Source organism: Cornus florida, unplaced genomic scaffold, assembly GCF_030987335.1.
Source record: "Cornus florida cultivar Cherokee Brave unplaced genomic scaffold, ASM3098733v1 CherokeeBrave_3.0.0_Hap2_Chr11, whole genome shotgun sequence".
In the NCBI taxonomy this organism is placed as follows: Eukaryota; Viridiplantae; Streptophyta; class Magnoliopsida; order Cornales; family Cornaceae; genus Cornus; species Cornus florida.
Genome location: NW_026775581.1, coordinates 33,166,328 through 33,238,416, shown reverse-complemented (window position 1 = coordinate 33,238,416; position 72,089 = coordinate 33,166,328). Strand labels below are relative to the sequence as shown.

The window sequence follows — 72,089 nt, the reverse complement described above, 5'->3', positions numbered from 1 at the left end:
AACTTCTATTTGTGAATTTTCTCAAAGGGAAGGAGAATTTTTGCATGAGGCTTGGGAAAGATTGACTGACTTGTTAAGGAAATGCCTATACCATGGCATTCCTAAATGGCAAGTAGTTCAATATTTCTATGAAAGTTTATCCGAGATTCATAAGGACATAGTTGATACCTCGTAGAGGATCATATTTTGGGAAACATGAAGATGATGTTTGGCACCTTTTTGAGAAAATGAGTGAAAATTCATTGCATAAGTGTCACACTTTTCGGTTGAGTCATGATTCTAATAACAAAAAAAAAAAAATTTGAAAGTATGTCAAATTGAGAGTCCAATAGAGATTGTTGCCGATGTCAAAACCCTCACTCAAAAACTTGATCAATTTTTATTGAGTCAAAAATCGGCAAATCAATCATCTCCTCTTCTAAATCATCATCTTCATCATTCTTGTGAGCCATGCATGACTTGCTCAAGTGTATTGCATACTACTTCCAATTGTCCCCATGGACATGTGCTTGACGAACACTATGAGCAAGTCAATGCCATATTTGCTCACCCTCTTTCAAATGCTTATGTTCCGGTGTGGAGTGAACATTCAAATTCGTTTCAAGCTAAAAATTTTCAAAACTGATATATTCCTCCTCATCAAAGAAATAGAAGTTCAAAAGGGTTTGTCTCACTTTCTTCTTCTTATCATCAAAGCATGAATCATTTCTCTCATCCTCAAGCTTATAATTCTCAAAGTAGCTCTAATCATCCTCATGCACTTTCTAGCAACCCCACATTTGAAGATAAGGTCTTAGTAGCTTTGGGTAGTTTGGAAATAAATACAAATTTGTTGCATTCTCATTCTCAATCGATATCAAAGCTTGAATCTCAAATAGGGATGATAGCTAATGCATTGAATGCGAGAGAGATGGGTAAATTACCTGGCCAACCCGAAAGGAACCCAAAAGCCCAACATTTTGTGGAAGCAAACTCTACATTGGGGTGTCCTTTCCAAAAACAAGTGCAAGCCATTACTACTTTGAGAAGTGGTAGGCAAGTTGACAATAGGGTTGAACAACCAAGAGAAAATAGTGAGCCGGTGTAACTAAAAGTTAACACCCATCCCGTTTCCAATCCTACTCCTATTTCCTTGGATAAGAATGTCACCATCAAGAACTCACAACCCTCTTCATCATCTCTTCAAGTTGCAAGGTCTTATGAGCCAAAAGCTCCATTTCCTTATACTTTAAAAGAAAATTTGCCTTTTGGGAGGCAAGAAGGAAAAATCCATGACATGATGGAGGTTTTTAAGTAAGTCAACATAAATCTTCCTCTCTTGGATGCAATTAGGCAAATTCCACCTTATGCAAAATTCTTGAAAGATCTTTGCACACAAAAGAGAAAAAGTAAGGGACAAGGCCCTAAAAAAGTGTTCCTAAGGAGCAAGTGAGCTCTATCATCCAACATAACACCCCACCTAAGTTCAAAGATCCCGGTGCTCCGACCATTTCATGTGTGATTGGAACCCATGAAGTTCGTAGAGCTCTTTTTGACTTACGGGCAAGTGTTAATTTGATTCCTTACTCTGTGTGTGTCCAACTAGGATTGAATGAATTGAAGCCAACCTCGGTGGTACTTCAATTAGCCGATAGATCTATCAAAACACCTAGGGGCATGATTGAGGACATACTCATCAAGGTTGACAAGTTTTACTTCCCGGTCGATTTTGTGCTAATCCTACCAACCACATTCCAATCATCTTAGGAAGGCCATTTCTTGCTACCGCAAATGCAACTATCAATTGTAAATTCGGGGTTATGGACCTTTCTTTTGGTAACACGATGGTTAAGCTTAATGTATTCAATGTAAGTCAACATCCCATTGATGAAGATGAATGTTGCGTTATAGATGTCTTAGATGAGATTGTGGAGGAGTCCATTCCTTCAATGGTTATAAAAAAACCAACCAAGGACAATCTTTCATCTCTTTTAGCTGAGGACCCTCTTGCATCTTGTCTCCTTGAAATGTATGGAAGTTATGGGTTTGATAATGAAGGATCAATGAGCGAGGTCAATGATCTAATGGAATCCGTTGCAAGTTTGGATTTTCCACCTTGGAAAACTCCAACAGAACCTCTTCCTCCACTCTTTAGCACTCCATCGGTTCCATCTTTGGTATCTCTACCCACTCTTAAGCTTAAAACTCTCCCTCCCGATCTTAAGTATGCCTTCCTAGGCCTGAAAGAGACTCTTCCGGTAATCATCTCTTCAAATCTTGAAAAAGATCAGGAGAATTCTCTTTTAAATGTGCTTAAGGAAAATAAGGAAGCTATTGGGTAGAGTGTGGCAGATCTAAAGGGAATTAACCCTTCCATTTGTATTCATCGCATTCTTATGGAAGAGGATGCAAAACCCTTTAGAGACGCCCAAAGGAGATTGAATCCCAACATGAAAGAAGTTGTTAAAAAGGAAGTGGTGAAGCTCTTAGATGCCGGTATCATTTATCCAATCTTTGATAGCAAATGGGTGAGCCCAACTCAAGTAGTTCCCAAGAAATTGGGGATTACGGTGGGTGAAAATGCAAAAGGTGAGGCAATTTCTAAGCGTATCGCCAATTCATGGCGTGTATGCATTGACTACCGAAAATTGAATGCCGCCACTAGGAAAGATCACTTCCCTTTGCCATTTATTGATCAAATCCTAGAGAGATTGGCCAGGCAACAATATTATTACTTTCTTGATGGCTATTCGGGTTACAATCAAGTAGCCCTTGACCCCTTAGATCAAGAGAAAACCACATTTACTTGTCCTTTTGGCATATTTGCTTATAGACGGATGCCTTTCGGTTGGTACAATGCTCCCGCAACATTCCAAAGGTGTATGATGTCAATTTTCTCGGATATGGTGGGAAAGTATCTTGAGGTCTTTGATGAGCGCTGAAAAGTGCGCATTTAAACCCCCTTAAGCTTAGGTATTCTAGGACCTTTATCTATCTTATTTTTTCGTTTTAGATTGATTTTGTATTATTTTCATTTTCAGGTACTTATCCACAAAATAAGCTAACTCAGCTAAATAAGAGCGTAATTGAAGCAATCTTGGGATGAATCAAAGAAGGGAGCAAAAAGAAGCAAGTGGTGGAAATTCAGCAAGTTCGATCGATCTTAGGAAATATTCGATCGATCCAACTTTGATTGATTTCAGCACTTCAAGATGGATCTGAACTATTTTGTCCTTATCCAAAGATCCCACAAAGTTTGATCGATCCAACTTTCTTCCGATCGATCGAAAAGATCCTATCTTATCCAGTTGTACCACCACACCTACCACTTTTGTCTCTTTCCCAAAATAGCAAAATATCTCAGATTTGTCTATATCCAAAAAGGCGCCGCCATAGAGGATCGATCCAGCTTAAGTTCGATAGATCTCAGCCATGTTCAATCGATCTCACCACAAGTTCAATCGATCGAACTTCCCCAAGTGCGAGAAAATTAAATTTCCAGCTCATTAAAAGTTATCTCATATCCAATCATTGGGAGAAATATTGGGGTACGAGCCCAGGTCATTGGGGGTGACATTTTAACCTACCTATATAAGGAATATGAGTCATTCTTGAGAGTATATACATATACATATACTAAAGAGGCTTTTGACACAATGGAGATATCATATTCTTAGTGAGGAAGAAAAGAAGAGAGGAGGCTAGAGACACAAGCTTAGAGTTCTTCCATCAACCAAGAAGATGAGCAATTTCTACCATGAAGTTAGCCCTTGAGGGTTGGAAGACACCATCCATGAGTGGCTAGACATCCTTTTGGGGCTAGAGTTAGCCCTAAGCATGATTTCTACATCTTTATTTATGTATTTTTGAGGGGATTTGTATTCTGATATATGTTTTGACATTTTTATATACATAGATCTTGTTTATTCAATGATTTATGTGGTTTAATGCTTCTAGTTGATCATTTCATTCTATCCATATGTCTATGTATGCTAGAATAGATATTCATGTGTTTGTCTCTAGATTTTGTGTTATTGATGCATGTCTATGTGTATTGATGTTATAGATCTAGAGATTGTCAAGACATAGTGCTTAATAGAATGCTCTTGTGGTTTATTTGATGGTTCATACTCATTTCTTGATGGATTGTGCCTCTCCCTTAGTTTAATTAGTTTAATTTCATGTCATTAGCTTAATTATAGTGTAGTTGTAGTTTAGATGTTAAATGGGAGGATAATCCATGCTTGTTGTTTGATGTTCCATACTTATGAAAACAAGTAGCATATGTCTCTGACATTGTGATGTGTTTGGATTGTGAGCTTAAAGAAATGATTAATGGCTTAGTTTGATATATTGTGCTATCCACCATGTTGCTTAGACAATATATACTTAATTAGTCATCCATGCTTGTTGAAACAACCACACACACACACTATTGTTGCAATATATGTTTTCCTCCTCATTAATTATTCATTAAGGGTGTAGAAAAGCTATGCTTAGTGGTGATCTCTAAACCCTAAGATCTCTCTCTCTTATTTTCTCTCTATTGCATTTAATTGTTTACTTTAGTTTAAATTGCATCTTAGTATAATTCAATCACCAACCAATCTTTTGATCACTTGACCTACTAACCCTAATCTCGATTCCACAACCTAATATGACCCACCAATCCCTTGGGACGATCCCTACTCGCCCTAACTATATTTTTAGTGAAAGGTAATAATGGCAAATTATAAATGTAAAACTTGGCCACACTCATCTGGGATAGGGATGGCAATTTGACCCGCCCCCACGGTTACCCGCCCCGTTTTTGGCGATTTTGGGGGACCGTTTTACTTATTTGGGCGGGGATGGTTTGACGCAATAAAAACCTGAGCGGATTTGGTGTGGGGGTGGGGGAAGGTCGCCCCGAACCGCCCCGCCCCGTTTAGATAGGCAAATTACTTAAGTACCCTTATTTCATTAGTATATATATTTCCTACTATATATTAAGTACCCTATATAATAATATTAAAATAACAAATGAATTTTATTAAAAGGAAAGTTGCAATGGTGAATAATTGAAGATGAAGGAAAAAAAAAAAAAAAAGAGCAAATCCATTTCAACTATAATTAAATTATGGTCTTAAATGGGGCGGGGTGGGTACCCGCGGGGGTAAAAATGTTAAACGGTTACGGGGATGGGGTGAAAAGTTCCTCCATTTTTGCGGTTTTGGGTGGGTACGGGGGTGGGGTTTTTAAACGGTTGAGGGGGCAGGGGAGGGTACACCCGCCCAAACCCGCCCCTGTTGCCATCCCTAATCTTGGAACATCTTTTAAGCATTGGTGCCACGGCAGCACCAAGTTTTTGGCGCCGTTGCCGGGAATTGATTGAAGGCAACGTCGTATTTGTGGAATCAATTAGGAATTAGTACTCTTTTGATCGTGTCTTTACTTTATTTTCATTTTCATTTTGGTTACTTATTGTGTTGGTTCTTGTTTGACTAGGTGCATTGAACTAGAAGGTGAACAAAGGAGCATTTTAAGCAAGGAGCTAAGCAAAAGTAAGGAAAAAGCTAAAATCTAAAAAATTTGCAAGGCTAAAATTGAAAAGTGAATTGAAGTGCTAAAGAACCCTTTGTGAGCTCTTTCTTAACTCAATCTCTAGTTAAATCGTCGGCCTGCGTGGAGGCTTGTATTTCAATTCTTATATAAATCGTGAGCCCACGTGGAGGCAATTTTATTATTCTTTGCAAATTGTTGATAGCATGGGAGTATGGGATTATTGTATGTGGAGGAAGTTTGTTGTTAATTGATTTGTTGCGAAGGTGAAGTGATTGTTGATTGTTTGTTACTTGTTTATGTCTTGTTGTGCATGCATGGTCGTAGATCATTGAAACCTATTCTTGTCCCTCTCGATTTTAATCTTGAATCCGTTGTTCGTAACCCTAGAGGAAGAGGTAGTTTTAGTAAATCCATTCTATCAATGGAAGGACATAATAAGGACCATGTGGAGGACCTTGGTCACATAGACCAACAAGGTATCCTCCACCCCAATGTGCATCATGATAACATGCAAGTTCCATTAGGCATGCCGAGGCCATTCATTCACCCACCACAATAACAAGGCCAAGTTCTATTGGGAATGCCTAGGCCAATGTTTGCTCCACAACCTCCCATAGTTCAAGGCAATCAAGGTGCCCATGTTGCACCTCCAATTATTAACCCTCCCCTTGCTTTAAGAGATCACTATGTGCCTAATGAATACAATGCACCCATATGCATTCAATTGCCACCATTTAGAGCACACCACTATGAAATCAAACCACAAACCATTCAAATACTTCCTAACTATCATGGACTTCCAAGTGAAGAACCTTACAAGCATTTAGATGAGTTTCTTAAAGTATGTTCCACCATGAGATACACGGACATGCCGGAAGAGGTCTTAAGGCTTAAACTTTTTCTATTCACCCTTAAAGACAAGGCAAAATACTGGTTTAACAATCTTAGGCCTTTTTCAATAACGTCTTGGGCAGAAATGCAACAAGAGTTCTTGAAGAAGTACTATCCGGCTTCTAAGATCAATGCTATGAGAACCTCAATTCGACAGTTTTCACACGGGGATGGGGAAACATTCCATGAGGCATGGGAAAGATTCAATGAATTGCTTAGGAAGTGTCCACATCATGACATGACCAAATGGCAATTAGTTCAATATTTCTTTGAGAGTTTATCCGATAATTACAAGGGCATGGTTGATGCTTCCATGGGTGGCTCTTACATTGATAGGCATGAGGATGACGTGTGGCGTCTTTATGAGAGCATGAGTGAAAATTCTTTACATCGAACTTTATATTCTAAGAATGATAGGAATTTAAGCGAAAGGAAGAGTGTTGGCTTACATCAAGTTGACCATTCCAATGAAATAGCCGCCGAGATGAAATCCTTATCTCAAAGGTTTGATCAATTCTTAATCAACCAAAACTCGACAAATCAAGTATCTTCCATCCCTAACCATTCCCATTATGCATCCAATGAATCATGTATGACTTGTTCAAGTGTTTTACATTCTACTTCCAATTATCCCCATGGACATGTGCAAAGTGAGCATCATGAACAAGTTAATGCAGCTTTTGTTAATCAAGGGAACAATCCTTATGGCAACACTATAATTCTAGTTGGAGAAATCACCTGAATTTCTCTTGGAGAAACCAAGGGAAAGGCTAAAACCCTTCCCAAGGTAGTTTTCAAGGAAAGTACATTCCACCTCTAATGCAAGCCCAAGGATCACACGGATATAGACCATATCAATCACAAGGAAATCAATTTTCTAATTCTCATTTTCCTAATCAACCATCATATTCTCAAGGAAATTTTAGGAGTCCCGCTTTTGAAGAGAAAGTTTTGACCGCTCTAGGCACCTTAGAGGCGAACACTCAATTACTTTTTTCTCATTCTTAATCCATTGCTAAGCTAGCAACCCAAGTAGGGCAAATAGCTAGTATTTTAAATGCTAGAGAGAAAGGGAAAATGCCTTTGAATGCCCTACCAAAGCAACAATGTGTTGTGGAGACTCATTCTTTATCGGAAAGTCCTATAATAGAGCATGTCAATGCGGTGACAACCTTGAGAAGTGGGAGAATCATTGACAACCAGGTAGGTGTGTCCAATGAAGAGAGTGAACCGATGCAACCACAAGTTGACACCCATCCCGTTTCACATCCTATTCCTCCTTCATTACATATGCATGATCTTTCAAATGAGAATGTGTTGAAAAGTGATCTTGAAAAGAAAAATTTGCAAAATGATTTCAAAACTTCTTATGTTGAGGAGAGTTCAAGGAAAAATTCTGAAAAAGTTTTTGAGCCAAGAGCTCCATTTTCGGATGCCTTAAAAGGATCCATTTCAATTGACAAGCAAAAGGCCAAAACAAATGAAATTATGGATGTGTTTAGGCAAGTGAAGGTTAACCTTCCACTTTTGGATGCAATCAAGCAAATTCCGGCTTATGCCAAGTTTTTAAAAGATCTTTGCACCCAAAAGAGGAAGAACAAAAGCCAAGCACCTAGAAAAGTGGTCTTGACCGTTCGGTTTCGTCGGATTCGGAGCCGTTCGATTTTGATGGCTTTTGAGATTTTCATCTCAAATTGAGGTAGGGAATGTTTTAGGATTATTGTGTGTTGTATTATGTGTTTGCCATGATTATACAACATATATGTATGCCTTGTATCAAATCTAGAAAGTTAGTAATTTTTACTTCTTTGTATAAGATTTAAGATTCATGATGTCATATAACTTTAATTTGAATCGTGGCATGCTAGAAGGTTTAGTTTTAATATGTTTGTTAACATATATTAAATTGGGATTAATTGAATAAGAGTTGCACTTTTTATTTAATATTTATCTTTTGTGAAAGATTGAATCCCATGGCCGTACCTTGCATGAAATTGACTTGTGATATACTTTTAAATTATGTCTTGGCATGTTGTTTAACATACTTTAAATTGAGAGCATTTGGACAAGTATGAAAATCTAGAGATTTTAATTAAAATGATTAATTAAAATCTAATTAAGGGTTCCATTGGCCTAATTAAGTGTTTAACTTGATATTTGTGATAACTATGACTTATGTTCTAGCATATGTTAATTTGGAGGCCATTTGATTGAGATTTGAAACCTAGGGAATTTAATTAGTTGATTGATTAAATTCCGTTTCTATTGTATTATTGATTAACTCATGTATTTGATATTGATAGTATGTTTAAAGCATGACTTTTGACTTATAATGAATTTATGAGTTTATGTTTTCAATATTGGATTATAATGTTATAGTGTGTAGCAAATCGCACTTTGAAGATTCGACATTGTTATCCTATAGTAGTTGTGGACTTAGGGCATTTATTATGTAGATACAATCTACTTGCGCATGGAATATGATTTCATGCATTATATAAATTATGTATAAGTTGTGACCTTACTTGGATTATTTTGGAGTCGTGGGACATTGTTTTGTGAGATGGCTAGAGTTTGGCTCTAGTACGGGGACGTGAGTCCTCTAAGTCAAAAGTTTGCGCGTTGGGTAGGCTGCCTGGGGGTTAGTAGCTCCAAATTTGCCTTGTCTCGGCGGAAATCCGAGCTTTGATGTCCAAGTCTTCCACTATTTGTTTTCGCATTCAATTCCAAGTTGACAATCATGTTTAATTGTGACTTGTGGTTTTGGCTATTGGCGATTTGATGTTGTTAAGTACTTCTATACTAAATTGTTATATTTAGTTGTTTTCACACTTTTAGATGTCAAGTTAATTACCTTGAGAATCTATGTCTTGACGTGTGGTATTAGAAATTCTAATTGTACTAAATTGTTATATTTAGTTGTTTTCATAATTGTAGATTTCAAGTTGGTAACTTTGAGAATCTATATCTAGTTGCTTGTATAGTATGTTTCTATGTTGGTTAAATTGCATAGATGTTGTGATTTGTGATTTATTGTTCAAATGTGACTTAGGAATGATCCTGCAGATTCGCTTGGAACATAGAAGTCAGGTGGCATGACCCACTTTGGTTGTTCTAGCATTTTAGATTTCAAGTTGATAACCTTGGGAATCTACATTTTGTTGCTTTGTGTAAGCATGCTACTATGTTGTTGGAATTACATGAATGATGTGATTAAGCTAGAAATGATCTAGGGTAGCTTAGGATGCTCCCGGGGTCTCATCTCGACATAGACGTTAGGTGGCATGAGCCCCTTTAACATGTTTCACCTTAAGGTGATGAAATTGTAAAACGTAGGTCGATGCATGCTCATTTCCTACGAGTAGCTTTATGTTACTCACCCCTACGATACTGGGGCATATTTTGGGTACAGGATACAAGATTGGAGTTTGTTATTGCGTGGGTGATTTGCTGAGTTGAGTTTCTTTAGAAGCATTCTTGTTCACATGCAAGTGTTAGCATGTTTATGATTTGTCTATGAAATGTAATTTTTCTAACTTAGAGGTTTAACATGTCAAATGTTGTAAATGAATTGTAATAAGGCCTTGGGCCATTGTAGCATGTTTAAAATGTTATTTTACACTTGCGTGTATGTTCACCTCATCATTTAATAGCATATAATTCATTTTGGTCATACAATGGGGGATTCATTTGAGACTTGGAAGTTTTTCTCCATATTTGGTGCATAGCAGGTTCATTCTCAGTATTTCAACCTATTTCGGTCGACCGGTGGGTTGTTTCGGTCGACTGAACCTCCTCGAATTTCATTTGAACAGTAAAATTCCAATTCCAGTAGCCATTTTCACTATTTGAGGTTATTTCGGTCGACCGGTTCTCTATTTCGGTCGACCGAACTAAGGGTTGATTTTCTTCTTCTTTTTGCTCCATTTCGGTCGACCGAAATGGAGCTGCCTTGTAGGTTTTGTTTGGTCGGTTGATTCTTCGGGCCTTTATCGTTTCGTTTGTTCCTACAAGCTTTTGTTAATCTTGTTTAAGCCGTTTGATGGTGCACTTAGTTTAGTTTGGACTAGATTTTGTTTCATTTGGTTGTCATCGGTGCCATAGAGTATCATTTGACCTTTCATTCTAGTTTTTGCTTCCGCATTTCGGATCTATGATCGGGTCAACTTTTGGTTCATCATTGACGCACCCGGTAAAAAAACTTGGGCCGTTAGAAGTAGTATCAGAGCTCCTTGGTTTGAATACCTTGGACGACGGGTTTTGGGTGCATATCATGCTTTTGTTGCCATGCTCTACGTGTTTATATGCTTCATGATAACATGTTTTTGGCTTGATAACATATTTATGTGCTTACGTGCTGTATGTGATATGCTATCTGTTTAGCTTGTTTTAATTTTGATGTAAAGAGTATGACATGTAACGTATGGTAGATTAGAATTGTATATGCATAACTGTGTTGCATATTTGGCATGACACGGGATTGGTTATTGAGGCACGAGTTGAGGTTGATGGTGATTGTAGTCATAGTCTTATGGTGGTTTAGGTTGTTGTCGACCTAGCATTGGTTTTGAGGTAGGTGGTGGTCACCTTTTGTTTAGGCTCTAGTGAGATGAGTCATTTGGCGTTGCCATAGTGCTGGATTTGTTGGTTTTGGGCCATGATGGGGTTATGGACCTCTTAGGATCCTTGATTGTTCAGGATGATTCCTCTGGGACTTGCGTTTTTCGTGGGCGGGTACGTTATGGGCGGGTGCATGGCACTGTTATGCTACCGTACTGGCATGCTACATGTGCAGTTTGGATGGAATCAATGTCGATTTTGTTTTGATAGGCGTTGTCCTTTTGATCGATGATGATGATGGTTGTTTTGGAGATCAGTCGTGGTGATTGATTTGGTTATTGCTGGTATGACCATGTTGCCATTTCCTTTGGAGTTCCCCTTGCGTGATGACGCTTTTGGGATTAAGTTGATTGATTGATGTTTCAGGTAGAGAGAGCATTGCACTGTTAGTATCACCTTTAGATTCAGAGATAGATTGCTAGAGTATTACCATTGTGGTAAAGGCTCACGTTTGTTTTGAGACGGGTGTTGTCGCATTGATTTTTGGAGTCAGTTTATAACTAGGATTGGTCCTTCCTTTTTCCTAGACACTCTAGGACACGATGTCCATAAGTTTCATTGTTGCATCATTTTTATCTTCTGCAATTTCATTTACTACCATGTTAGTAGTTTGATTTATGATATTGTGATGCATGAGTAGGTGGAGGTCTATCCACATTTGCCTTTTTGACGTGTGGCATTAGCATACCTTTTTTATATGCTTAGAGATGCCATGTTGTTACTGCGCTTTAGTGACATGATTTTGTGTTTACGTGGAGACGTGCTGCATGTACCCTCGATTTTTATCTATGTGAGTAGATTTTCCCTTCTGGTAGTTGCATTCTTTGTCATATGCATGACTTCCAGGTTTGGTTTCCCTTTTTGTTCTCCTCAGTCGCACGTAGTGTGTGTGGGGGTTTTCATAAGGGTTTCGTTGTAAGATTCCTTGTAGAGGAATTCTCCTCCTTTCTTGGTTCGAGTAAGGGAATTTGCAAGGAGTGAGTTTCTTCTCTTCGTTGCGTTGTGCACGGTTTTGGGAGTTAGTTGGTCCGTGAGGATCACCATTGTTGTTTTGAGTCCCTGGTGAGGATTTGATGGGTTTTGGTCGACTTACTTCTATGTAGGGGGTGAAGTCCTTGACCTTGTTGTCTTTCATTTTAGAGATGGAGTCGTGGGGTTGTCCTTTTTAGGACTGGTGGTTTCCTTTCTCTCATGTCTTCCCTTGGGGAGTTTCTGCCGTGGTTGTTGACGGAGTTGAGGTGCTCAGAGTGAGTTGATTGGTGTGAGATCATTTTACGGGGACTTGTGTCCATATCATTGAGTATTTATTTGATTCATGAGGTGAGCTTGATGCTCTTTTGAGAATGTCCTTTGGAGACTTGTTTTAGTTTTGGAGACCTTGATGTGGTTGACTCTTAGGAGGAGTTTTGGAGGATCGCCGTTGGATATGGCTTGTTTGTGGAGTTTTCTTGTCCTAGCTATGGCTAAGCGTAGTTTTGAGGAATCGTAGTTTCAGTGATTGGTTGTGTATCGAAATTGAGGAATTTTGATTTAGCTTGGTGTTGCCAAGCATTGTTTCGAGAGATGCATTTTGTGACCTTGGTTGTTGGCATTTTGATGTGTGTGCCACTTGGTGGACTTGTATTTTGAGGATTTAGTTATCCGTGATAGGGATGTGGATCTGATGTTTGATCATGGTGATTGGTCTTGTAGTTAACCTGTTTCAGGGAGATACGTGGGACTTTCAATGAAATGTCTTGTTGAGGGGTCGTTTTGATTTTCGGAGGTGCTAATCTGCTTGTCAGGTTTTGGATTTTTGATTGATGTTGTTAATAGGAGTATTTTGATACATTGGAGATGTTGGTTTTGTTGTATTGAGGATTGAGACCTTAAGCTGGAAGGTACCTGTAACATTGCCGTCAAGATTTTGAGAATGGTCGGGATGTCAACGTCTTTGGACCATGTCTCAACTCTTGCGGAATGCCGGGTTACTGGATTGCTTTTGGTAATGATGATTTACGACATTGATGTCATTGGTATCGAGAGGTTTCATGGGCAGACCTAGTGGGGGGCAGGTTATGAATTAGTGCCTTATACTATCATGCAACCGTACAAAGTTGTGTGTTATGGGCGAGTGCTAGTTGCCGTCGATGCTACCTTACTGACGAGTAAGTGTGGGTGGGCACTAGGTACTGTCATTGCTACCACACATTTGAGTACGCCGTGGGCAGGCTCTGGTCGCTATTCGTACTGCCACGTTGTCTTTGTTCAGTACCTTGATTCGATATGTGGTTATCTTGGAGTTCTTTTGGTGGTTGTTTTTAGATCAGTTTGATGGTTCAGCAGGAAGGATGGCCACTGTTGTTGTTTTCCATTCTTTTGTCTGACCTTGGGTTATGTGTGTGAGTTCAGACTTGTTGTGTGGCCATGTGGTGACTTTTCTTTCGAGAGGTTGTCTTGTCATGAGCACGTTTGTGTGTTCCTTTCAGCTTGGAGGTTGCTGGTGTGGCGTGTTGTGTGGGGTAATCGGAAATGTACTCCGTAGTTATCCTGGTTTCGCCTTTTGTAGGTTGGGGATAGATTTCGGGGACGAAATCCCTTTAAGGTGAGAAGGTTGTAATGACCTGGTCTTTTTTCTTCCTTTCCTTCTTCTCAGATTTTTACAGATATATATATATATTTTTTTCCGTTGTCTTTCCTTTCTGAGTTTGGTTTCTCGTTGATTAGTGTCGTCTCGAGTACTCTAGAATGATTTCTGAGACTCGTTCGTGTGGATTGACAACTTCCTTTGAGGACCGAGTCATTTCCACATTTTTCGTTTTTCGACACTATTCACTTTTTTTTTTCCTTTTCCCTATTTCGTCTTTTTCCCTGTTTTGTCTTTTCCCCGTTTGTGACTTTGTTTGCATAACCACACTTCTTGTGTTCGGAGTTGGTTTTTGACTTCACGTATCTTCATCTTGAGTGATTTCCATGAAACACGTATCTTTACTTTTGCAAGAAAGTACTCTGGTTGCTCCCGGTGTCCGTAGGGGCATGGATGCAAAGTTCTTTGGAATCTTTTTCTTTTCTTGGGGTGCTTTTCGTAAAAATCTTTTGAAGATATTTTATTTCAGGGGTTTTTAAGAAAATATTTTTGGAAGATATTTTCATCTTGGGCCATAAGTGCAGTTTTCACTTTTTGGAGGGGCCATTGTGCAATTAATGAAAGTTATTGCAAAATGTCTTGTTTTGAGCCTGGATCCTCGTACTGGATTCATTTTCACATTTCGTTGAGTTGTGTACTCTTGAAATTTCCTTCTGGTCGATGTTTTCCAGTTTTAGGGTTTTTGGCCCCAGTTTGCGCCAAACTTGTTTTGGGCATAACTTTCTGCTCGGGACTCGGTTTTCGACGCCGTTTCTTCCGTTGTTCATATTTTCTCATTTTGAATCTTTTTTGTTCATAGAGTTTTGCCATTTGAGTGTGTCTTCTCAAATTTTACTTTTTCGGACCCGGCGGGGCCCGTTCGGGGCACTTTTTGAGATTTCTATAAAAGGGGGGTGAGATATTTTATTTTTTCATCTTCCCCACTCTCTTGCACGACCTAAAGCTTCCGGCAGCCCAAGGGAGGCTTCCAACTTCTCTCTCCTCTTTTGAGCTTCATTCCTTTGTCAGAACATAGTAAGGCCTTTGCGTTTTGTGTTCTTGTTGACTACGCACTTCTTTAACCCTTATTAGAACCCATTTCTAACCAAATTTTGAGTTGAGTTTTGAAGTCAAGTAGTGATTTTCATGGGTCCTCTTTGGAGTTTATCGTTCATGGCGTTGTCCCCAACAAAATCTAGTAGTTTCGTCGGATTCGGAGCCATTCCATTTTGATGGCTTTTGAGATTTTTATCTCAAATTATGGTAGGGAATGTTTTAGGATTATTGTGTGTTGTATTATGTGTTTGCCATGATTATACAACATATATGTATGCCTTGTATCAAATCTAGAAAGTTAGTAATTTTTACTTCTTTGTATAAGATTTAAGATTCATGATGTCATATAACTTTGATTTGAATCATGGCATGTTAGAAGGTTTAGTTTTAATATGTTTGTTAACATATATTAAATTGGGATTAATTGAATAAGAGTTGCACTTTTTATTTAATATTTATCTTTTGTGAAAGATTGAATCCCATGGCCGTACCTTGCATGAAATTGACTTGTGATATGCTTTTAAATTATGTCTTGGCATGTTGTTTAACATACTTTAAATTGAGAGCATTTGGACAAGTATGAAAATCTAGAGATTTTAATTAAAATGATTAATTAAAATCTAATTAAGGGTTCCATTGGCCTAATTAAGTGTTTAACTTGATATTTGTGATAACTATGACTTATGTTCTAGCATATGTTAATTTGGAGGCCATTTGATTGAGATTTGAAACCTAGGGAATTTAATTAGTTTATTGATTAAATTCCGTTTCTATTGTATTATTGATTAATTCATGTATTTGATATTGATAGTATGTTTAAAGCATGACTTTTGACTTATAATGAATTTATGAGTTTATGTTTTCAATATTGGATTATATTGTTATAGTGTGTAGCGAATCGCACTTTGAAGATTCGACATTGTCATCCTATAGTAGTTGTGGATTTAGGGCATGTATTGTGTGGATACAATCTACTTGCGCATGGAATATGATTTCTTGCATTATATAAATTATGTATAAGTTGTGACCTTACTTGGATTATTTTGGAGTCGTGGGACATTGTTTTGTGAGATGGCTAGAGTTTAGCTCTAGTACGGGGACGTGAGTCCTCTAAGTCAAAAGTTTGCGCGTTGGGTAGGCTGCCTGGGGGTTGTAGCTCCAAATTTGCCTTGTCTCGGCGGAAATCCGAGCTTTGATGTCCAAGTCTTCCACTATTTGTTTTCGCATTCAATTTCAAGTTGACAATCATGTTTAATTGTGACTTATGGTTTTGGCTATTGGCGATTTGATGTTGTTAAGTACATTTATACTAAATTGTTATATTTAGTTATTTTCACACTTTTAGATTTCAAGTTGATTACCTTGAGAATCTATGTCTTGACGTGTGGTATTAGAAATTCTAATTGTACTAAATTGTTATATTTAGTTATTTTCGTAATTGTAGATTTCAAGTTGGTAACTTTGAGAATCTATATCTAGTTGCTTGTATAGCATGTTTCTATGTTGGTTAAATTGCATAGATGTTGTGATTTGTGATTTATTGTTCAAATGTGACTTAGGAATGATCCTACAGATTCGTTTGGAACATAGACGTTAGGTGGCATGACCCACTTTGGTTGTTCTAGCATTTTAGATTTCAAGTTGATAACCTTGGGAATCTACATTTTGTTGCTTTGTGTAAGCATGCTACTATGTTGTTGGAATTACATGAATGATGTGATTATGCTAGAAATGATCTAGGGTAGCTTAGGATGCTCCCGAGGTCTCATCTCGACATAGACGTTAGGTGGCATGAGCCCCTTTAACATGTTTCACCTTAAGGTGATGAAATTGTAAAACGTAGGTCGATGCATGCTCATTTCCTACGAGTAGCTTTATGTTACTCACTCTTACGATACTGGGGCATATTTTAGGTACATGATACAAGATTGGAGATTGTAATTGCTTGGGTGATTTGCTGAGTTAAGCTTCTTTAGAAGCATTCTTGTTCACATGCATGTGTTAGCATGTTTATGATTTTTCTATGAAATGTAATTTTTCTAACTTAGAGATATGACATGTCAAATGTTGTAAATGAATTGTAATAAGGCCTTGGGCCATTGTAGCATGTTTAAAATGTTATTTTACACTTGCGTGTATGTTTACCTCTTCATTTAATAGCATATAATTCATTTTGGTCATGCAATGGGGGATTCATTTGAGACTTGGAAGTTTTTCTCCATTTTTGGTGCATAGCAGGTTCATTCTCAGCATTTCAACCTATTTCGGTCGACCGATAGGTTGTTTTGGTCGACTGAACCTCCTCGAATTTCATTTGAATAGTAAAATTCCAATTCCAGTAGCCATTTTCCCTATTTGAGGTTATTTCGGTCGACCGGTTCTCTATTTCGGTCTACCAAACTGAGGGTTCATTTCCTTTTTCTTTTTGGTTCATTTCGGTAGACCGATGCTCCATTTCGGTCGATCGAAATGGAGCTGCCTTGTAGGTTTTGTTTGGTTGGTTGATTCTTCGGGCCTTTATCGTTTCGTTTGTTCCTACAAGCTTTTGTTAATCTTGTTTAAGCCATTTGATGGTGCACTTAGTCTAGTTTGGACTAGATTTTGTTTTCTTTGGTTGTCATCGGTGCCATAGGGTATCATTTGACCTTTCATTCTAGTTTTTGCTTCCGCATTTCGGATCCGTGATTGGGTCAACTTTTGGTTCATCACTGACGCACTGGGTTGAAAAACTTGGGTCGTTATACCTTTGTTCTCTTTGCACATTGAGGACATTGTGCCATTTATGTTTGGGGGGTAATAGTGTTAATTGCAGTATTTGCTTTCAATTCAAAATTTTGAGCATGACTTGTGTATTTGAGGAATTTTCTATGATTGGTCCACAACTAGCTATGATTTTGATCTTTTGAGGATTATATTGCTTAAAATTTAAAAATTGCTTGAATTGAGAGTCCAATACTCCTTGTATGCCTTGTGGATGCCATTTAGGAGTAAATTTTTTAAAAGATTGATATCATGCTTGCACTTGTGGTGCACATCATCCTGATTTTGTGATTGTTTTGAGATTCATTCTAGGATTCTACACTAGCACAGGCATATACTAGCATTCATTTGTGGGGTACATGCTTTTTTGACTATTGAATTGGTTATATCCTAATTGGGCTAGTAGTGCATTGAAAGCTTTCATTCTTGATAAAGGTGGATAATAACCCCTTTTCACTAAGTAGCCGGGATTCTAGCCTCATCAAGCACTAAATTTCTCGCGCCGAAAGGTGGAGGGCCCAAACTCTAGGTTAATAATTGAACTTGAAAAAAAAAAAGAAAAAAAAAGAAGAGTTGCAAAAGCAATAAAAAAGTGAGGACTTCTCCCAAAAGGTGAGAAGTAGGAAATGATTAGATGGAGGTTGTTTTGATTTGTAGCCTAGTTGATTTGAGCTTGTAAGTCCTTAGGGGTGTTTAAACACCTAGTGCCCTAAAGCCGTCCGGTTTGGGAGTCATTAGCCTAACGCTCGACCTCATGGATCGCTAGAAAGCTTAATAGATCAACACATTGCACCATGCTTCCATCTTTGATCCTTAGGGATAAAAAATAAAAAATAAAAAATAAATCGAGTGAAAAGAATAAGCGCACCTACATGAATAAAGTTTTAATAAAAGGTCCACTTTTTGTCTTGATGATCGGTACTAGATTTGTGTGCTAGTTTGAGGGTAAGGATGTGATTATTTCTTTAGTTGGCTTAGATAGCAACATACTTGATGCCGGTCCACTCAAAATGATTCTAGACTTGTTTTGATTTGCATGATCTTTTTCTTGATGTGTGGAAGACCATACTTGCTTGCTTGATGTTGAAATTTTGGGAGATTGCTTGGAAAGGGTTGAAAAATTGCATACTTGAGGTAGTTTTCTCCCAATGCTTGTTTGCAATATTGGTGTCTCTTTTGAAAAAATGAGCTTAATGTTTATGGATATCATTTCTGGAAACCCTCACGAGACTTCACTCGTCCACTAGGGGTAACCTAGGGGTTTAAAAGGCTTGTTGAATATGCTAAATGCAATCGTGTTCCCTACGAAAGTGGCGTTATCCATTTATTGTTTTCTAGTTCATACTTGTATAGTTGTTCATTTCATTCCTTTACTTTCTAGTTCATTGCTAGGGACTAGCAATATTTAAGTTTGGGGGTGTGATGAGCGCTGAAAAGTGCGCATTTAAACCCCTTAAGCTTAGGTATTTTAGGACCTTTATCTATCTTATTTTCCCGCTTTAGATTGATTTTGTATTATTTCCATTTTCAGGTACTTATCCCCAAAATAAGCTAACTCAGCTAAATAAGAGCATAATTGAGGCAATCTTGAGACGAATCAAATAAAGGAGCAAAGTGGGAGCAAAAGGAAGCAAGTGGTGGAAATTCAACAAGTTCGATTGATCTCAGGAAATATTCGATCGATCCAACTTTGATCAATTTCAGTACTTCAAGATGGATCTGAACTATTTTGTCCTTATCCAAAGATCCCACAAAGTTTGATCGATCCAATTTTCTTCCGATCGATCGAAAAGATTCTATCTTATCCAGTTATACCACCACACCTACCACTTTTGTCTCTTTCCCAAAAATACCAAAATATCTCAGATTTGTCTTTATCCAAAAAGGCGCCGCCATAGAGGATCGATCCAGCTTAAGTTCGATAGATCTCAGCCATGTTTGATCGATCTCACCACAAGTTCGATCGATCGAACTTCCCCAAGTGCGAGAAAATTCAATTTCTAGCTCATTAAAAGTTGTCTCATATCCAATCATTGGGAGGAATATTGGTGTATGAGCCCAGGTCATTGGGGGTGACATTTTAACCTACCTATATAAGGAATATGAGCCATTCTTGAGAGTATATACATATACATATACTAGAGAGACTTTTGACACAATGGAGATATCATATTCTTAGTGAGGAAGAAAGAAGAGAGGAGGCTAGAGACACAGGCTTAGAGTTCTTCCATCAACCAAGAAGAGGAGCAATTTCTACCATGGAGTTAGCCCTTGAGGGTTGGAGGACACCATCCATGAGTGGCTAGACATCCTCTTGAGGCTAGAGTTAGCCCTAAGCATGCTTTCTACATCTTAATTTATGTATTTTTGAGGGGATTTGTATTGTGATATATGTTTTGACATTTATATATATATAGATCTTGTTTATTCAATGATTTGTGTGGTTTAATGGTTCCAATTGATCATTTCATTCCATCCATATGTCTATGTATGCTAGAATAGATGTTCATGTGTTTGTCTCTAGATTTTGTGTTATTGATGCATGTCTATGTGTATAGATGCTATAGATCTAGAGATTGTCGAGACATAGTGCTTAATAGAATGCTCTTGTGGTTTATTTGATGGTTCATACTCATTTCTTGATGGATTGTGCCTCTCCCTTAGTTTAATTAGTTTAATTTCATGTCATTAGCTTAATTGTAGTGTAGTTGTAGTTTAGATGTTAAATGGGAGGACAATCCATCCTTGTTGTTTGATGTTCCATACTTATGAAAATAAGTAGCATAGGTCTCTAACATTGTGACGTGTTTGGATTGTGAGCTTAAAGAGAGGATTAGTGGCTTAGTTTGATATATTGTGCAATCCACCATGTTGCTTAGACAATATATACTTAATTAGTCATCTATGCTTGTTGAAACAACCACACACACACACACACACTATTGTTGCAATACATGTTTTCCCCCTCATTAATCAATCATTAAGGGTGTAGAAAAGCTATGCTTAGTGGTGATCTTTAAACCCCAAGATCTCTCTCTCTTATTTTCTCTCTATTGCATTTAATTGTTTACTTTAGTTTAAATTGCATCTTAATATAATTTAATCGCCAACCAATCTTTTGATCACTCGACCTACTAACCCTAATCTTGATTCCACAACCTAATACGACCCACCATTCCCTTTGGATGATCCCTACTCGCCCTAACTATATTTTTAGTGAAAGGTAGTAGTGGCAAATTATAAATGTAAAACTTGGCCACACTCATCTTGGAACATCTTTTAAGTATTGGTGCCACGACAGCACCAGTCTTTATGGATGATTTTTTTGTCTTTGGGTCTTCATTTGATACATGCCTCAAAAATCTAAATTTGGTGCTTAAAAGATGTCGTGAAATAAACCTTGTTCTTAGTTGGGAAAAGAACCATTTCATGGTTCAAGAAAGTATTGTTTTGGGTCACGTCATCTCAAAAGGGGGAATTGAGATGGATAAAGTGAAAGTTGAGCTCATTTTTGAATTGCCTCCACCTTCTACGGTGAGAGAGGTTCGTTCCTTTCTAGGTCATGCTAGCTTCTATCGCTGTTTCATCAAAGACTTTAGCAAAATTGCTAGACCCTTGTGCAATATTCTTGCCAAGGAAACTCCTTTTGTCTTTGATCAAACATGCCTTGATGCTTTTCAAAAATTACGTGACTTATTGTCATCTGCTCCTATTATGCAACCTCCCAATTGGTCCTTACCATTTGAAATCATGTGTGATGCTTCTGATTATGCCATGGGAGCGGTTTTGGGGAAAAGGGTAGGAAAACCTCCATGCGCTGTATACTATGCAAGCAAGACCCTCTCGGGAGCTCAATTGCATTATTCCACTACCAAGAAGAAATTACTTGCCGTAATGTATGCTCTTGACAATTTTCGATCCTACCTCTTAGGGTCAAAAGTCATTATCTATTCTGATCATGCTGGTTTAAGGCATCTTTTGACTAAGAAGGAAACAAAGCCTTGTTTGATAAGATGGATTTTGCTTCTTCAAGAATTCGATGTTGAAATCAAAAATAAGAAAGGCACCAAAAATGTGGTTACTGATCATCTTTCTAGATTAGTAGTAGAATCTTCCTTGAGTCCACCAATTCATGATTCATTTCCGGATGAACAACTATTCCAAGTTTCTAATTGATAAACGCCTTGGTTTGCCGACATTGTGAATTTTCAGGCAATTGGCAAACTTCCGACCAATTGGTCAAAACAAGCGAAGAAGCGTTTCTTTGCTAACATCCGAAATTATTATTGGGAAGATCCTATTTTGTTCCAATATTGTCCAGATCAAATTGTACGAAAATGTATTCCAGAGAGTGGAATTCCAGGTGTGCTTGTGTTTTGCCATACCCTTGCATGTGGTGGGCATTTTAGTGCGAAGAAGACCGCCTTGAAGGTGCTTCAAAGTGGGCTATTTTGGCCTACCATCCATAGAGATGCCTACAATTTTTGCAAGCAATGCGAGAGATGTCAAAAAATGGGATCGATGTCAAGAAGGGACATGATGCCCTTAACAAATATCATTGTGGTTGAATTCTTTGATATTTGGGGCATTGATTTTATAGGTCCCTTCCCTATGTCTTATGGATATCAATACATTTTGCTTACCGTTGACTATGTTTCTAAGTGGGTGGAGGCTTATGCTTCCAAAACCAATGACCACTTCGTGGTTATCCAATTCATTAAATCCAATATCTTTACTCGTTTTGGCATGCCAAGAGTAATGATTAGTGATGGAGGAAAGCATTTTTGCAATCAATTTTTAAGGAAATTATTTCTTAAGTACTCCGTTACTCATAAAGTCGCCACTCCCTACCATCTTTAAATAAGTGGGCAAGTAGAAGTGTCAAACAGGGAAATTAAGCATATTCTTGAGAAAATTGTTAACACAACCCGGAAAGATTGGTCACGCAAATTGAATGATGCTTTGTGGGCTTACCAAACGGCATACAAGACTCCCATTGGCATGTCTCCTTATAGACTTGTTTATGGAAAGCCTTGCTATCTTCCGGTTAAGCTAGAACACAAAGCTATATGGGCAGTTAAGAAGCTCAATTTTGACCTTGATAAAGTAGGAGAGAATCGTTTACTACAATTAAATGAGTTAGAAGAGTTGAGACATAATGCTTATGACTATGCAAAACTTTACAAAGAAAGAACCAAGGCTTTTCATGATAAACATATTGTGAAGAAATCTTTCGAACCAGGACAAAAAGCATGGCTTTTCAACTCTAGGCTTAAACTCTTTCCCGGGAAATTACGTACCAAATGGGAAGGTCCGTATGAGATCATCCCTGTTGCGTCTCATGGGGCGGTTGAGATTCATAGCCTAAAGAATGGCAACACATTCAAGGTGAATGGGCAAAGGTTGAAACCCTACATTGAGGGACAAGTTTTTCAAAGGCATATGGAAGCTGCCTTTTTGGTAGATCCAATCTATGAAGAGATTTAGTACTACATTCAATGTTTTCAATGAGATGTTCGAATTCTTCCTTAATTGTTCCTGTTTGATCGATCTTGGAATAAGTTCGATCGATCGAACATCATCTCTACATCCAATCATCTTTCAGTCCCATCGATCGAGAATTTTCTGCATATTTTAGCTCTCGGTGTATCGATCGAACTTCATTTCAAATTGATCTGAGTCTTCCAAGATCGATCAAACTTTTTCTTCGATCTATCTCAGTTCTATACTTAGAAAATTTTTAAAGCCCTGCATATTTCAGCTCTCTGTTCCATCGTTCGATGATATCTGCAGAATTTTAGAGGTTTGATCGATCTAAGCTAGATCGATCTATGCTCAATCGATCAGGATGGATACTAAAAAATAAAAATAAAAAATAAAAAAATAGATGATGATTGTTTTTTTTTTCAAAGCAGCATTCCGTCTTGCTAAAGACGTTAAACTTAATACCTATTTTGTATATACTTGCTTTCATAATTTACAAAAAAAAAAAAAAAAAAAAAAAACCTTTTTACTATTATGCCCTTGTGTGTATTCGTGCTTTTTTGTTTATTGTAGGGCTTGCTCTCGTATCTCTCTTTCACCTTGTGCTATAATGCATGATTTGATTATTCTTATCCCATTTGATATTTGATGTGACTTTGTTAGTGTGGTTATTCAAATAGGTTGTTGATTCCAAGTTTGGGGGAGACCCTTTTCATATTGGATCATTGCCGGGTTTCATGTCTTTCACCACCACGGTATACTCTTTCCATCTTTTTCATTATTCTCATTGCACTTTGAGGATAATGTGCGGTTTAAGTTTAGGGGTAAGGTGACTTTGTTGCATTCTACATAAGTTTGAGACTTTAAATGTATGATTGAGATTTGAGATTGATGCTAGCTGTGATTTTGATCTTTTGAGGACTATATTGCTTAAAATTTAAAAATTGCTTGACTTGAGAGTCCAATACTCCTTGTATGCCTTGTGGATGTCATTTAGGAGTAAATTTTTCGAAAGATTGATATCTTGCTTGCACTTGTGGTCCACATCATCCTGATTTTGTGATTGTTTTGAGATTCACTCTAGGATTCTACACTAGCACAGGCGCACACTAGCATTCATTTATGGGGTATATGCTTTGTTGATTATTGAATTGGTTATATCCCAATTGAGCTAGTAGTGCATTGAAAGCTTTCATTTTGAAAAAAGTGGATAACAATACCTTTTCATTGAGTAGCTGGGATTCTAACCTCATCAAGCACTGAATTTCTCGTGTTGAAAGGCGGAGGGCCCAAACTCTAGGTTAATAATTGACTGTTCAAAAAAAAAAAAAAAAAAAGGAAAAAGAAGAAAGAAAAAAGAAAAAGAAGAAGTTGCAAAAGCAATAAAAACATGAGGACTTCTCCCAAAATGTGAGAAGTGGGAAATGATTAGATCGAGGTTGTTTTGATTTGTAGCCTAGTTTATTTGAGCTTGTAAGTCCTTAGGGGTATTTGAACACCTAGTGCCCTAAAGCCGTCCGGTTTGGGAGTCATTGACCTAACGCTCGACCTCATGGATCGCTAGAAAGCTTAATAGATCAACACATTGCACCATGCTTCCATCTTTGATCCTTAATATTAGAAGAAAAAAAAAAATCGAGTGAAAAGAATAAGTGCACCTAGAACAATAAATCTTTAATAAAAGGTCCACTCTTTGTCTTGATGATCGGTACTAGATTTGTGTGATAGTTTGAGGGTAAGGATGCGATCATTTCTTTAGTTGGCTTAGATAATAACATATTTGATGCCGATCCACTCAAAAAGGATTCTAGAGTTGTTTTGATTTGCATGATCATTTTCTTGATGTGTGGAGGACCATACTTGTTTGTTTGATGTTGAGATTTTGGAAGATTACTTGGAGATGGTTGAAAAATTGCATACTTGAGATAGTTTTCTCCCAATGCTTGTTTGCAATATTGGTGCATCTTTTGTGAGAATGAGCTTAATGTTTGTGGGTATCATTTCTAGAAACCCTCACGAGACTTTACTCGTCTACTAGGGGTAACCTAGGGGTTTAAAAGGCTTGTTGCATATGCTAAATGTAATCGTGTTTCCTATGAAAGTGACGCTATCATTTCATTGCTTTTTAGTTCATACTTGTATAGTCTTTCATTTCATTCATTTACTTTGTAGTTCATTGCTAGGGACTAGCAATATTTAAGTTTGGGGGTGTGATGAGCGCTGAAAAGTGCGTAATTAAACCCCTTAAGCTTAGGTATTCTAGGACCTTTATCTATCTTACTTTCCCGTTTTAGACTAATTTCATGTTATTACCCTTTTCAGGCACTTATCCCAAAAATAAGTTAATTCAGCCAAATAAGAGCATTAAAGAAGCTAACTCAAACTGGATGGAAGAAAGGAGCAAAGTGGAAGCAGAATGAAGCAAAATGTGGGAATCAGCAAGTTCGATCGATCTCAATATCACTTTGATCGATCGAAGCAACATCGATCTGGACACTTCAAGATGGATCCAAGCCCTTGTCTTTATCCAAAAGATTCCACAATGTTCGATCGATCCAACCATTCTTCGATCGATCGAACATATTTGATCTTATCCACACCTACCACCCCACCTGCCACTTTTGTCTCTTTCTCAAAATATCCCAAAATATCTCAAAGATTTGTCTTTATTCAAAAAGGTGCTGCCAAGGATGGATCGATCTCTATAGCATTCGATGGATTTCTGCGCAGTTCGATCGATCTCAGAATAGTTCGATTGATCGAGCCTCCTTAAGTCCGAAAAAAAATAAGTTCCAGCTCATTAAAAGTTGGCTCATGGTGCAATCATTGCAAGGACCCTAGTGCACGAATCCAAACCATTGGGTGTGACACTTGACCTACTTATATAAGGATTTTGAGCCTCTTTTACAACATATCTCATATATCATCTCATAGACTAAAGAAACATTCTTAGAGAGGAAGAAAAGAGAGGAGGAGAAGCTAGAGACACATTCTTGGGAGTTCTTCTATTCTTCTAGGGTTTCCATCAAGAAGGAGGTCATTCCTACCATGGAGATAGCCCTTGAGGGTTGGATGACTACTTCAATGAGTGGCTAAACATCTTCTTGGGGCTAGAGTTAGCCCTAAGCATGCCTTCTAGACTCTAATGCCTTGTATTTTGAGGGGATTTCTGTTGTAACCTTGTCTTGACACTTATTTTATATATGAATCTTGTTTATTTAATGATTTATGTGGTTTAATACTTCCAATTGATCATTTTATTTTATCCATATGTCTATGTATGCTAAAATAGATGTTCATGTGTTTATCTCTAGTTTTTGTGTTATTGATGCATGTCTATATGTGTTGATGTTATGGATTTAGAGATTGTTAAGGCATAGTGCTTAATAGAATACTATTGTGGTTTATTTGATGGTTCATACTCATATCTTGATGGATTGTGCCTCTCCCTTAGTTTCTTTAGTTTAATTTACATGCCCTTAACTTAGTTGTAGTGTAGTTGCCTTAGTTGTTAGATGGGAGGACAATCCATACTTGTTGTTTGATGTTCCATGCTTATGAATGCAAGTAGTATTATTCTCTAACCATGTGATATGTTTGGATTGTGAGCTTAAAGAAATGATTAATGGCTTAGTTTGATGTATTGCTATTCACTAGGTTGCTTAGACAACATATACTTAATTGGTCATCCATACTTGTTGAAATAATCAATCACACACTCTCAAATTGCAACACATGTTTCCCCTCATTAATTATGCATTGAATGTCTAGAATGGTGATGTTTAATGGTGACTTCTAGATCCCAAGACCTTACTTTCTTGCTTTCTCTAAATTTTCATTTAAATTGCTTATTTTACATTGAACTTGTTTAGTTTAGTTTGTAGTCTAATCAACTAAACACACCATTTCTTGATCACTCGACCTACTAACCCTAAACATTATTTCCATTGTAAGTACGCCTAAAAATCCCTTGGGACGATCCCTACTTACCCTAGCTATCTTTTTAGTTAGAGGTAGTAGTGGCATTTATAAATTTAAAACTTGGCCACACTATTTTGCACAAATTTGGTTGTACATCGACGACGACACCAGAATGCAACAAAGTCACCTTACCCCCAAACTTATACCACACATTGTTCTCACACATTGTCCTTAATGTGCAATGAGAACAATGGAAAAGATAGAAAGAATATACCGTGGTGGAAAAGACACGAAGCCCGGTAATTATCCATTAAGAAAAAGTGCACCCCCAAACTTGGAATCAACAACCTGCTTGAATAACCACACTAGCAAACTCAAGCATATACAAAATGCAAGAAAATCAAAGAATAAAATGCATGAATAAAATACAAAAAGAAAAATAAAGAAGGTAAATGCAATGAAGAATATGTACAATGAAAAAAATGAAAAATAAAAAGTAAGAAAGGATGCAAGAACAAAATAAAGAAAAATGAAAATAAAAACTCTTTTTTATTTTAATTTTTATTTTTTAGACATAACAAGTATGTACACACACACAGAAATAAAACAAATAAACATGCAAGGAATGAAAATGCAAGGAAATAAAGAATGCAATTTTTTTATTTTTTTATTTTTATGAACAGTGCTCGATCAGTCGAAAGAAGTGCTCGATTGATCGAAAAGCTTGTAGAATGATGCCCTGGGAACAAAAATTTCTGACGCAATTTTGATCGATCGAAATTATTTTCGATCAATTGAGACCATTTTCGATCGATCGGAATAAGTGTTGATTGATCGAAAAAGTCTTCGATCGATCGAAATGGGCGCTGCCTGGGCATAAAATGCTAAATTTCGAAAAATTTTCAAAGGCAGAAATTTTTCTAAGCCCCCAAAATGCATGAATATGGTCTAAAAACCTGATTTTTGACAATGAAATGCAATGAAACATATCTAGACGACGCAAGAATTGAAAAATAAAAAGAAATGGGAGAGGAATAGAGTTGAAAACTTTACGAATGCTAGTGTTTAACGTCTCTAGCAAGACATTGGTTCGACTTACTAGTCGAAAGTATCGAAGACTGGATATAAAACATCCTTATTGACCCTCTTTTCCATTTTCTTATTTGATGCATCACTTACAACAATATACACATCCTCCAAAAGAATGACTTGAAAAGAAATTTTGAAAGATGCAATTTGTTTCCTTTCATCCACGGTCTTGAAAATAAAATCAATGATGAACGGCCTTGCACTTGGCAAGGCAAAATCTTTCAAAGACTCTATTGGATTATTAGGAAATGCACTCTCTTCATTCTTTTTTATCTTCCTCAAAAATCACCATCTCCTCACCTTCCAAGTTAGTTAAGGAGTCCATTAGAGAGTTCACTTCATTTTTGGAGCTTTCAAGGCCAAAACCACAATTTTTATACATTTCAAAAAGGCATGTCTCAAGATGGTCTTTAGATATAATAGAAGGATGGTTCTCTTCAATAAGTTCCTTCTCCTCCTCTCCTACCTCTATAGTGGTCAACATCTATTCATTCTCTAAAGTATCAAAGGCCGAGATAAAATTATGATCAAAACAAGGAAAGTCCTTATTAATCATGTTGTGCTCTATAGGATTAGCCATTGGTGGACTCATTAATTCCTCAAATTGCTCACTTGCTACTTCACTCTCATCATCCTCATCTATATAAATTGAAGTTCTTGCCATTTTTTCATTTGCCTTTTCTTCCTCCTCTTGACGAGAAAGAATACTTGCAATTTTCTCAACTTGAGCTTCAAGCTTGGCTAAGATTTGAGAATGAGAATTAATATCTTGAGTTTATAAATTAAGTCCATCAAATAGAGCTAACACTTATTCTTGAAATTCGGGTGAATAAGGTGATTGAGGTGGTTTTTCATAAAATGGTGGGGGAGGGTAATAATCATAAGAAAGATTAAAAGAATAATCAAGTCCATGATAAAATGGTGCATGTTGAACATTGTACTCAATCTCATAATGATTAAAATATGATGGAGGGGCATAAGGAGAAGGGATGTAATTTTCCTCCAAAATTGGATAAAATAATTCCTCCATTCACAATTAAAATCCAAATGTAAGAAAAAAATTGGTCTCCACGCGGGCTAATGCTTGGACTTAAAATAAAGTAATGAAATTAGCCTCAATAAGGGCTATCACAAGCATGCAAAGAAGTGCAAAATTAAAATACAAGAGTTCTAAGAATTGCTCACAAAGGTCCTTAAGCAACTTTAAATTTTAATGTTACCTTTAAGCTCCAATGATTGCTTCAAGTTCCAAAGTTTGCCTTTCTTGTAGTCAAGTACCTAATTGACAAATAATATCAAGAATGAGAAACGAATATACAATGGAAAATAAAATAAAAATAAAAGCAATCAAATGAACACTATTATCTAATCTAATTTCAACAAAACCATTAATCCCCGGCAACGGCGCCAAAATTTGACGAGTCTCGCCCCTTCCTTTAAGTGTTTAGAAAACGAACTTTGTAATGCGAGAGGTCGTTTCACAAGGTCAAAATATGATTGTGGTTTAGGAAGCCTTTAAAAGTCAAATTTACATTTATAAAACCACTACTACAACTAATGAAGTATAGCGAGTAGGGATCGTCCTCAGAGATTATACGTGTTGGAATTTAATTTCGACTCCAATGTATCAATTGATTGCAAGGAAAGATTGGTTGATTACTCTAGAAAATAATTAATTAAAATGAAATTAAAATAAACTAAGTTGAGTTAGGGATTTAAGAGATGAGAAGTGGGGTCTTGGGGTGCATTGGAATCGCCACCAAGCTCGTTCACCAAACCACACACTTTCAACTAATTTGGGGAAAACCTTCTTGTGAACAAAATGCGACTACCAATTGTAATATTAAGCATGGACCATCAAATTCAATAATGTATTGTCTACCTAACCAACAATTAAACTAAGTGTAGAACAACCTATCAATTCTAAGCATGACCCATCAAACTAGTCACAATTATAGCACACATTAATCTAGAGAATCATGGAATTTACAATAATAAGCCATGGAATATCAAATCAAGTATAGATTGTCTGCTTACCTACAAGCATGAATTAAGTTGTAGAACAACCCATCAAGCATAAGTATAATCCATCAAATTAATTGACAAACCCATCTAATAAAAACCATGTCTAGCCATCACTAGATTCTCAATCAACCACACATAGACATGCAATTAATATAGAAAAACTAGTGTAGAGATCAATTCCCAAATAATCATACATAAGACATGTAATCGCATAGAGAATTAATAGAAATAATTAATCCATAGAAATTGAAGGAGAACTCAAGATTCATTAAATTCAAAAGGCTAAAACACTAATCACAAAATATAATTCCCCAAAAAGTATGAAAGAGATAGAGGTTTAGATTACAAACTTGGGGCTCATCCAAGCCCTAAGGAGAAGTCTAGCCAATCATGGAGGAGGTGGGTGTGATCTTGGAACCCTCAAGGGCAATCCCCAAATATGACTCCATTTTCTTCCTCTTTTTCTTTGTTGAATTCTAGAGAGAGAGTGTGTGTAGATGTTGAGATGTGTTCTTGGAGCCTCCACTCATCTCTTTCTTCTAACCCTAATATCTAACTTTTCTAGAGAGAGAAAAATAAAATTACAATGAAATAAAATTGAAGACTAAAGATTTTAGATAGATTACAAAATGGTTCAATTCCCCTTTTATAAAAGGTCCTTGGAGTAGTGAACAAGTCAGAAAATAAGCCCTTAAAATATCTAATCCCGCAACTATGTGGTAGGTGGAGTTTAGGCATGCGGGAATAAGACAGCTTGTTGCCAATGTATTTTCGATCGATCCAAAATATCTTCGATCGATCGATCGAAAAAATCTTCGATCCATCCAAAAATTCAGCATTTTTGACCTTTTTCCGGATTTTTCTGGAATCTTATCGGAACTTTTGCTTGACTCCAAAAAGGCTGTAATGGACCATTTTTAGCCCGTTTTAGCCTTATTGACCTGAAATAGATAGAAACACAAATAAGTACTAAAACAGGAAACTAAAGATAGATGAATGGACTAAAATACCCTCGCTTAGGTGTTAAAATGAGTCACATTTGAGCACTCATCAAACACTTAACTTGTTACCCAAACTACTCATCCCAAGGCAATCTACACGCCTAGTCAAGGAAACTTTACACTCTAGGTTCAACATCCTTACCTTTCCTCTTCATCATTCCTCAGAACACCGTTGGCCCTGACAAAAGTTAAATGGGGCTACCAGCTAAACCTACGAGATCACTCTTATCCTAAACATTCTAATCAACCTTCTATCTCTTCGGATCCTCAAACAACAACCACCACCCCATAATACTCCACACATAATTGGAATACAACTTTAGTCCACAACTTTCAATTTCCCAAAACACAATCCTATTAGTAACATAATACCCATCATCTATCACTTAAATGGCCCCATACTACCTGCCTTATCGTGTAATCCTACACTACACAATTAAAACTGACCACTGTACACCAATTTTAGACTCTCTCAACAATCGTACCAACCTATGTCCCCGCTCACCAACCGAGCCATGCAATCAACTCTCCGAGAGTCAATCACCCGCAACACACTCTCATACCTTCCTGAAATGGGAATCACCTTCTACTAGTCAGCCTCTAAAATAGACTCTTACAAAACCACGAAATGAACCACATCTAGTGGTCGGTCATCCAGTCATGCCTACGTTGCCTTAGACTTATAGAGTCTAACGAGTCCCCTTAACAATCATAACCAACACGTTTCTTTAGATCGTACCAGAATACCTAAAATACACGTCTACAACCCATAAACTACACTCGTGACGCTATTAACCTCCATCACACCCACCACAAACCAGTTCAAAAGAACCTCCGCACCAAACTGTGACCCCATACCATGATACAATGGTATCTCTTCATTTAAAACCCAAGTAACCAATCCTTCTATGATTATCATTCTTTCATAAAATAAAAAAACATACTGCATAAACCACGCCAGACTACTTGTCACATTATCATTAAAATAAATTTACACAAACCGTGCCTACCACTTGTCATTATCATAAACCTCATGCTTGCCATCATATCATAATTAACATGCTTTTAATTACTTTCACATTTCATTTACATGATTAGATGATATAATTATCCTGTATACATCGCCATGTAACACATATTTTAGCATTTAAACACGTAAGCATGTGAACACTTGGCGAGCAAGCATGTCTCTCAAAACCGTAAATATATAGGCAAGTAACAAGTAAGCATGCTTCTTAAAACAGTAAACACTTTAACATGCAATACTTTCAAATTAACTCAAGTCCCACTTAGGTCAACCCTACCCGTCGTCCTTATGTTTTCCAAGCTAAAGCTCCGATACCAAATCTGTAATGACCCGAACTCGGGGATCCGGATCGCTAATCGGATCCTTACCCGAACCCAAGGTAACACAAGGGTACTATGGTCATTTCATGTCATTATAATAATTTTAGAGTCCATAGGGGTAAAATGGTCATTACCTATGGTCAAATAATGGTTTAAGGTCAACAAGGCTAAACTAGTCATTTGGTACATTTATTATAGCTTTACAACTCATTAGGGGTATAAAGGTCATTTTACTTTATCAAATAATAATAATAAACCCAAAAGGGTAAAATAGACTTTTACTATGGCCAAATAGTGATATGAAAACCCTCAGGGGCGGAATAGTCATTTTCTGGTCAAATTACAACATTCATACCCTTCAGGGGTAATTCTGTCATTTTTTAGGGTCATTCTGTACTTTGGTTGGGGCCTGGGGGTCTTTAGGTAATTTTGTTGAATTATGAAGTCATTGTGCAAACATCATTTCATCTAACCGGTTAAAAGATTTCTCCTAACCGGGTAGATGAATGGTCCAGTAAGCTTATAAATTTCAGATCACATCTAACTGATTAGAAGATTTTTTTCTAACCGAGTACATGAATGGCCAGTGAAAAAAATTGTAAAAAAAAAGAAAAAAAAAATCATATCTATCCGATTAGGAAACTTAATCTAATCAGTTAGATAATGAAAATCATCCAACCCCTTCTCTGCCCCATACATTTAACCGAGTACAAAGAATCTCCTACCCGAGTAGTTGAACACATAAAAACCTATCTAATCGGTTAGGAAACTCATTCTAACCGGTTAGATGAGAAAAACCCATCAAACCAACACACTGCCCATTCATCTAACCGGGTAGATACCCCTATCTAACCGGTTAAATGATGCCCAATGATGAAATAACGAAATTCTTGCTTCCCAAACCCATTCCAGTGCAATCTCAAAAACGTTTAAACATGAAATTAAAACTCCATGGACATCATCAACCCCAAAACATTTCATAGAATCGTCAAAATAACATCTTTTATACATCTCTCATGGATCAAAATATATAAATCGTCTTTACACAATTTCAAGGAATTAAGTACATAAACGAGGTTGCCATGGCCGTAAATACAATGTTACAATACAATACAATAAAAATCCTAGCATCGTCTAAGTCCGTAATTGCAAGCCTTACGCCAAATCTTCTCCGGCTTTTCCTGAAAATGTTAAAGATAAGAGGTGAGCTCAACAGCTCAGTAGAAAGGGCTTAAAACACTGGCTTTGGACTCCATTGAGTTGACAAGCAAGAAATGGGAACGAAAAAGGTTAGGATTATTAATTGGGATGTCAAAACCGCAATCAATATAATTCATTCACAACACATTTTTCACAAGATTAAACCATGCATATGAATGAAATAATGACGTGAATGCAACACCATCCCGACACGGTCCCAACCCATCCAAACTCACACCGAAAATCGCTAACCGACTTTACTAAGGCGAGATTGATTAGCCATCCCTAGTTTCAAATATGGCAACTATTTGGGGCCTAGCAATCAACGTTACACGTCTAAATTTGGCACGCGCTCCCTCTAGGTCAAATTAGCCCCGAGCTCGCGAAACCCGATTCCTTTTACAAAACCATATTTTTTTCCAAAACATTTAAAACATTATTTCTTTCTATAAAACTTTCCTACACAAATTGTGTGATGACCTTTCCACCCCAAATTCCCCAACCATATCCATGCCATGAATGGTATTATGCATTTTCAATATTAATAATTTTCAAGCTTTGTAATTCCATTAATTTAAGTTATCATGCTCATCACAATTATCATCATCAACATCATCATAAACATGTTCTCAAGATAACACTTATACATATAGCATGCTTCTCAACAATTTACCTTTAAATATATAACTAACATCACATTTACACATATTTTTAGCACATAAGCACATGGATCATGCTTTTTAAGAAAAGATCACCTTTACACATAATTTTATTATATAAACACATAGATCATGCTTTTTAAGAAATCAAACATTAAGCTTAAAAAGAAGGCAAAGTATAATGAGTTAGACCTCCCTACCTCAAAGTGTGCTAACCGAACAAGCCTTTAAGCCTCCAAATTTTGAAATCCTCCAAGCCCTTACACTATTGGTCTCAAATGAAAGCTCTCACCAAGTAGAACAAAACTATCTCCTTGCTCTTCATCAAAATCTCACTCAAAACCCAAAAAAAATGAGCTTAAACTATTGAAGCATAAATGGTGTATGTAGATATAGTGAAAGAAGCAGAATACGAGAGAGTGAAATTTTTGAAAATGAAGAAGAAAGTGGAGGTGTGGTTTGGTCTTCATTTTGATTCCAAGGCTTGAAATGTGCCAAGTGTCAACCTTTGGTTGATTACAAACTTTTAGCTAAGTTACCTTAATGCCCTTGCACTTCTAATGTAACTCCTCTCATGTCCAATTAAATATCTCCCCAATGTATAAATACATATCTATGCATATATGTGTAGAATGTCTATAATGTCCTTCTGTACAGACGACAAAACCAAGAGAGGGTCCCGAACCCAAAAATCGTCCCGACTTCCGAAAAATTCTAAAAATGATCTTGTCAACTCTAATTGACTTAAAATAAATAAAAATGCATTTCTAAAACTCCTAGCTCAAGAAAATGACCAAAATAGCCCTCGGGGCCCGCGTGACATGCAAAACGAGGCAAGAAAAATAAATAAAATAATAATAATAAATTTGAAAAAAAAGCAAAAAAATTCGGGGCATGACATTTACTAATAAAAGTTTTAAGAGAATTATATGAATATTTATTTTATTGATTTTTTTTTTTAATCATAATATTTATTTTATTGATAAAGGCAATATTTATAGACCGGGTCCAATGCCTTTTTAGTTACATAAAGAAGAGAGAATATTGATGCAATAAATTATAAATTCATTTTACTGAAAATCAAACACCAAACACAATTTCTAATCGCCTCTAAAGGCATAGCGGCGTTGGCATGGATCCGGAAAGTAAGTACTTAATATCTCGTTTTCAAACCGCACTACTAACTTAGATAGTGCGTATGTTATGGGTCCGATACACGTAATTAAAAAAAAAAAAAAAAAAAAAAAAAAACAATTTCTATTTCGCATTGTGAACTTTCATCATAAAAATACTGCCCATACTACTATTAATTAATTAGCATCATTCAACAATCAATTATAGAACTATAAAAAAATTGATAACACACAAAATACATACTAAATTTATATACATATATTGTAATCACACACACACACACACACACACACACATATATAACACTAAATTTATGTACATATATTGTAAATCTTCTTTTAACATTGGAAAGAATCAAAGATTAACCATAAGAAAGCAAAAACTATTATCCTAGCTGATAAGGAATATTAGTTCATGTGAAAGTCTAGATAGTCGAAGAAGTGTGGATAGACTGATAGCAACGACTTCTATGTGGAGTAACTCTCCCAATTCTTGGCGGAGTAAAAGGAAGTGGACAGGTACGACAATAATATTATATTTAATATTTTAATTAAATATTCAATGACCAAGTACTAATTTGACCGGCAGAGTACACTTGACCAACACCACACCGGTCATCACTTCTCTTTTCTCGCAAGAAAACTGAATTGTGCAAATTTTTGAATCAACAGTAACAATTCTTAAATTATCTATTGCTCTCATTTTAAAAATTCTCAATGATTTATACTTTTTTTTTATCCCTCCTTTCTTCTTCAAATGAATCATTCTCAAGTGAAACTTCATTGACTGTTACCAACACAAAACAATTTGTAATTAATTTGTTTTTAATATCATTTATCTTCACTATATAAAAAAAAATGATATAACATGCTCACTACGAGTATGAGATCCAGCGCCAGTCCACTGGATCTCATACTCATAATGCATAATAAATTAAAGAAAATCACACACACACATATTAAGTGGCTATGACTGAGCGAAAGAAAATCCCCTCTTGTGAACAGTACATCCCGTTAAGTCTGGTATGTACTTTACAAAAACGACTATTGGTCCTTGAATAGAAACATAAAAAGAACTTAAAACTACAGAAACATATGGACAATATTATAACGATAATGAGAGCTTACAAATCAAGACTGATAACTACTTCCCCTATATCTCGAGGTTTCGACGTCAAGCCCATTGAAAGTGACGGCCTTACTACAATATTGGTCAACCTTCTCCCTCATGTGTAAACCTCCATAGTAACACACACTTGATGTTTACAAATTATAACGAGAATGAGAGCTTACAAATCAAGACCGATAACTACTTCCACCATATCTTGATGTTTCACTTCATCAACCGAAGTCAATCCCGTTGAAGTTGAAGACCTTACTACATTGGTCTTCCTTTGAACGTTTGCCTCGGGAACTTCTCCTTCATTCGTAAACTTCCATAGTAGCCCCAAATTGATGGCCAAAGAGACGATAACAACATGCCTCACGGACACAAATTTGTACATCTTTTCTCTCTTAAGAGAGAAATCAACAACTACAATGGGAGTGATAGTTAGATAAACACAATGTTGACACAATGGGAACTACATGTTATTGGCATAAACCTCCATAGTAAACCCACATTGACGGTCACAATCAACAACTATATATATATATATATATATATATATATGTAAAATATTTATGTATTTACTTATTAGTATCTCATCAAGAGAAACATTTAGGATGTAGGAAATTTTTATGAAATGCACTTGAGGTTAATTTTTTTTTTTTTTTTTTTTTTCAACTAATGAGTCTTTGGAATTTTTTATTTTAACTCAATTGCAGTTAGTATCTTTTAGAAATGTTCTAAATTATGTACCAATCTTTTATATTTGTCAACAATAACCCTAAGTTCACACCAAAATTCTAAACCAAAAAATTCTTAAATCTTTAAACTCCTAGGCATGAATTGCAATACTTTCTACAGTAAACAAAATAACAGTACTCTTTGATTATATTGTTTTTTTTCCTTGAATGAAATAACAGTACTATTCTTTCTTTTTCTTTTTCTTTTTTTTCATTGGCAATAAACATACACACACACACCCATGTTGCCTCTTTGGGGACTCGAATCCTTACCAGAGGAAATACCACTAGGCCACAAGGCCCTTGGTAGAAATAACAGTCTCTTATTCATCCAAAAGAAAAATAAAACCGTAAGAAGCTAAACTCCAATCTTGTTCTCTCCGGACACAAAACCTTGATTTCTAATTGTTAATCTCTTCAAACTTTGGGAACCTGTAAACGTTTAATTCTAAAGTACAAAACTGTAAGTTATTAGTAAAAGATATTTTTAAGGTTTTTGTTAAATTTTTAATCTCTAATTCTAGTCTCTTTAAAGTATGTTTGATCAAAATATGCTAGAACTCAAATTTTGCCTAAAATAAATAAATTGTTAGAGGTTGGGAAATCATGGTCGACCACCTTGCCAAAAAGTTAGTAGATCATCCAGCACAAAACTACTGAGAAGATTGAAATTTTTGAGAGAGCTAAAGGGAAAATTTTCACTTTATTTATTTTTTATTTTTTAAAAAAAGATGATATGTTTTTCTAGTTATGACACATTTTGACAATATTTTAATGAGAACATGTTAAATTATAATTTTTGTTGTTTTATTATGAGTTTTTATTACACTATTATTTTCATTTAAATCAGATGAAAGAGTTACACTTTCATATCCCTACAAATATAATCCACCACCTTCTCCAGTTCAAACTCTCATTTTTTAAGACTCGTACACATACTCTATTATCTCTTTATTTCTTATATAGTTCCATTCCTGTACTCATTCATGTATATATGTCCTGTGCATTTTTAAGAATTTTTGGGCAACAAGATGCATAAGAGTCTCAACAAAATAAAGCGTTTACTCACAGTTTTTTGTGACCACTCAAATCGAAATGTAATAATCCTATTATTGACGCAATGGGCAAGAAATGCAAGAATATATATATATATATACATATATATATATTTTTTTGGGCATTGTTGGCCCTTGGGCTGTTTCTTTGAAATGCAAGAATATTGCTACTTTTTTTCCCTAGTTAGAATATTGCCACTTGTTCATGTATCAAAATGTTTTTTGTTTCCTTTAACCCAACTAAATTTTGAATCATGGAGCACAATATGGTTAAACATATTCTTATTCATCCGAAGTTGTTACTTATCTAGTCCTAACCTGGTTTCACACACCACTATATTGTGCTCCATTCTCCGGTTCTTATACCAGCTAGTTTATTTGAGAAACACACTTCTTTACAAATTACTTAATATTCTTATGTTCTAACATCCTGCAACTCTTCTGAGAGATTAGTTCTTCTATCAGCCTTCTAAGGGAATTAAATTAATAACATACTCGAACCTTAAAAATTCTAAAAGTTGAAAGACAGATAACTGTGTAGGTGCATAGAATCATCATTTAATTGTTTCAAAATAAGTGTATACTTCATTTGACAACTATAGAATGGCAGAGTGTGTGTGTGTGTGTGAGAGAGAGAGAGAGAGAGAAAGAGAGAGAGGAAATGGACGCTTGGTGTAGAAGACTTGGTAAACCAGATGGAATTCAATAAAGCTTACGGAAATGTAAGATGGGGCAAAGAATTAAAATAAATAGATAGAAAACCTAAGACTGGTTCACTTAATGACTTGAGGATATAGAAAATTGATTCTGCAATCTTTCTACTGATCTAACATTGTATATAATGTTTGTCCTTTATAAACAAAACTTTATTATTATTTTTTTTCTAAACGTATAGAAATATCATACAAGACACGACCATAAATAAGGAGGTTCACAAGATTACATTATCAAATCAGTATGAGTAAAAATTGGCTTTGTTTTGCTTCCCTTTAAAAAGATAGAAAACAATTAACCCCAAGGGGTTGGCTCAAGTGGGTAAGAACTTGGCCCTAGAGCCTCACGCCCAAGGTTTGAATCCTCTTGGGTGCAAACAATTCCTTGAGAGGGGGGAGGTATCAACTAGGAAAAAAGAAAAAAGGAGGAAGAAAGATAGAAAACAATTGAAGGTGAGAATGACAAAGTGAGGGGTTCCACACCATAGTGGGCATTTGTGGGTGTGTGTGAGTATTAACCTAACCGGAAAAAATAATAATAATAAAATATAAAAAAGTCAACAAAGTAATAAGACATTGAACCCACAAAATACTGGCCAAAAGGAAAAAGAAAATGAAAACTCACCATGTGCCATGACGTGACAGTAACTACGCTCATGGCCTCGGACTGCGCAGTACAAATAACTTAAGAACTGCCATCTTGAAATCACAATTATGTTTTCTGCCCCCATCTGCTCGAATTGCCACTGCATTGAATTACATATAAAATCAAAACTTATTCACAAAATCTTACAACAATGAGTGTATTACCACAGTGTTCGATTCTGATAAATCATTACATTAATTGCACATATGTTAGGAAATAATTTGATGTTTCAGTGCATCCAATAGCCTAAACAACATATATAAGCTCCACCAATTTGGTTACTTACACGGAGTGTCACAACCCGAAAATAGGGGCAATCACAAAACATGGTTCGGAAACCGTCCAAATCAAATCACCAAAAGATAATTCAAAATACAAATCCATAGTCCATTCTTGAGCACAAATCAATAACAAATAACCTCAGACAAACAAAGGCTGCGCTACTCCAATTATCCTCAACTTAAACAGGTCAAAAACTCCTTTATTTCTCATGCTGCCAAAGTCCAAAACCATGGCACCAAAGCTTAAACACAATAAAAAAAACATTCGGTAAAAAGTCCAAAATGATACAAGTACAACATGATTAAATCGAACTCTCAAAGTTACATCGAAATTCTCAAAATGAATTCATTCAAACATTATATCAAACACCTACACCACATGATAAAAAATGTTCTTCAATGAAGCAAAAATCAGCAACTTCAAGAACTCCAATGGATCATTAAAAACCTGCAAAATGGTGGGGCGAGACACGAAGTCCCAGTAGGAAGAACAATAACAAATGTTTCTATGGGATTTTGTAGACAACAAGGACATGTCATGCCATCAAAATAGAAGGTGCAGTCACAGCAACATAATCATATACCAGGATTTCAGATAATTGAACAATTAGGAAATAGGAATCCAAGAAAGGAAAGAGATTTCAAATTGACTAGAATCATAGCAAAACTCAATAGAACAACTCTCAAGACGGCAATTATACAAGAATTTCATACAAGGACATCCATGGCATCATTAAAAGAATTTAAGCACAATATCACCACATACACAAATGTTAGAGCAAGCCCTACCTTTAGAGAAGGAAATAATGATGAGATGATTTGGTGAGAGGTTGATGGTGAGAAGATGAGGATATAGCTTTCTGAAATTTCCAGTCTTGAATGTCTCCTTCCATGGCCTAACCATCTTACTACTCCCCTTCTCTTCTTCCGCTCTCTTCCTAACTCTGTTTCTCATTCCCAGCTCTCTGTATTTCTCTTTCTTTCATATGCGTAGGAAAACAAATGGGGCCTTATGAGGCGTGGTGTGTCAAGGTGGATGCATGTATACAACAGGTGTTTGGTTTTTGGGAAAAAACCATGTCCCACGCTATGCATGATCAAGACACATGGATTCCACCTATTTTATTTTTCCAAATTTCCCCTTCTGCCACCATTCGCTCAATAATTATACAAGAGTCTCCCAATAATGTCCCATCTCTTATATTTATCATACTTTAGACCTCAAAATCATAAAACTCCCCAAATAAAGTCTCAAAATTTACAAATCAAACCTTTAATCGCAACTAAAGGCCTAAATAAAAATCTGGGGTATTACTCGAAGTCATCGAGATTTCACTATGATGAAGACCAAAGCAAAATTACAAACAATTAACCACCGTCCCCCTACTATAGTCCTATAGAATTAGGGCAACATAATAAATGTGAAAATAGCATAATACCCCACAAAAAAATTTGAGATCCACACTTCCTATCATGAGTGAATGGGTATATATTCTAAATTTGCAATATCAATAACATACGATCCAATCTAGGGATCGTTAACCTCATATTGGCCTTCGTTGTTTCATTTCTATCAAGGAGAAAATTGCAAGCAAGTTAAGAGCAGTTTGAGGTATTGATCTCCATGAAGTTGAGTGTTTGGCTTCTTAAAAAGGACCAAAACAATATATTGATTGGCGTAGTAGAAATGACATCTGATTACTACTCAATGTGTAATGACCAAAATCATAGGCCGTGAGAAACGATGGTTTGGAAATTGTCCATTATAATGACCAAGAAAATATAAATAATCGTCAAATATATACAGGTCATAAAACAAATCTCCACAGTTTTCTTAAATAAATAAATAAAATATCTGACCAGTCCAGGTATGTCACATCACAACATTGTATCAACTACAAAAAAATTAAAATTGATTGCAAATAATAATTTGAAAAGTCTTTACCACCTTGATCACAACATTAACAGTTTGTTGGAATTGACTTTATGAAAAGTACATTATACTCCACAACAATATTGTTAACTATTTTATAATTAATGATTTGTTTTCCCAATTCTAGTTAGTTAATTACATACTATTACTTCCACCCAAGGAAAATGCTTCATTTAATGTTTTTTCTTCAAACACGTCGTATCTAGCTGCACCCTTTTTCCAGTTAAAGGTCGTTGTACAAATTGCATAAAATTTGACAATCAATTTAATCAAGGTATCCTAAAGGCACAAAAGTCCATTACAATTTACAAAGGTGGAATCTTGTTATTATTCATTGTTCTAAATACCAATCATCGATTGATCGTGAATTTGATCTTAAAGCAAATTTTGATTTGAACCTTAACACAACATATTCAAATTTCTATCAACATTGGAAGCTTCAAAAAAAAAAAAACAAAGAACAATCAAATAGTTCAAAACATTTGTTCACATCAAAATTTACCAAATTGTAGTCCTTGATGTTGAACAGGCCCACTCAATCACTCCAAATTTAGGCAACATCATGGATTAAAGTTTTGATTCCACAGTGATTCTCAAAATCAACACCGATATTCATCAAACATTTCCAAACAACTTTTTCATGCTTAAATTCAACTCTTTTGATCTTTGATTAGTCATGATCACCATTCAATCGAACCTGCCTTAGAGAAATTTTATTTTATTATTATTATTTTTTTTGGGGGGGGGGGGGGGGGGGGGGGGGGGGGGGGGGTGGGGTGTGGGGGACTCTTCTTACCACAATAGGCTTTGTTTTGCAATAACCAAAATGCCAAACCATGAGGTTCGACACAGCCAAATTTAAGTTATTTTACACATTGCAACACCCCAGTTTGTGGTACTTTTGAAAAAATCATAAAAATGGTGTAATTTTATTTAGGACACACAAAAATGAAAACAATAATTAAATTTGATACAGCCCTAAGCCTCTATGTAGTATTTTGTCATTCCTCTCTCAAAACCAAAGCTTCAATCACTCAAATTGACCATCTTTCAGCCCTGATTTATTGATGAAGGATTCCAAAAGGCTTGGAGGTTGAAACATATCTGAAGTGTTGTTTGATGTTAATTTGAAATTCTAACATAATGACACAAGATATGACCTATAATCTCTTCTCCTCTGCTTCATTCTCCCTTCTTTTTCTTTCTCAAGAAATGATTATGGTATTTCTCTTGTATAAGAATTGTTTTGCTCATACTGATTCTAATGATCATCTATTTTCTACTTGTCCGGTGGCTAAAAATGTTTGGAAGGCCTTGTTTGATTTGCTGAAGTGCCCGTCTCAAGATTTTTACTCAGTCGAGCATATAGTGGATTGGTTCTTGCATAATACAACTATAAAGAGGGTTAAATCTCAGGTCTTGAAGACTGTGTTTTCAGTCACTATCTGGATGATATGGTCAGCCCGAAACAAGTCTCTTCACCAAGGGATATGTGAGGATGCCGATCAGATTGTCAAGCTTGTTATTTGGGAGGTCCTTCTCCTTTACAGTTTTTCTGTGTGTGATTTGGCAGACCTGTTTAATTAGTCATGTTTGTCTGGATGATATGCAGTAGGCTTATTTTGTATTGGAAGTGGGCTTTCTCCATTTCTATGTTTTTTTTATAAGAGGGATGCCTCCAAAAGATTTGTAATTCTTTCATTTTGTTTATAAAATACACCCATTCAGGAAAAAAAAATATAATAATAATAATCTATGAACAACCCATACTCAAATAAGGTTTCACATGCAAGTTCTAAGAGCATAGAATGTTAAATCTACACATACGATGATAACCTTTAATACTGATGTATTTAATGACTTGGAATAGATAGAAATTTGAATCTATTATTTTCTAACTGAGCTTGCTCACACTATACGTTCCTTTAATTTCTATTTTCCTTTAGCCATGGAAATAGATGTGTTTAATGTTTCATACAATAAATAGAAATATCAAAAAGTAGACACAACGATAGATAATAACATATACTTCCCACATTACGTACCAATTTTAGTTTAAAAAACCAACAGTTTTTGTCTCTCCAGCAAGTGTATCTGCATGTTAGTCAAATCAATCATAAGACATTTAGCTCACCAAATTCAAAATATAACTCACCAAATTCAAAACATAAAAGAACTCACCAAGTAGCATGGGCCTGCAAGAACCATTCTCATGGGATCAGAGAGAGAGCACGTTCTGACCACAATATCTCTGGGTCAGTTGGTAGAACGGAAATGAAAGGGAAAGAAAAGAATGGTAATGGAAGGAAATAAAAAAATGTGTTTGGTAAGAAATATTGGATGGAAAGGAAAAGGAAGGATTTGGAGAGATAGAATTAGGCATGAATAGTAGCTTTTGTTATCCTCCCAAAAAGGGAAGGAAAGGCTAATATTTTTAATGAAACTTTGTTAATACCAAATTTGTCCTTATTTTTATAAAAGATAAACTCTATGAAAAAGGGTATGGTTGTAAATTCATTACAATAGTTTCCTTTCCTTTCTTTCCCCAAACATGGTTACTATCATTTCCTTTATTAATCAACCAAACACGACAAGCAATTAACACTATCCTCTCCTTTCCTTTCTTTAATTTTCCCTCCTAACTAATGTTATTCTTTCTTTTCTTTTCTTTTCCACTGTACCAAACATAATTTGATCTTAGGATGGCAGTCCTTAAGCTATTTTTTGATGTTAAGAAAAAATTTAAAAAATAATAATAAATAACTTAAGAACTACATCATGATATCATAATTGTGGTTTTCTCTCCTCCATCTGCTTCCAAAACCTCTAATACAAGGTCGGATCACCACTGCATGTAAAATTAAAACATATCTAAAATATTAGCTATAAAAGATGTAATACAATAATGTTATATTCAAGATGTTGTATTAATTTAAAGGATCTTGATGTTTGCTTGTTTAGGAAAATTATGGAATACAACTATTATTTAATGCATCAAAGCCTATTCTCAATATTTAATGTGCCTATACAAATCATTGCATTTGTAACATTCTTAAAATTCTTTCTGATCATAAAGTACTAGATTTTAACAATTAAAAGGATATAAAAACTAGTGTAGAAATTAAAAAAGGAGAAAGAATAAGGAACTGAAGGATTTTTTACTCTACCACCATGTTGATGAAAGAATGCTATAATATGGTTCAGTAATATATCTTTTAACATGGTCCTCTCTCAATCTAGAGGAAGAAACTAAAACACTGGAAGAGAAAGATGATACAGTGTTGAAACAATGGGAAAATGTGGGTGATATCTATAGCGAAGCCTCCAAGAATGCACCTGATGTTCAAGTGACAAATGGATGGCTCCATAGGGCACATGTCAAGATGCATTTGAAGATAAAAAAATAAATAAAGAAAAAGATTTTAGAAATGCCAGCAGTGATGGATTCTCGGGTTAGGTTTTAAAAAGGGAGAGAAATTTTCATATCGATCAAAATTATCATAAAACATAAATTACGTGTATATATAAATTATAATAAATTGGGGGGACTAGACTACAGAATCTGCATTTAGAGAGAGAAAAGCTTAGTGAGAGAATATTTTAGTTTTTTCTATTACGTAGAGTACTCAAGATATTTTTAAAATTTCATTTCATTTATGTGTATATATAACCTGGAGTTTAATTTTAAAAAATTGTATATAAAAAAATGGAAATTGCTTTGCTGATGATTTATTTCTTTTGAGTCATAGCAGTGTTGATTCTATAAGAACTCTCAAGCAAGCCTTGGATCACTTTTCCAAACACTCAGGACATTCTATTAACTCTCCAAAAATTCTGCAATTTTCTCAGGCCTTTCCCCTACACCTCTTAGGTAGAGAGAAGGGCTGCCTACCTATTAAATATCTTGGGATCCCTCCGACTTCTACAAGGCTCACTTCAGTGGACTCCAAGATGTTAGTCAACAAAATTAACAATAGAATTTCACAACGGAGCAGTAAATCTCTCTCCTATGCAGGCAGAATGCAATTGGTGAAATCAGTCCTTATGAGCATCCAATCCTACTGGACTTGCATTATCATACTACCTAAATCTATCATCAATGTTCTTAATGGCATTTTCAGAGCATTCCTATGGACATCTATGCAAGGTGGCTTGGGAGAGCATGTGAAAAACCTAACATTGACCCTAGCAACAAGTTCTAATGTGGTGGACTCTCAATTCAGACAACAACAACAAAGTATTTGGTCTCAGTGGTGCCATCAATATCTAATAAAAGGAAGATGCATTTGGCAAATCAACATACCTCAACAGTGTTCATATGGTTGGTAAAAGCTTCTTCCTTCAATTAAGAGAGATTGCAAGGCCTCTAGTCAAAGATTAAACCTCTCAATTGGACCTCCCTTATCTACTGATCTTCCCACCATTGGAGAAGACCAAAAAGAGCTTCAATCACACCCTTTTTCAAAGCTCGCTCTTTCTGCATTATCTACCACATATGGCAAGAGAGGTCGATCTCGTTCGTTCGCAAAACTCAGTTCTGAGGATGATTGTCGATTCCATCAGAACAAAGCTCCAAGGATGCAAGCTCTCGAAGAGTGGGGTAGCCCCCAGATTTGTATTGATTCATCGATCCAAGTCGGCTCCTCAGCCAGTGTTGTCATCTGAAACATTTCAAGAAATTGAAGAAGATCGTTTGCCTTGTGAACTATTATTGTAAATTTGTAATGCTTCCTTTTTAAGGTAATTTTGGACCTACAGTGCCTATTGTTGGGCCTGCCTTGGTCTAGCCGATTCTTCTCAATAGCTGTAAATGGGTGGGCACTTACTCATTTGCTTGAAAAGCCCAGGCAGCTAGGTAGTACTAGATACCTACCTATTTATATTCAATCACTTTTTTATTCGGAACCGATGTAAGACAAATGACCCCTTGTAACATTTCCCCACCCGTCGGGTTTTTCCATCCGGATTCGATGTGAGATAAATGACCTCTTGTAACATTCCCCCACTCGTTGAGCCACCCTATCTACCCTTAGTGGCTCACCCGGACGCTTTCTTGGCCGGGGGTTTGGCGTGACATCAGATCAAGAATTGAGTCTGCCTCTGATACCAACTGTTATGGGTGAGCGCTTGTCCATTTACTTAAAAGTTCAAACTAGTAGATAGTGTTACATACTCACTTATTTATACCCAATCACTTTTTTATCAGGATTCAATGCTGGGACAAATAACACCTGTAACAATAGCCTACAAGAGGCATGAATAGAATGAGACAGTTTTTGAGAGTTTAAAAAGTCAAAATAGTCTTTATACAATTTGCTTAAGCTATAAAAATAAAATAATAGAAATTGCTTCTATTTTTGCTTTTTATTATGTTTAAATATAATAAATGTAGATTTAGTTATCGATTTTTATTATGTTTTACCCCCACTTAGCAGGCCAAGTGGCGGCAATTAATTGGTAATGATGTGGTAGTGATTTGTGTGAATATGATACTGGTGTGGTGAGGATGCACATACTTGATTGTGGTGCTATGAGTTTGCTTTTATTGGAGGAAAGTTATGCCCGTACAGAGATCACGTGGAGCAATTTTGGGATTTGATTCTAAATTTCTAATCCTTACATTTATTTAGGATTGGGTAGCTCTCATCACCCTTTATGTTGGGTTTGGTGTGCAAGAATTGTAATGATCCGGTCATTTTCCTCTTGGTTGTGGTCTATATAAATGCACACATTGATTTCTTGACATTTCACATGCCATCATAGTTGAGAACTTAGGGCATGACTTGTGTGTTCCAAAATCTTGGTTGTGCATGATATGTGGTTAATGCATTTATTGTATTTTGATACAATCTTGACTTGCACAACTTGTTGATTTTGGGACTTGGGATATCAATCAAGAATTATCATGGCTAGGACTTGGTTCTAGTACGGGGGATTGTCCTCCTACACTATAGTGCGCACTAGGGGAAAGGTACCCATGGGTTAGTAGCCTTAAAGTGATCTCAAGAGTACAGTTTTAATCCAGGCAATATCCGAGTTTCCACATTGGTTGATTTCACTCTTTAAATTTCAAGTTGCTATTCCTTGAAGATTTAAACTTGTCGTGTATGTGAAATGCTCCAATCTTGTCTCATTGCATAGATTTTATGCTTCATTCGTGATTTAACTCCTTAAATTTTAAGTGTTGTATTCCTTGAAGATTTAAGACTCTTTTCATGTTATATGGAAAATTCTATCCTTGTTTAAATGCATATATATTATGCCTTACTCTTGATATAACTCTTTTCGTGTTTCATGGAATGTTCCATCCTTATTTAGTTGCATAGATACTATGCCTTGTCATTGATTTCTTGTATTACTTCTATCGTGTTAATTGGAATGCTCTAATCTTATTAATTGCATAGATATTATGTCTTGTTCTTGATTTCATGTATCACTCCCAATCATGTTAATTGTATTTGATAATGTGATCCTAGTATTCTAGCATCCTTCTTATCGTGTTCTTGAATTATCCCAACTTTGACTTGTTTTATATATGTATATATATCTTGATTTTTGTTGCTTATACTCTATGGTAGCTTAAGATGATCCCTGAGTCTAATCTTTGACATAGACTTTAGGTGGCATGATCCCTTTTGAACTATATCATGTTAGTCCTAAAAATCTCTAAAGAAATCGAGTCGATGCATGCTCATCCCCTACGAATAAACTTGTTAGTCTTGTTTATTCACCCCGAAGTTACTGGGTGTTTTGCAGGTAAAGAAGCTTTATTGTGGGATACACAACACTTTTAGACATGCTAGAAGTCTTGAAGTATTTTTGATGACATTGAATATGCACATGGTAGCATATCATGTTTACTTTTGTTTATTTTGACAAAATTTGTACTTATTGTTTAAGCCATGTAATGTGCACTTAAGTGTACCTTTTGACACTCTTTTGATGTGTATGTAATGAGGCCAGAGGCTAATATCATATATTATGTATGTTATGCACTTTTACTTACAAACTTCATTATGGAAATATTGAAAATTCATGAGATATTATATCATTTTCGCACCGGTGCGTGCATTGTGTATGTAATTCATCCTTTAGCATTCATTTGCCATATGTGAGGTGTGGCCAAGGGCCAAACACCATTTAATTTTCATTTTTGCATTTTAGTTCACATATTGCATTTTTGGGCTTAATAGTAAAATCTGAGCCTTTAAGGGTTCATTTTCAAATCGGGTGGCGCAAAGTGTGTTCCGGCACCTCCACTAGGTCTCATTTATCTTGTATGAAGTGTGGCCAAGGGCCAAACGGTCATTTGAAACCATTTCCTAATTTTGGTTTCCATATTTTCCATTTCAAGTTCATTTTCGCCTTTTTGTCCGTTGGGGGGTCGGATTTTGACTCGGCCATTTCCGGGAGCCATGGACCATTCCCACGCGCTCAAAATCACCATTTACGTCTATGTGCATGATCGTTTCCAGGAAAAACCCTTTCCTTTGTGATTTGAGCCTCTTATGGAATCAATTTTCAATTCTGTTGCATAATCTGTTTTAGTGGCATTATAGACTTTTCACATCAGTTTTATTTTCTTCTTTTGACATGGTCACTTAGAAAACGTGATTTTAGGGGGGGCTTATTTTTCGTGTTTTTCCAGAAAACATCGTCTTGGTATCGGAAATCTATTGTAAAGTTCAGCTTTCTGTTTTTTCTATTTAGTAGCTTTTTGGACCTCCATGACCAGATTTCATGGAGGGGCATTTCGGGTATTTTACATTGCGTTTTTTTTTTAATTTTATCGCTAGTCACGTAGAAAACTCAATTTTGAGGGGGGTTTCTTCTTTGTGTTTTTCCAGAAAAATTCATCTTCTTGCCGTTTTTGATCTCAGATGTAAACAGATCCTGTAGCAGCTTTTTGCCCTCCTGTCCAGTTCTGATCTAGGGACATTTTGGGGATTTCACAGTGAGTTTTTTTCGATTCCGTCCTCATTGTCGGGTAGAAAACTCGATTTTAGGGGTGGGTTTCTTCTTCGTGTTTTTCCAGAAAAACTTGTCTTGGCCTCCGTTTCAAGCCTTACTTCTGGAATCTCACTTTCTTTTTTTCTTTTCTTTTTTTTTTTTTTTTTTTTTGCTGTAAGCTTGTGTATGCCGTTGGGCACCGGTGGGCTCGTGCATGGGCGCCGTGGGTGCCATGGCCTTCGTCGGGCCGCCGCGACGTCTCAACTTCAAACCCTTGTTTCTCCCTCGTCCGGACTTCAAATCGAGTGAACTTTTTTTTGAACTTGACTAATTTTTCGCTATCTTTCCAACGGTGTGCTCGGTTGCACCCGGATCTTACTAGATAATTACCAGTTTACCCTTTTAGCCTTAAGTGCTCGTTTTTCTTTGTCAAGCCGTTTCTCCTTCGTCCGGACTCCGAATCATGCGATTCTTGAGTCCATCCTGATTATTTTTTTGTTGTCTTTCTAGCAGTGTGCCTGGTGGCACCCGAATCCACATTTTTTTAAAATGACTATTTTGCCCCTGGGGGCTTATTTGTCATATTTTTGATCTTTTGCTTCCTCATCAGTTCTCATTGAGTTCCACGACCTCATGGAAGGTCACTTTGACTTCTTAGAGTCTTGTTTTCTGTTTTTGCTTCCACATTTCGGATTCGTTATCGGATCATCCTTACGGTTCATCACAGGACACACTAGCCTAAAAACCAGGGTCGTCACATTCAAGGCAAGTATGTTTTGCCCCCAATGCAAGGCCAAGGTTCCTAAGGTTACCATTCATCCTACCAAGCATCACATCGAAACTAATATTCTAACTCCCATTTTCCAAACCAATCTTCATATTTTCAAGGGAATTCAAGGAGTCCCGCATTTGAGGAGAAAGTCTTAACCACTTTGGGTACTTTAGAGGCAAATACCCAATTACTTCATTCTCATTCCCAATCAATCGCGAAGATAGAAACCCAAGTCGGGCAAATAGCTAGTACCTTGAATGCTAGGGGAGAAGAAAAAATGCCTTTGAATCCACCACCCAAGCAACAATTTGCTGTGGAGACCAATTCCTCTTTGGAAGGTCACACAATTGAGTATGAAAATGTAGTGACCACTTTGAGAAGTGGAAGAGTGGTTGACAATCAAATTGGTGTTCAAAATGAAGAGAGTGAAACGGTGCAACCAAAAGTTGACACCCATCCCGTCTCACATTTTATTCCTCCTTCATTGCATGTGAATGAATCAAATGTTGAAAATGTTGCCAAAAATGATTTTGCAAAAGTTTTTGAGCCCAAAGCTCCATTTCCGAATGTCTTAAAAGGATCCAATTCTTTTGAAAAACAATAAAGCAAAGCAAATGAGATAATTGATGTGTTTAGGCAAGTGAAAATCAATCTTCTTCTCTTGGATGCAATTAGACAAAATCCGACTTATCACAAAATTTTGAAGGATCTTTGCACCCTTAAGAGTAAGAACAAAAGCCAAGCACCCAAAAAGGTTGTTTTGACCGAGCAAGTAAGCTCAATTTTGCAACACAACACCCTTCCAAAAATCAAAGACCCCAATTCACCTACTATTTCTTGTATTATTGGTGATCATGTCATTAACCGGGCTTTTCTTGATTTAGGAGCAAGTGTGAACCTTCTTCCATATTCAATTTATGTTCAATTGGGCTTAGGAGATTTAAAATCAACATCGGTAGTTTTGCAACTAGCCGACCGATCCATTAAAAAGCCCCGGGGCATAATTGAGAATGTATTAATCAAAATTGATAAGTTCTTCTTCTCGGTTGATTTCGTGGTCATTGACACGGAATCGGTCCCAAATCCCAAGAGCCAAATTCCCGTTATCCTTGGCCGTCCTTTCTTGGTAACTGCTAATGCCAACATTAATTGTAGGACGGGCATAATGAAAATTTTATTTGGCCACATAAAGGTGAAGTTGAACATTTTCAATTCAAGCCCCAATTCTATGAACAAGCATGAAGAAGTATGTGTTGTTGAAAAATGCTTTGGAAATGAATTTGCCAAAAATGAGACTTTACTTGGTATTGAACAATCAAATGTCTTGCTTTCCAAACAAATTCAAAAGATGTTGTTTTTAAGTCAAGTGTTAAAAGGGCATGGAAGCCCAAAAATTTTGTTGATCAAGGACCATCAATGTCACTTGAATCAAAACCAACGAGTTCCTTAGGGAACAGTTTGTTGGGTGGGGTTCAAAGTTCTTTTCACCCCATTAATGAGGGGATGCACACTAAGATTTTTGATCCGGGCTAAAAGAGCCCAACGTCTTACTAGAGACGTTAAACATTAATGCTTTGTAAGGTTTCCAACCATATTCCTCCTTCATTTCTATTTTATTTTATTTTATTTTCTTGCATCGTCTGGATACAATCTGGGATTATATTTGTTGCTTAAGACTTTGATAGGGAATGCATACACTTTCAGCTCAAAATTAGGCATTTAGTGCCTATTCGATCAATCACAAGAAGTATTTGATCGATCGAACATCTTCTCGGAATATTTTCACCTTTCTGTCCCATCGTGCGAGATGCTTTGCATATTTCATCTCTCTGTCTAATTGTTCGAAGTTATCTGCATGTTATCAGGTTTTGGATTGATTGGGGTTCGATCGATCATCCTCTGATCGATCCGTGTGTAAAAAAAAATAATAAAAAAAATAAATTTTCAAAGTAGCATTCCGTCTTGCTAGAGACGTTAAACTTAGCACATATTTTGCCTATTTCTTGCATTTTTCATTTTTCTTTGATGTTTTCATTAACAAAAAAAAAAAAAAAAAAAAAAAAAAAAAAAAAAAAACCCAAAAATCCAAAATTTTTATCACAGCGTTGTGCCCTTTTGTGTTGTCATGCATACTTTATGATTTACATTGGGCTTGGTTTCATATCTCTCTTTCATATTGTGCTATATTGTGTTTGAATGCTTGATTTGATTATCTTTATCCCATTTGATATTTGAGGAAAGGTTGCTAGTATGGTTATTAAAGGAGATTGTTGATTCCAAGTTTAAGGGTGCACAATTTCACAATGGATCACTATCGGGCTTCATGTCTTTTCCACCACGGTATATTCTTTCCATCTTTTCCATTGTTCTCATTGCACATTGAGGACAATGTGCGGTTTAAGTTTGGGGGTAAGGTGGCTTTGTTGCATTCCATTTAAGTTGAGCTTTAAATGCATGATTAAGATTTGAGATTGATGTTAGCTATGATTTTGATTTTTTGAGGACTATATTGCTTAAAATTTAAAAATTGCTTAACTTGAGAGTCCAATACTCCTTGTATGCCTTATGGATGCCATTTAGGAGTAAATTTTTTGAAAGATTGATATCAAGCTTACACTTGTGGTCCACATCATCTTGATTTTGTAATTATTTTGAGATTCACTCTAGGATTCTACACTAGCACAGGCACACACTAGCATTCATTTGTGGGGTATATGCTTTTTTCATTATTGATTTGGTTATATCCCAATTGAGCTAGTAGTACATTGTAATGACCCAGTCATTTTCATTCCTTTCCCTTTCCTCAGATTTTCACGGATATTTTTTTTCAGTTGATCTTTTTCCTTTCTGAGTTCAGTTTCATTTCGCTTAGTGTCGTCTTGAGTGCTCTGGAGTGATTTCTGAGACTCTTTTCTGTGGATTGACAACTTCCTTTGAGGACCGAGTCGTTTCCACATTTTTCGTTTTTCGACACTATTCACTTTTCGTCTTTTTCCCTATTTCGTCTTTTCCTCGTTTGTCACTCCGTTTGCGTAACCACACTTCTTGTATTCGGAGTTGGTTTCTGATTTCACGTATCTTCATTCTCAATGATTTTTATGAGATACGTATCTTTACTTTCGTGAGAAAGTACTCTAGTTGCTCCCGGTGTCCATAGGGGTATGGATGCAAAGTTCTTTGGAAACTTTTTCTTTTCTTGGGGTGTTTTTCATAAATATCTTTTGAAGATATTTTATTTCAGGGGTATCTAAGAAAATATCTTTTGGAAGATATTTTCATTCTGGGGCAGTTTCGCAGTTTTCACTTTTCGGAGGGGCCATTGTGCAATTAATGAAAGTTGTTGCTCAATGCCTTGTTTTGAGGTTGGATCCTCGTATGGGATTCATTTTCACATTTCGTCGAGTCGTGAACTCTTAGAATTTCCTCCTGGACGATATTTCTCAGTTTCAGGGTTTCTGACCCTAGTTTGCGCTAAACTTGTTTTGGGCATAACTCTTTGCTCGGGACTCAATTTTTGATGCTGTTTCTTCCGTTGTTCATATTTTCTCATTTGGAATCTTTTTTGCTGTTTGAGTGCGTCTACTCAAATTTCACTTTTTTAGACCCGACGGGGCCTGTTCGGGGCACTTTTTGAGTTTTTCTATAAATAAGGGGCCTTTAAGTGAAAAAAATCAGATTTCACTCTCTCTCTCCCCTCTCTTGGCCGGATCTCATGGCAGCCATGGTTGCCATCTTCTCTCTCTTCTTTTGAGCTTCCTCCCCTCACTAAAAAGTGGTGATGCCTTTATGTTTATTGTTCCCCTCGGCGAGGCCTTCGATTCCAACCAATTGGAATCTCGTTTTGGCCATTTCTTGAGTTTGGGTTTGAAGTCAAGTTGTGTTTTTGATGGGGCTTCCTTGGGATTCATGTTCGTGGTGTTCTCCCCGACAAAACCTAGGAGTTTCGTCGGATTCGGAGCCGATTTATTTTGGTGGGGATTTGAGATTTCATCTCAAATGGAGGTAGGGAATGTTTTAGGATTTTATATGTGTTGTATTGTGTGTTTTCCATATTTATACAATCTATATGCATGCCTTGTATCAAATCTAGGAAATTTGAAATATTTAATTCTTTGTATAAGATTTAATTTTCATGATGATGAGAAATTTGGATTTGAATTGTGGTATGGTAGAAACTCTTGTTTTAATATGTTGGTTAACATATATTAAATTGGGATTAATTAAATAAGAATTGCTCTTTTTAATTAATATTTATCTTTTGTGAAAGATTAAAGTTCATGACCGTACCTTGCATGAAATTGAATTGTAATATGCTTTTAGATCAAGTCATGGCTTGTTCTTTAACATACTTTAATTTGAGAGCATTTGGTTGAGTTTGAAAATCTAGAGACTTTAATTAAGAGAATTAATTAAAATCTATTTTGTGGTTTCATGGGCCTAATTAAGCTTTTGTGTGAATATATGTAATGACCATGATATGTCTATTAGCATATATTAAATTGAGGCCATTTTGAAATGATTTGAAATCTAGAGAGTTTAATTATTTTGATGTAATTAAATTCTATCTTGTTTATCCATGGATCTAATCATGTTTTAGAAGTTGTTTCTATTTTAAGAGCATGGATTTAGACTTGTGGTGTATTGAAGAGCATTGTTGTCAAATTTATATTCATGAGAGTATGTTTCTAATATGAATATATTGTTGGCTTGTAATTTCATAGCATTATGGATATGAAATGCTTATTACGCACAATTGAGAGTTATATTGCTAACTTGTTACTATGTAGTAGTAATATGTATAAGTTGTGAACTTATTTGGCTTATTTTGGAATCTTGGGACATTGTTGAGTTGAGATGGTTAGGGTTTGGCTCTAGTACGGGGACGTGAGTCCTCTAAGTCATTGAGATAGTGCACACTTAGGGTGGTTTTCCCTGCGAGTTAGTGCCCGGAACAACCATTTTGTTCTCGGCGAAAATCCGAGACGTGATGTCCAAGTCTTTCACTATTTGTTTTCACATTCAATTCCAAGTTGACAATCATGTTTACCTTGTTGACTTTTGGTTTTGGCTATTGGCGATTTTGATGTCATTAAGTACATCCAAACTAAATTATTATATTTAGTTAATTTCACATTTTTAGATTTCTAGTTGATAACCTAGAGAATCTATGTCTTGATGTGTGGTATTAGATATTCTAATTATGCTAAATTGTTATATTTAGTTGATGTTGCATTTTAGACTTCAAGTTGATAACCTTGAGAATCTATATGTTGTTGCTTTGTGTAAGTATGCTTCTATGTTGTTGCTTTATGTAAGCATGACCCTATGTTGCTAAAATTGCATGAATGAGGTGATTGATGCTAGAAATGATCTTATGTAGCTAGGATGCTCCTTGAGTCTCACCTTTGACATAGACGTTAGGTGGAAAGAACCATAATAATTTAAACATGTAAACTTGTAAAACGTAGGCCGATGCATGCTCATTTCTTACAAGTAGCTTTATGTTACTCACCCCTACGATACTGGGGCATATTTCAGGTACAAGAATTAAAGTTGAGACTCCCATTATGCTTGGATGACTTGTGGACTTGAAGATTCTATTTTGTGAAGATTGGCTTGGAATGCCTTTGTAGCTTTATATGTCAAAAGTGTATATTTGATTCTAAACTTGTAATGTGTGCCTAAGCACACTTTTTGATTCTCATTTTGTGTATATGACATGAGGCCAAGGGCCAAACTTCTTTTAGAATCATATTTATATCATGAATGTTAATTTTTATCTTAATGAGAATATATGAAAAATCATGCGTTTTAGTATGCTATTTTGCACCGAAGTGTGCATTGTGTATGAAACTCATCCATTAGCATTCATTCATCATGTATGAGGTGTGGCCAAACACCAAATGGCATTTTGAAACCATCTCATGATTTTAAATTCCAAGTTTTCATTCCAAACTTCGTTTTTGGCATTTTGGCCGTTCGGCGGTCATATTTTGTATCGTCCATATTTTTAAGCCGTGGACCATTGTAGCACATCTTATTAGGTAAGTTACGTTTGTGTGCATGGTCGTTTCTGGGCAAAGATTCTTCTTTGGTGAAATGAGCCTCCTACGGACTCATTTTACACTTTTGTTGCATATTCTGACCTAAAGGTATTTTAGGAATTTCCTTTGGGAAATAAATTTCTGTTCTTCACATGGTTGAATAGAAAATGTGATTTTTTTTGGGGGGGGGGGGGGGGTGGGGTTCTTCTTCGTGTCTTTTTGGAAAATGTCGTCTTGGTACCGGAAATCGTTCACGAAGTTCAGCTTTTGTTTTTCAATTTAACAGCTTTTTTAACCTTCCTAACCGGTTAGGAGGCCAAAAATAGTGACAAACCCCTGCTGCCAGGTTTTTGAGTTGCACCTTTCTGCCCTCTTCACATCTAAACGGTTAGATGGGATCTCGTAACCGGTTAGATGAGTGCGGGCAGCATTTTTCCGTAAGCCATATCTTCTTCATCCGGACTCCGAATTAAGTGATTCTTGAGTCTAAATTCATTAATTTTTCGTTATCTTTCCAATGGTGTGCTCAATGGTACCCACTTTTAAGCTGGAAATGATAAATTTACCCCTAGGTTCGTTTTTGTTCGTTTTTGAAACGTTACTTCCGCATTTGATTCCTTTGGGTTCCGTGACCTCGTTGAAGGTCATAATGGTGTCTTAGAGCCATGTTGTATCTCTAGAGACCATTGTTTTGTCTTTTGTTTCGGCATATTGGATCCGTTATCGGGTCATCTTTCGGTTCATCACTGACGTACTGGGTTAAAAAACTTGGGCCGTCACAAGTGGTATCAGAGCTCCTAGGTTCGAAAACCTTAGGACGACGGGTTTTGGGTGCATATAATGCTTTTGTTGCCATGCTCTATGTGTTTATATGCTTTATAATAACATGTTTATGTGCTTACGTGCTACATGTTGTATGCCGTTTGTTTAGCATTGTTTTATTCTAATGTAAAGAGCATGACATGTGACGCATGCTAGATTAGAATTGTATATACATAATTATATTGCATATTGGCATGACACGATATTGGTCATTGAGGCACGAGTTGAGGTTGATGGTGATTATAGTCACAGTTTCGTGGTAGTATAGGTTGTTGTTTACCTAGTCTTGGTTTTGAGGTAGGTGGATGGTCACCTTTTGTTTAGGCTCTTATGAGATGAGTCATTTAGCGTTATCATAGTGATGGATTTGTTGGTTTTGAGCCATGATGAGGTTATGGACCTCTTAGGATCCTTGATTATCCAGGAAGATTCCTCTAGAACTTGCATTTTTCGTGGGCGGGTACGTTTATGGGCGGGTGCATGGCACTGTCATGCTACCATGCTGGCTAGCTACAACGCAGTTCGGATGGAATCAGTGTTCGTTTTGTTTTGATTGGCGTTGTCCTTTGATCGGTGATGATGATGGTTGTTTTGAGGATCAGTCATGGTGATTGATTTAGTTGTTATTGGTATGGCTATAGTTGCCATTTCCCTTGAGGAGTTCTTACGTGATGATGGTTTTGGGATCAAGTTAATTGATTGATATTACGGGTAGTGAGAGCACTGCACTGTTAGTGTTACCTCTAGATTCAGAGTTAGATTGTTAGAGTCTTACCGTTGTGGTAAGGGCTCAAGTTTGTTTAGAGACAGGTTGTTGTCGCAGTAGTTTTGGAGACAGTTTATGGCTAGGAATTGTCCTTCCTTTTACCTAGACACTCTAGGACACGATGTCTATAGGGTTCATTGTTGCATCATTTATCTTATGCAGTTTCGTTTACTACCATGTTAGTTGTATGATTTATGATATTGTGATACATGAGTAGGTGGAGGTGTATCCACATTTGCCTTCTTGTTGTGTGGCATTAGCATGCCTTCTTTATATGCTTAGAGATGCCATGTTGTTATTGCACTTTAGTGACATGCTTTTGTGCTTACGTGGAGACGTGTTGCATGTACCTTTGATTTTTATCTATGTGAGTAGATTTTCTTTCTGGTAGTTGCATTCCTTGTCATATGCATGACTTCCAGGTTTGGTTTTCCTATTCATTTCCCTCGGTCGCATATAGTGTGTATGCGGGTTTCCATAAGGGTTTTGTGTTGGTTCGTGTTAGGGACTTCATAAGGAGTGAGTCTCCTCTTTCCGTTGTGTTGTGCACTATTTTGGGGTTGGTTCGTCCATGAGAATCATCGTCATTGTCTTGAGTCCTTGGTGAGGATTTGATGGATTTTGGTTGACTTACTTCCATGTAGGGGGTGAAGTCTTTGACCTTGTTGTCTTTCATTTCAGAGATTAAGTCGTGGTGTTATCCTTTTTAGGACTGGTGGTTCCCTTTCTTTTGTGTCTTCCCTTGGGGAGTTTCTGCCGTGGTTGTTGACGGCTGTGGCGCTCAGAGTGAGTTGATTGGTGTGAGATCATTTTATGGGGACTTGTGTCTATATCATTGAGGATTTGTTTGATTGTGAGGTGAACTCAATGTTCTTTTGAGAATGTCTTTTGGAGACTTGCTTTCGTTTTGGAGACCTGGATGTGGTTAACTTTTAGGAAAATTTTTGGAGGATTGCTGTTGGATATGGCTTGTTGTGGAGTTTCTCGTCCTATTTATGACTAGGCATGGTTTTGAGGAATCACAGTTCTGATGATTGGTTGTGGATCAAAAATTGAGGAATTTTGATTTAACTTGGTGTTTCCAAGTGCGGTTTTGAGAGATTCATTTTGTGACCTTGGTTGTTGGCATTTTGATGTATGTGCCACTTGGTGGATTTGTATTTTGAGGATTTAGTTATCCATGATAGGGATGTGGATCTGATGTTTGATTACGGTGTAGTCTTGTAGTTGATCTGTTTTAGGGAGATATGAAGGACTTTTGATGAAATGTCTTATTGTGAGGTTCGTTTTGATTTCTGTAGGCGTTGATTTGCTTGTCAGGTTTTGGATTTCTGATTAATGTTGTTAATAGGGGTATTTTGAGACATTAGAGATATTGGTTTTGCTGTATTGAGGATTTGGGGCCTTAAGCATAGCGGTACCTATAGCATTGTTGTCAGAGTTTTGGGATTGGCCAGGATGGTCTGGCCAGACATCTTTGGACCATATCTTAACTCTCACAAAATGTTGGTCTCCGTAGTGTTTTTGGCAATGATCATTTTTAACATTGATGTCATTTGTATTGAGAGGTTTCTTGGGTAGACCTAGTGGGGGGCAGGTTATGAATTAGTGCCTTATACTATCATGCTACCGTACAAAGTTGTGTGTTGTGGGCGAGTACTAGTTGCCGTTGATGCTACCTTACTGACGAGTAAGTGTGGGCGGGCACTAGGTACTGTCATTGCTACCATACATTCGAGTACGTCGTGGGCGAGTTCTGGTCGCTATTCATACTGCCACGTTGTGTTTATTCTGTACCCTGATTTGATATGTGGTTATCTTGGAGTTCTTTTGGTGGTTGTTTTTGGTTCCTTATGATGGTTTGTCAGGAGGGACGCTTACGGTTGTTGTTTTCCGTTCTTTTGTCTGACCTTGGGTTCTGTGTGTGAGTTCAGACTTGTCGTGTGGCCATACGGTCACTTTTCCCTTGAAAGGTTGTCTTGTCGTGAGCACGTGGGTGCAAATGACATTGGTATAGGGGTTTCCTTTCAGCTTTGAGGTCGTTGGTGTAGCGCGTTGTGAGGGATACTTGGAGATGTACTCTGTAGTTATCCTGGTTTCGCTTTCTGTTTCGTTAGGCTGGATTTCGGGGACGAAATCCCTTTAAGGTGGGAAGGTTGCAATGACCCGGTCATTTTCATTCCTTTCCCTTCCTCAGATTTTCACGGATATTTTTTTTCCATTAATCTTTTTCCTTTCTGAGTTCAGTTTCATGTCGCTTAGTGTCGTCTTGAGTGCTCTGGAGTGATTTCCGAGACTCTTTTCTGTGGATTGACAACTTCCTTTGAGGATCGAGTCGTTTCCACATTTTTCGTTTTTCGACACTATTTACTTTTCGTCCTTTTCTCTATTTCGATTTTTCCTCGTTTGTCACTCCGTTTGCGTAACCACACTTCTTGTGTTTGGAGTTGGTTTCTGATTTCACGTATATTCATTCTCAATGATTTCTATGAGATACGTATCTTTACTTTCGTGAGAAAGTACTCTGGTTGCTCCCGGTGTCCATAGGGGTATGGATGCAAAGTTCTTTGGAAACTTTTTCTTTTCTTGGGGTTTTTTTCATAAATATCTTTTGAAGATATTTTATTTCAGGGGTATCTAAGAAAATATCTTTTGGAAGATATTTTCATTTTGGGGCAGTTTCGCAGTTTTCACTTTTCGGAGGGGCCATTATGCAATTAATGAAAGTTATTGCTCAATGCCTTGTTTTGAGGCTGGATCCTCGTATGGGATTCATTTTCACATTTCGTCGAGTCATGGACTCTTAGAATTTCCTCCTGGACGATGTTTCTCAGTTTCAGGGTTTCTGGCCCTAGTTTGCGCCAAACTTGTTTTACGCATAACTCTCTGCTCGGGACTTGGTTTTTGACGCCGTTTCTTCCGTTATTCATATTTTCTCATTTGGAATCTTTTTTTTTCATGGAGTTTTGCCGTTTGAGCGCGTCTGCTTAAATTTCACTTTTTCAGACCCGGCGGGGCCTGTTCGGGGCACTTTTTGAGTTTTTCTATAAATAGGGGGCCTTTAAGTGAAAAAAATCAGATTTCACTCTCTTTCTCCCCTCTCTTGGCCGAATCTCATGGCAGCCATGGCTGCCATCTTCTCCCTCTTCTTTTGAGCTTCCTCCCCTCACTAAAAAGTGGTGATGCCTTTATGTTTATTGTTCCCCTCGGCGAGGCCTTCGATTCCAACCAATTGGAATCTTGTTTTGGCCATTTCTTGAGTTCGGGTTTGAAGTCAAGTTGTGTTTTTGATGGGGCTTCCTTGGGATTCATGTTCGTGGTGTTGTCCCCGACAAAACCTAGGAGTTTCGTCGGATTCGGAGCCGATTTATTTTGGTGGGGATTTGAGATTTCATCTCAATTGGAGGTAGGGAATGTTTTAGGATTTTATATGTGTTGTATTGTGTGTTTTCCATGTTTATACAACCTATATGCATGCCTTGTATCAAATCTAGGAAATTTAAAATATTTAATTCTTTGTGTAAGATTTAATTTTCATGATGATGAGAAATTTGGATTTAAATTGTGGCATGGTAGAAACTCTTGTTTTAATATGTTGGTTAACATATATTAAATTGGGATTAATTAAATAAGAATTACTCTTTTTAATTAATATTTATCTTTTGTGAAAGATTAAAGTTCATGGCCGTACCTTGCATGAAATTGAGTTGTAATATGCTTTTAGATCAAGTAATGGCTTGTTCTTTAACATACTTTAATTTGAGAGCATTTGGTTGAGTTTGGAAATCTAGAGACTTTAATTAAGAGAATTAATTAAAATCTATTTTGTGATTTCATGGGCCTAATTAAGCTTTTGTGTGAATATATGTAATGACCATGATATGTCTATTAGCATATATTAAATTAAGGCCATTTTGAAATGATTTGAAATCTAGAGAGTTTAACTATTTTGATGTAATTAAATTCTATCTTGTTTATGCATGGATCTAATCATGTTTTAGAAGTTGTTTCTATTTTAAGAGCATGGATTTAGACTTGTGATGTATTCACTTGATTGTGTTATATGCATTGAAGAGCATTGTTGTCAAATTTATATTCATGAGAGTATGTTTCTAATATGAATATATTGTTGGCTTGTAATTTCATAGCATTATGGATATGAAATGCTTATTATGCACAATTGAGAGTTATATTACTAACTTGTTACTATGTAGTAGTAATATGTATAAGTTGTGAACTTATTTGGCTTATTTTGGAATCTTGGGACATTGTTGAGTTGAGATGGCTAGGGTTTGGCTCTAGTACGGGGACGTGAGTCCTCTAAGTCATTGAGATAGTGCGCACTTAGGGTGGTTTTCCCTGCGGGTTAGTGCCCGGAACAACCATTTTTTTCTCGGCGAAAATCTGAGACGTGATGTCCAAGTCTTCCATTATTTGTTTTCGCATTCAATTCCAAGTTGACAATCATATTTACCTTGTTGACTTTTGGTTTTGGCTATTGGCGATTTTGATGTTGTTAAGTACATCCAAACTAAATTGCTATATTTAGTTGATTTCACACTTTTAGATTTCTAGTTGATAACCTAGAGAATCTATGTCTTGATGTGTGGTATTAGATATTCTAATTATGCTAAATTGTTATATTTAGTTGATGTTGCAATTTAGACTTCAAGTTGATAACCTTGAGAATCTATATGTTGTTGCTTTGTGTAAGCGTGCTCCTATGTTGTTGCTTTGTGTAAGCATGACCCTATGTTGCTAAAATTGCATGAATGAGGTGATTGATGCTAAAAATGATCTTAGGTAGCTAGGATGTTCCTTGAGTCTCACATTTGACATAGACGTTAGGTGGAATGAACTACAATAATTTAAACATGTAAACTTGTAAAACGTAGGTCGATGCATGTTCATTTCCTACGAGTAGCTTTATGTTACTCACCCCTACGATACTAGGGCATATTTCAGGTACAAGAATTAAAGTTGAGACTCCCATTATGCTTGGATGACTTGTGGACTTGAAGATTTCCATTTTGTGAAGATTGGCTTGAAATGCCTTTGTAACTTTATATGTCAAAAGTGTATATTTGATTCTAAACTTGTAATGTGTGCCTAAGCACACTTTTTGATTCTCATTTTGTGTATATGACATGAGGCCAAGGGCCAAACTTCTTTTAGAATCACATTTATATCATGGATGTTTATTTTTGTCTTAATGAGAATATGTGAAAAATCATGCATTTTAGTATGCTATTTTGCGCCGGAGTGTGCATTGTGTTTGAAACTCATCCATTAGCATTCATTCATCATGTATGAGGTATGGCCAAAGGCCAAACGGTATTTTGAAACCATCTCATGATTTTAAATTCCAAGTTTTCGTTCCAAACTTCGTTTTTGGCATTTTGGCCGTTGGGGGGTCATATTTGTATCGTCCGTATTTTTGAGCCATAGACCATTGTAGCACATCTTATTAGGTAAGTTACGTTTGCGTGTATGGTCGTTTCTGGGCAAAGATTCTTCTTTGGTGAAATGAGCCTCCTACGGACTCATTTTACACTTTTGTTGCATATTCTGACCTAAAGGTATTTTGGGAATTTCCTTTGGGAAATAAATTCCGTTCTTCATATGGTTGAATTAAAAATGTGATTTTCGGGGGGGGGGGGGGGGGGGGGGGTTTCGTGTTTTTTTGGAAACTGTCGTCCTTGTACCGGAAATTGTTCACGAAGTTCAGCTTCTGTTTTTCAATTTAGCAGGTTTTTAACCTTCATGACCAGATTTCATGGAGGGGCATTTTACAGTGGGTTTTTTTTGAATTTTCTCTTGAGTCATGTAGAAACTCAATTTTGAGGGAGGTTTCTTCTTTGTGTTTTTCCAGAAAATGTCATCTAGGGCCTCAAAATCCCATTTTTTTTCCAGAAAAAGCCCTGCTGCCAGGTTTTTGAGTTGCACCTTACTGCCCTCTTCACATCTAAATGGTTAGATGGGATCTCGTAACCGGTTAAATGAGTGTGGGCAGCGTTTTTGTCACTATTTTTGGCCTCCTAATCGGTTAGGAAGGTCTCCTAACTGGTTAGATGATCTTGGGTTGGCACTTTTTGACCGTTTTTCCCCTTCTTCTTCCGTAAGCCATATCTTATTCATCCAGACTCCGAATCAAGTGATTCGTGAGTCTAAATTCATTAATTTTTCGTTATCTTTCCAATAGTGTGCTCGGTGGCACCCACTTTTAAGCTGGAAATGATGATTTTGCCCCTAGGTTTATTCTTGTTCGTTTTTGAAACGTTGCTTCTGCATTTGATTTCTTTGGGTTTCGTGACCTCGTTGAGGGTCATAGTTGTGTCTTAGAGCGATGTTGTATCTCTAGAGAACATTATTTTGTCTTTTGCTTCCGCATTTCGGATCCGTTTTCGGGTCATCTTTCGGTTCATCATTGACGCACTGGGTTAAAAAACTTGGGCCGTCACATACATTGAAAGCTTTCATTCTTGATAAAGGTGGATAACAAACCCTTTTCACTAAGTAGCCGGGATTCTAGCCTCATCAAGCACTGAATTTCTCGCGTCGAAAGGTGGAGGGCCCAAACTCTAGGTTAATAACTTGATAAAATAAAAAATAATAAAAAAAAATTGTTGTTGCAAAAACAAATAAAAAAGTGAGGACTTCTCCTAAAAGGTGGTGAGAAGGGGGAAATGGTTAGATGGAGGTTGTTTTGATTTATAGTTTGGTAGATTTGAGCTTGTAAGTCCTTAGGGGTGTTTAAACACCTAATGCGCTAAAGCTTTCCAGTTTGGGAGTTATTGACCTAACGCTCGACGTCATGGATCGCTAGAAAGCTTAATAGATCAACACATTGCACCATGCTTCCATCTTTGATCCTTAGGGTAGTAAAAAAAAAAAAAAATCTAGCAAAAATAATAAGCGCACCTAGATGAATAAAGTTTTAATAAAAGGTCCATTCTTTATCTTGATGATTGGTACTAAATTTGTGTGCTAGTTTGAGGCCGGATATGATCATTTCTTTAGTTGGCTTAGATAGCAACATATTTGATGTCGGTTCACTTAAAAAGGATTCTAGAGTTGTTTTGATTTGTATGATCATTTTCTTGATGTGTGGAGGACCATACTTGCTTGTTTGATGTTAAAATTTTGGGAGATTGCTTAGAAATGGTTGAAATTTTGCATACTTGAGGTAGTTTTCTCCCAATGCTTGCTTAGAATATTAGTGCCTTAGTGAGAAAGAGCTTGATATTTGTGGGCATCATTTCTGGAAACCCTCACGAGACTTCACTCGTCCACTAGGGGTAACCTAGGGGTTTAAAAGGCTTGTTGCATATGCTAAATGCAATCGTGTTCTCTATGAAAGTGGCGTTATCCATTTATTGCTTTCTAGTTCATAGCTATATAGTTATTCATTTCTTGTTTTTCTTTGTAGTTCATTGCTAGGGACTAGCAATATTTAAGTTTGGGGGTGTGATAAGCGCTGAAAACTACGCATTTAAACCCTTTAAGCTTGAATGTTTTAGCACCTTATTCTATTTTATTTTTCCGTTTTAGTCTAATTTCGTGTTATTTCCCTTTTCAGGCACTTATCTCCAAAATAAGTCAATTCAGCTGAATTAGAGCATTAAAAGAAGCAATTTCAAGCTTAGTGGAAGAAAGGAGCAAAGTGGAAGCAAAGTGGTGAAGAAGCCTTCTACGATCGATTGAACCCAAGCTCCGATCGATCACATTGTGATTGATCCAACCATGCCATAATGGATCGAGCATTTTATCCTTATCCTCAGAAAAATATCTTGTTCGATCGATCCAACCTTTCTTTCGATCGATCGAACCCTTTTAATCTTATCCCCACCTACCACTTTTGTCCTTTTTCCCAAAAATATCTCAGCCTTGTCATTATCTAAAAAGTGAGCTGCCAAGGTTTGATCAATCCAAACAACCTCGTGATCGATCAAACTGCCTCAAGTTACGTGAAAAATAGAGTTCTAGCCAAATTAAAGGTGTGTTCGTGGTACAATTATTTAGAGGTCCTAGTGCACAAGGTCTGACCATTGGGTGTGACATTTAAGCTACCTATATAAGGATTTTGGCTATTTTGAGAAAGGAGGTTGGTTAGTTAGGAGGCTTGGCTAGAGATTAGAGAGAGAAAATATATAATTTGGGAAAGTTCTTCCACTCATCTAGGGTTTCTACCAAGAACACAAGAGGAGGAAGATGAACTCTACCATGGAGATAACTCTTGAGGGTTGGATGACAACATCAATGAGTGGCTAAACCATTCTCTTGGGGCTAGAGATAGCCCTAAGCATGCCTCCTAGACTTTGATGTTTTGTAATTAATGAGGATTTGTGTTGTATTTCTTGTCTTGATATTATATATATATATATATATATATCTTGTTTCTATAATGATTTGTGTAGTTTAATACTTCCAATTGATGATTTAATTCTATTCATATGTCTATATATGCTAAAATGAATGTTCATGTGTTTATCTCTAGATTTTGTGACATTGATGCATGTCTATGTGTGTTGATATTATGAATCTAGTGATGGTCAAGGCATGGTGCTTAAATGGAATACTTTTGTAGTTTATTTGATGATTCATACTTATTTCTTGATGGATTGTGCCACCTCCTTAGCTTACTTAGCTTAATTTTTAAGTCAATAGCTTAGTTGTAGTGTAATTGCCTTACTTTCTTAGATAGGTGGACAATCCATTCTTATTGTTTGATGTTGCATGCTTATGAATGCAAGTAGTATATTTATCTAATTTGTTGAGTGTGCATTAATTGTGGGCTTATGGAATGGTTAATTACTTAATTGGATATGTTGTACTATTCATTAGATTGGTTAGACAATGTATGCTTACTTGGACATCCATGTTAATATTCCAATCAATGGCACACACTTTCATTTACAACACATATTTCCCCTAATCCATCAAATATTGAATGTCTAGGAAGGTAATGCTTAGTGGTGAACTCTATGACTCAAGACTCCTCTCTCATATTCTCTACACCTTACTTGTTTTAATTGTTTTAGATTGCATTTGTTTGGTTTAAATTGTAATTTAATTCAACCAACAAACCATCTTTTGATCATTCAACCTACTAATCCAACAAATTGATTCCAAAACACCATTCATTTCCCTTGGGACGATCCCTACTCACTCTAGCTACATTAATAGTTAGTAGTAGTAGTGGCATTCTATAAATTTAAACTTGGCTACATTTAATCACACTTTATAGTGCAATTTGGGGTGCACACGACCGCTCACGCCATAATACATTGTATACATTATGTACATTATGACGAACATTGTCCATAAAACATAATATGGATTTACGTTATTCTTCCTCATCATTAGTTTTGTCGTAGTATAATACCTTACCCAAACTATTCTAAAGTCGAGCGCCCGCTGGCGGGGTTTGGGGCAGCGCCCCAGGGACCATAAAATTACACTAAAGCGCCGTGCTAAAACTCTACTATTCCGAAAACTTACTGGATTTAAAGTATAAAATTAGGTGCAGTAACAAGGGGTTACAATCAACTAAAACTTGGGCGTGAATTCCTACTATCAGTTGTGGGTTTCAGGTATGTCTTCCATTCTTTTAAGTCCAATTTATGCATGAATAGTTCTAATAAATGCTAAAACAATTCTATACCTTGCTACTATGATTAAACAAGCAAAACAAGGTAAATAATTCAACAACTTCAAAGTAATATCAAAGCATACAAGGTCATATATATATATATATATATATATATATATATAGGTTCAATACCATGTTTTTGCACCTAAATTTAAACATAATTAAACTACGATTATTAATCCTATAATTTTGGTATCCAAAATGAATATTTTATAAGTCCAAAGGGGAAGAGAATAGGAGTGACTTGCATTAGGGTTTCGTAACGAAAATGATGTCACAAGCCTTTTGAGTTTTTCTTCTCCAACTTCGACAGCCTTGGGTTGTCGCCTTCTCTTTCTCTGGTCTGACTTCTATCTCTCTCTCTCAGTCTCTATCGCCTCTTTTTCTCTCTCTCGTTATTCTCTATAACTATATTTATAGTATTTATGTTATATGTACTAGTAATATAACATAAACCCTAATAATAATCAACTTATATAATATAATTTACAATACATATAACAATATGATACATGGGCTTAAGTTCAACTACAACCCATCAAGACCCTCTAGTAACATAGTCCAATTATACTAAATCCAAATCCTATGGTCCAATAATACTAAATCCAACCCAATGCAAATAAATAACTAACCTAATAAAATATTAAATAATAAAACACTTAATTCACATAAACAATTTAGAAAACATTACACAATTCAATGCACATAAATAATTAATTAAACTAATTAATTTAAACAAAGCCAATTTGAAATAATGAAATTAATTTAAATAAAGCCATTTTAAAATTCCCTTAAAATCCCTTAGAATTACAGGGTATTACATTTATGGTTTCCTTTTAGAGTGGTCGTGTAACATTCCTTCGCTGTTATCTGATCCCCCATAAATATATTACCTCTTTGCCACCAGATGCAATTCATCTCATTACTTGATAAAGCGTAGATGAAACTTCCTTCATTCTATGGATCCAACCTCTTCCCATGATAAGATTGTATGAAGGATTGATGTCTTCCAGGACAAAATTTTCTTTTAAGGTTCTCTTCCCAGCTATAACTGACAAATCGATTACTCCAATAGGCTCTACTTTTGTCCCATCAAACCCTGTTAGAGGATTCGAGATTGGTCTGATCTACGTCACACATATTTTCAATTATTCAAAGGTCCATCTTATGATAATGTTGGCGTTAATCCCTGAATTAATCATTACACATTTAATCAAAAAAATTTCCACCATGAGGCTGATTACCAAGGGGTCATCATGTGGGATTTTCACCCTAGCTAGGTCCTCTTCTCCGAATCTAATCCGGATGCTGCCTATGTCGATTATATTTACATTAGTTAACTTTCTCAACTTATAGACTTGCCACAGCTTCAATTTGTAAGTTCTTTTTGTGCATTCTTCTCCTTCAGGCCTGCCGTGAATGGCATTGATCACCCTTAGCATATTATTTTCTGTTGTCCTTGTCCTTTCGGTGTTCAGTGCAGCCTCCTTCAGCTTCGGCTTATCTTTCCCTTAAACATAGTCAGAAAGCTCACATTTGGTAATCATAGCCTCGATGTATCTTCTGTGGTTCCTGCACTCATTAGTCCTATGCACAAAATCAAGATGATATGCACAATGCTTACTCCTATCTCTTTGTTCGATCGGTTGTCTTATGGGAAGAGGCGGTTAAAACTTAGCTTTGTTTTCCTAGAACAACTATGACAAGGAAATTTTTAGAAGGGTTACCATTTCTTCGATCTTCTGCCTTTTCGCTGCTGTAGCGAAGGCTCAGGCTGGCTGGCTTTTTGGGGTCTTCGAACTAGTAATCTGTTCTTTCTACTCGTTCTCCATACTGGTTAACGTTGCTCACTACTGGTGTGCGGCTTCGTCGTCTTCCAACCTTATGTAGCTTTGTGCTATGGAATTTAATATGGACAAATCTGGGAGAGTTTTTTGTAAGTACTAAATGTTCTACATTCAAGCCCTTAAAGTTGCATATATTTATACCTTAGTGATGCTTATGTATTAGTACTTTTGTTAATTACTTGGTTTCATTTATTTTAAGGTACTTGTCTTCAAAACTGGCCCATTCTACCTATTTTATACCTTTAAAGATGTTTCCAAGGATCGGAGAAGGCGTCGGCGTGCTTGGGAATGATTTCGAGCTTAAAAGGATGAAAAGTTGAAAAATAAAGCTAAGATCAATCCTAGCACCTCTAAGATTGATCCTAATCACTTTAGCAAAATTAACAACTAATGTGCAAGTTTTACCAAGTCTATACAACACTCTGCCAAAGGTAGGATCGATCGTAGCGGGATTTAGGATCGATTGTAGCTCCCCTAAGATCGATCATAAGTGTATCAGATAGGAATCCTGATAGTTGTGGGAATTATATACCTTAATCTCTTCTTACCATATACGGGTTGGGTTCCATTAAATCTTATGGTTAACATTCAAGGCCTGGTCTAGAGTTATATTAGGGTAAGATTACCACAATTGAAGGGGGATTACACAAGTATAGATAGGGAGAGATTTGGTGGCCAAGGGCTTCTCTCCATTGTTGTTGAGTTTTAAAGGTTAAAGGAGGTGATTCTGGTTAGAATTTGCAGTTCATAGAGATGACGTTCATCATATCATTGAAGCTTTCTACTTTTTCTATAAGTAGCTAAATCTTTCCGTAGGGAATTGATGTAACCCTAACCAAGTAGCATCATCTAATTACAATTATATTTGGGGAATTTTTTTGGTTATGTATATTGTGATTGCATGATTTGAGAATTAACTTAGTTGTACTAAGTAATTAGATTTATTGTTAATATTCAGTTTTAATATAATCATTATCTTATCTTATAATTGGTTTTCTTATTATTGAAATCAAATTACTTTTATTTTCTGTGATTATGAGATTAATGATCATGCAATGCTTTCATTGAATAAATAAACAAGGGTTTTGATAGTTCATGCTTGGGAAAGACAAATTGTACTACACCTTGGTTTAGAGTAGTTAGGTAGACAATTTGTGCCAACCAAAGATGATTTATATTTAATGCTTGATTATATATATATTTTCTTAATTGAATCAAGGTGAGCTAGCTTATAGCCACATGATTAACAATCATACGGATTTAACATAATTGACCATTGTTATGAGGTTAGTGGTGAAGTCAATTCCTTAAGACTTTTCTCCCTAATATCTTTCATCATTTAACTTAGTTTATTTCCAGTTTTTACTTTTATTGCAATTAAAAATAGAAAAATAACCAAACAATCTTTTCTCTTGAATTAAATTGGGAGTAATTTTATACTTAACAATCCACCATAGTCCTTGAGATTTGACATCCTCAACATAGCTCAATTCTATAAGGATTCGTTCTATTGCGAGTAGTTTTATTATTGAAAACACATATCTGTTTTCTTTACCAAGGAGGTGTAAAATTTGGTATCATGGATCATGGCAATCTTGAATGCCTCTACCACTGTCGTTTGGTCGCAATCAACAATTTTGGACGCCTCCAGATTGAACCTAGTGATAAATGCTTGTAAATTTTCTCCCTTGGCTTGCCGTATTATAAAAAAGCAAATAGTCTTTTTCTGCTTCTTGTTCCCATAGTATTGAGCCAAGAAAACTAAACATAACCTTTTAAAGTCGGGGATCGACCTAGGAGCCTATTTATTAACCATTCTAATGTTTCTCCAGTCAGGCTAGTGTTAAACATCTTGCACATGAAAGGATCACTGAATGAGCCTAGAGTCATCTTTCGCAAATAATGATACATATTAGCCAAGGAATCTCCAATTCCATTGAACTAAATAAACTACATCATTGAGAATATTTTCTGCCTCTCAATTCACATTATTTTTTATGTGAATGGGGTTCAGACTATAGAGGATGTGACTTCTTCAGCCATATCTTCGGATGTTCGTGTTTTCAGATCCTTAATTTGTTCACCCATCTCCTTATGAAGATGAGCTTTGACGTCTGGATTCTAGAGTTGCTAATCAAGTTATTGATTTTATAAGTTGTACAGCGAAATAAATTGTGGAAAGTTTAAGTTATCTAGAGATGATTTAAACACGTGTCTTTCTATTCAATTAGCTTTAATTAGAAAATAATTAAACAATCATATGCAAAATAAAAGCAAGTAAAGTAAATAAAGTTTGAGAGATGACACCAGGATTTTTAGTAAGGAAACCCCGATTGCCAGAATAGACCAATCATTATGGGAAAAACCTCGTGGACTATGCAATCTTGAGCAAAATGATCCATTATGTTTGAAATAAAGTACAATGAACTTTGACTCAGGCTTACAC

General features: G+C 36.3%; 1 protein-coding gene and 1 pseudogene across 5 annotated transcripts; both read right to left on the bottom strand.

Moving 5' to 3' along the window:
- Positions 1–6,555: 6,555 nt before the first annotated feature.
- On the bottom strand, positions 6,556–6,654 carry LOC132287369 (small nucleolar RNA R71; annotated as a pseudogene).
- A 29,634-nt stretch (positions 6,655–36,288) lies between these two features.
- LOC132283613 (uncharacterized) lies at positions 36,289–46,501 on the bottom strand. 5 transcript variants are annotated; one of them, XR_009472064.1, is made up of 4 exons: positions 46,094–46,501; positions 43,972–44,638; positions 43,836–43,884; positions 36,289–39,676 (listed from the first exon to the last, which is right to left on the bottom strand). XR_009472064.1 is itself a non-coding variant. In XM_059785598.1 (3 exons), the coding sequence occupies exons 1-3, from the start codon at positions 46,106–46,108 to the stop codon at positions 36,604–36,606; spliced, it is 381 nt and encodes a 126-aa protein (XP_059641581.1). In that variant the 5' UTR covers positions 46,109–46,501; the 3' UTR covers positions 36,289–36,603. The 5 variants fall into 5 exon arrangements, 1 of the variants encoding a protein (XP_059641581.1); XR_009472065.1 differs by having other exon boundaries at positions 43,972–44,026; XR_009472066.1 differs by lacking the exon at positions 43,972–44,638.
- Between the last annotated feature and the right edge of the window lie 25,588 nt (positions 46,502–72,089).

Excerpts from the sequence above, each read along its gene's own strand:
- LOC132283613 (XM_059785598.1), bottom strand. Across the intron at positions 36,849-39,555 it reads CTGTCACGTCATGGCACATG|TTGTTGATTTCTCTCTTAAG; the intron begins GTGAGTTTTCAT and ends CTCCCATTGTAG.